This window comes from Macaca fascicularis, chromosome 16 (assembly GCF_037993035.2).
Source record: "Macaca fascicularis isolate 582-1 chromosome 16, T2T-MFA8v1.1".
Lineage (NCBI taxonomy): Eukaryota > Metazoa > Chordata > Mammalia > Primates > Cercopithecidae > Macaca > Macaca fascicularis.
Window position 1 is genome coordinate 32,718,418 of NC_088390.1, and position 71,001 is coordinate 32,789,418.

Below are 71,001 nucleotides of genomic sequence, written 5' to 3' on the forward strand. Positions count from 1 at the left end.
TGTTGCCAAGGGAACAGGAACATCTGCCTACACCAGAGAACAAGGGTCTTTGGAGGGCAGTGCTGATCTGAGTGCTAGGGGAGAGGTGGTTCTAAAATATGCTGAAGGAGCTGTTGCCTGTAAAAAGTCTAAAATATCAGGTGCAAGCCTCATTGTTTTCATGCCCAGGTGAATCAACATGAGACAAAAAATGGAAGTGGGGTTCCCCATGCCAGCAGCAGATCCTCATGTGGACCTCAGAGCACTGAGGGCAGCAGTGTTGCTCAAGCACCTCGAGCCTCCTGGGCTGTCTAGGTTTTCTTTTAAGCTGGCTTACTGTGTAATGTGATCTTGCTTTGTTCTTAGTCTACACATTTAAATTCTTGTCCAAAATCTGTTTTTTATTTTTTTTCAACCCTGATGTCATGCGTATCCCAAATCTCTTTACTTGTCTGCTAGTCTCCAACAGGATTTACAATGATGGTCTCTTAACAACCTGGTCTCCCTGCTGCCATTCTTGTCATCCTCTCCATTCTCACCATGGTAGCTAGAAGGAACTTTGAACAATGGAAACTTCGTCTTAATATCCCAATGTCAGCTGCTGTGCCTACGGATAGCCGTGCTTTATTCTTTTACTTTCTTAATAAACTTGCTTTCACCATATAGAGATAGAGATAGAGATAGAGATAGAGATAGAGATAGAGATAGAGATAGAGATAGACATAATCTCCCAATGTCTTCCTGCCATCCTTAGCACAAGCCAAATCTCTTACCCTGGTCTATACTTCCTTGTGTGATCCAGCCCCTGCCTTCCTCTCTGACATTACCTGCTACCTGCTACTGCTCTCCTTGCTTTTTTTGCTCCATCCATACGATTTCCTCTTTTTCAAACACCCTGAGCTCCTTCTGCCTCAGAGACTTTGTAGAAGCTGGGCTGGCTGCCTGGGCTCCGCCTTGTCTCACCTGAAATGCTACCTTCTATTGCTAAGCCTTTCCTGATCTCTCAGTCTAAAGGGCATGCTCTCTGCTGAAGCCACTTTCTAGTATATCATTGTGTTTTATTTTTTTTTTCACAGAATACGTCTCCATCTGGAATTTCCATGAGTCTGTTTCATTCCCTGTCTCCCACCAGTACAATGAAAGTTTCATAACTGCAGAGACCTCATCTGCCTCCATAGCTGCTGCATTGCCAACACCTAGAACAGTTTCAGGGACGTAATAGATGCTCAATAAACATTCATTGAAAACACAAACAAGCAAACTCCCCAGCATTGCTGATCTCCCACTTGCCACTTGGATTGATTGCACACCTGCTTTAATTAGCTCCTGTGATATGGAGACTCCACCTTCCATTTACACCTCTTTCTGGAAATCCTAATAAACCTCTCAGAACAAGCCCTGCCCCTGGAATTTTCTCTAGCACTGGGAAAGGAAAGCTAATGCACAGTTTGACTTTGTGCGTTTAAACTTTTGGTGATTGGAGTAACTGCTTCCTACTTCACAGCCACTCGACTCTGTAGAGAAATACTTCTATAAGCATTTTGCCCTCGGTCTCGCTCCTTCTGCATGTTGACTTTGTGCTCTGAGACAGCAGCCCTGCTGCCTGGCAGCACCTGAGCCTCACATCCAAGGAGGCCACCAACAATGAGGTGCTGATTTTCCCTCCTAAGTTCCTGTTTGAAAACTCCAGGAGGACGCCGGGTGTGGTGGCTCACGCCTGTAATCCCAACACTTTGGGAGGCCAAGGCGGGCAGATCACCTGAGGCCAGGAGTTCAAAACCAGCCTGGCCAACATGGCGAAACTCTGTCTCTACCAAAAATACAAAATTTAGCCAGGCATGGTGGCATGAGCCTGTAAACCCAGTTACTCAGGAGGCTAAAGGAGAATCACTTGAACCCAGGAGACAGAGGTTGCAGTGAGCTGCGATCATACCACTGCAGATCATACCACTCCATCTCCAGGAAATAAATAAATAAATAATATGGTTTGGTTGTGTCTCCACCCAAATCTCAACTTGAATTGAATCTCTGAGAATTCCCACATGTTGTGGGAAGGACCCAGGGGGAGGTAATTAAATCATGGGGGCAGTCTTTCCCAAGCTATTCTCGTAATAGTGAATAAGTCTCATGAGATCTGATGGGTTTATTAGGGGCTTCCACTTTTGCTTCTTCCTTATTTTGTCTTGCCGCCATCCTGTAAGAAGTGCCTTTCACCACCCACCATGATTCTGAGCCCTCCCCAGTCATATGGAACTATAAGTCCAATTAAATCTCTTTTTCTTCCCAATCTTGGGTATAGGTTTATCAGCAGTGTGAAAATGGACTAATATAATAAATAAATAAATATTTTTAATTTCAAATATTCAGGTTTTAAAACCAGGTTGGGACAACTTCTTGAATTTTTAACATTTTTTTAAATGATGAGAAATATTCCCAATTACATTTCAAAACTATGATGTGGCAGTTACAGTTCTAATGCACTTGTTTAAGAGCAAAGCTTGTGAAACGTATCACTTCTGACAAATTCTTCACTTTCCTCAGTTATGGTTAAGGCTCTCTTGAGTCCTCTCAAATTCTAACCATTCTATTTGTGGCCTGAAACCTTATCCCAGTTGTCCACATCATCTTTGAGCCAGCAACCAAGTAGAAAGGACTATGTTTATTGTAGTTTCTCAAAACGTGGGATAGCAGAATCACTTGGGGTGGTTGTAAAAACAGATTGCTGAGTTGCACCCTAAACATAGTAACTGGAGGGTCTCTGGGGGTGAGTCCAGAGCATTTTTTTTTTTTTTTTTTTTTGAGATGGAATCTCACTGTGTCACTCAGTCTGGAGTGCAATGGCTCACTGCAACCTCCTCCTCCCAGGTTCAAGCGATTCTCCTACCTCAGCCTCCCGAGTAGCTGGAATTGCAGGCACGTGCCACCACGCCCAGCTAATTTTTATATTTTTAGCAGAGACGGGGTTTTGCCATTTTGGCCAGGCTGGTCTCGAACTCCTGACCTCAGGTGATCCACCCACCTCGGCCTCCCAAATGCGGGAATTACAGGGGTAAGCCACTGCATCTGGCCCAGAGCACTTTTCTTAATACTCAAAATTTTATAGGTATCCAGCTTCACCTACCCTACCCTCTACGGAACAGCATGCATTGTTCTTACTTGTTAAACGTTATAAATAGCAATTCTCAGATTCCACTGTGGTGATGACAGACAAACTTAAGCCTACCTACTTAAAAATAAAGCAAAAGAAAAACAGAATTCATTGAAAGGCCAAAAAGTAAGAAAATACATGCAGACTACTAGAGAGATCATTCATTTGAAAGTCTTTTGTTTGTATTTGTTTTATTTTAAATAAGATGTTCATTTAAAATGAAAGGGCTGTGTATTAAAAGCCTTGCTCTGCTATATTTTATTTTATTTTGAGACAGAGTCTTACTCTGTCACCCAGGCTGGAGTGCCATGGCGCAATCTTGGTTCATTACAATTGCCGCCTCCCAGGTACAAGTGATTCTTGTACCTCAGCCTCCCAAGTAGCAGGGATTATAGGCACGTGCCACCATGCCTGGCTAATTTTTGTATTTTTAGTAAAGATGGGGGTTTCACCATGTTGGCCAGGCTGGTCTTGAACTCCTGACCTCAGGTGATCCACCAGCCTTGGCCTCCCAAAGAGCTGGGATTACAGGCATGAGCCACCACACCTGGCCTATTTTATTACTTTATGGTACAGGGAATACAATTTCAGAAACCTTGGTTCATCCAGTAGTTTTCTTAATTTGGGCAAATGTCCCTGATGATGGACTTCTACGTAGTTTCTAGAGATTAAATACCACTATTATTCTTTTTTTCTCATACAAATAATTTTTCCCCAGAGGTGCACATGGGGCCCCAGTAATGTTAGATGACTCTTCCATTGCCCTCTTGCCAAAGGCGGGAGGATGCGAACTTGAAACCTGAAAATAATTTTTTAAAACTTTTTTTTTTTTTGAAACAGGGTCTCACTCTGTCACACAGGCTGGAGTCCAGTGGTGCAATCTTGGCTCATTGCAACTTCCACCTCCCCGGTTCAAGCAGTCCTCCTGTCTCAGCCTCCCAAGTAGCTGAGATTACAGGCATGCACCACCACGGTCAGTTGTTTGTTTTTTTTTTTTGTTTTTGTTTTTTTTTTTTGTATTTTTGGTAGAGACGGGATCTTGCCATATTGTTCAGGCTGGTCTTGAACTCCTGGGCTCAAGTAATCCGCCTGCCTCAGCCTTCCAAAGTGCTGGGATTATAGGCATGAGCCACTGCACCTGGCCTAAAAATACTTTTTAATATTTAAAGATTCATAAATAATTAACATGATTTTGAGAAAAGAGGAGCAAAGGAACCGACTGTCTCTACCAGACATTACAATGCCACAGCAAGAAAAAGTGTGACACTGTCATACAAACAGGCAAAATAGAGAGACAGAATAGAATAGAGTCCAGAAAGAGACACAGTTATATGTGAGGGAAGGATGTAGAGTTGGGAAACCTGACTCACTAAATGGATTTTTAAAAATGGCTCTCCAGGCATGATGGCATGTGCTTGTAGTCCCAGCTACTCAGGAGGCTGAGGCAGGAAGATTGCTTGACCCCGGGAGGCTGAGGCTGCAGTGAGCTGTAATGGCACCTCTACACTCCAGCATGAGTGACAGAGAGAAACCCTGTTCAAAAAAAATAAATAAAAGCTCTCTCTATTTCACACCATAAACTCCAAGTGTACAAAACACTTAAATATGAAAGGTAAAACCATAAAAGTAATAGAAGGAAATGTAGAAGAATATATTCGTGACCTTGGATTGAGAAAGAGTTTCTTAAATAAGACTCCAAAAGCATAAAACCATGGGGAAAAAAAAAGATGAAATTCACTCTATCTGTGGGCTTATAGAATGCTTTGTCCGTCGTCATACTATTCCACATGCATTATTTCTTTTTTTTTTTTTTTTTTTTTTTGAGACGGAGTCTCGCTCTGTCGCCCAGGCTGGAGTGCAGTGGCCGGATCTCAGCTCACTGCAAGCTCCGCCTCCCGGGTTTATGCCATTCCCCTGCCTCAGCCTTCCAAGTAGCTGGGACTACAGGCGCCCGCCACCTCGCCCAGCTAGTTTTTTGTATTTTTAGTAGAGACGGGGTTTCACCATGTTAGCCAGGATGGTCTCGATCTCCTGACCTTGTGATCCGCCTGTCTCGGCCTCCCAAAGTGCTGGGATTACAGGCTTGAGCCACCGCGCCCGGCCACATGCATTATTTCTAACCAAAGAGCTCATTTCACAGCAAATAAAGTGTGACCAAAGGCCCATGCTCATGGAATTCACTGTTCTTACCATGTTCCTCATTGCCCTGAAGCAGCTGCCTCAATGGAACAGTAGAATGGCCTTTGGAAGACTCAATTATAGTTCTAGCTAGATGGTAACACCCATGTGGCTGGGGCAGTGTTCTTCAGAAGGCAGGGTGTGTTCTCAATCAGCATCCAACACATGGTAATATTTCTCTCATAGCCAGAGATTCCCGGGTCTGGAAGTCAAAGGATGGGAATGGAAATAGTTTCTTCTCACTATTACTCCTAGCAATCCATTAGCAACACTTCTGCTTTCCAGCCTCATGAAAGGTCCAGAGATTTTGGCTCCAAAGGGGTAAATACTTCCATCAGGGGCACAACAATGATTCCAATGAACTGGAAGTCGAGAATGCCACCCAGCCACTTTGGCCTCATGCCTCTGAATCAACAAGCAAAGAAGGAGTACTGTCTGTGGTGACTGATCCTGACCATCGAGAGAAAACGGGGCTCTTCCGGGGATGCTGTCTACAGGCACTCAGAATGGTCCAGTATTTGACATACCGTGGCAGGCTTTCCTACAATACAGCCTCTGACAAAACTAGGCTGTCCCGAACCAAAACTAGGCTGTCCCAAACCCCTATTTGGGTTTAATAGAATTGTTTATCTTGATACCAAGGTTGGGAAAGCACCAAAATCTGCATGCGGCATGTGCCCAGGCGGACTTCAAGGGGTTCCTGCTGTTAGACCTAAAGTTCTTAGGAGATTGTCCAAAACAAAGAAACATGTCAGCAGGGCCTGTGGTGGTTCCATGTGTGCTCAATGTGTTCGTGACAGGATCAAGCATGCTTTCCTTACCAAGGAGCAGAAAAACGTTGTGAAGGTGCTGAAGGAGGCTCACTCCTGTAATCCCAGCACTTTGGGAGGCCCAGGCGGGCGGATCACGAGGTCAGGACATCGAGACCATCCTGGCTAACATGGTGAAACCCCGTCTCTACTAAAAAAATACAAAAAATTAGCTGGGCGAGATGGCGGGCGCCTGTAGTCCCAGCTACTCGGGAGGATGATGCAGGAGAATGGCGTGAACCCAGGAGGTGGAGCTTGCAGTGAGTTGAGATCGCGCCACTGCACTCCAGAGTGAGACTCCGTCTCAAAAAAATAAAATAAAATAAAATAAATGTTGAAGGCACAAGCACAAAGTCAAAAAACGAAATTAAAAAATGAAACTTTTTGGAGTAATAAAAATGAAAAGACTTAAAAAGAGAGAGAGAAAATGGGGATGCTGTTATGAAATGAGGGTAAGGGGGCATATGCATGGAATGCAGGAGATTTTCCAGGGTTCCCCTTTGTCCTTCCAAGCCCAGGGATTAAAGTCAACTGAAAACTATAACAACTCAATTAAGACAGCGCTGCTGATGGTCCAGACGGTTCAGGAATGAAGGTCTGGGTTACTCTAGCAGGCAGGGAACTAAAATCAGCTTAGGTGCCTGCTGAGGACACAAATAATAGGAATGGGTAGTGGAAGAAAGTAGTTATAAATAAAGTATGGCAAGGGACTCGTGCTCATGGAATTCATTTTTTGGTTTGTGTATGTGCGTGTTTTTTTGTTTTTGTTTTTGTTTTTGTTTTTGTTTTTTTGAAGAGTCTCACTCTGTTGCCCAGGCTGGAGTGCAGTGGAGCAATCTTGGCTCACCGCAATCTCCACTTCCTGGGTTCAAGCGATTCTCCTGCCTCAGTCTCCAAAGTAGTTGGGATTACAGGCGCCCACTGCCATGCCCGGCTAATTTTTTTTTTTTTTTTTTGTATTTTTGGTAGAAATGGGGTTTTGCCATGTTCGCCAGGCTGGTCTCAAACTCTTGACCTCAAGTGATCTGCCCACCTGGGCCTCCCAAATTGCTGGGATTACAGGCGGTAATATGAGCCACTACATCCGGCCGGAATTCATATTCTTATCATGTTCCCATCATTCCGAAGCATTTGGCTTGATGAAAGAGTTTACAGCCATGTAGCAAGCTGCAGAAATAAGAACTGTAATGAATATTTCTTCCTTTTTTTACATGAATATGTTTGTGTCTATATGAATAAAGTAGTTTGATTTTCTTTCCCTCTCCCATAGCCATACTTAATAGCAGGTTAGGTTTATATCAGTCTTTAAATTGTGGAATACCAAAGGACAAGTGTGAATTAGGTAGGAAAATGAACACCCTTCAAAAACTGAAAAGGAACTTTGCCTCATCTTTCTGGGGAAAGTGTTAACATGTTTTGGGTTGTACATGGTACAGTTGTGCCATGTTAGACAGAAAGATGACTTAGTTGTTATCTTTATTTAGAGGTTAAGTATGGTTTAAAACAGGGGTGCCTTAATCCTGGCCTGTGGAGTCCAGGAGTGGAAGCAGGAGAAAGGCGGGCTGGGAACTGTAGAAGTCTCACCTTGGTGTTCACAGCAGGTAGGTGGTCATTTTGCTAATGGCTTGGTGAGCGTGCACAGTAATTAGGCTTTCGCACTTTGGAGGATGGTTCTGGCTAAGAGAAGCAAAATGCTTCTTGGGTGAAAGGGCTTTTATTCTTTTTATTTATTATTTATTTATTTTTTGTGGAAGTGTGGGGGTGGGGGTGGGGGGAGTAGTGGGGGTTACCATGTTGGGCAGACTGGTCGCGAACTCCAGATTTCTAGTGATCCGCCCGCCTTGGCCTCCCGAAGTGCTGGGATTATAGGTGTAAGCCACAGTGCCTGGCCAGGACTTTTATTTGCGCTTCCTCTTACACATGGTGAGTGGGCACCTGAGGTTCAGAGTGCCTCCTTTGCAGAGGACGCCTATAGTAGGGGCTCAGCGTTTGCTGAATTAAAGGGAATTTGTCTTCCTACCTTTAAATTTGCAACACTTCAGAATCGAATGAGAGACCTCCGTCCATAAAATTGACTTTATAAATCTTTTTCTTTTCTTTCCTTTTTTTTTTTTTTTTTTTTGTTAGAGCCAAGGTCTTGCTCTGTTGCCCAGGCTGAAGTGCCGTGCAGTGATCACAGCTCCCTGCAGCCTTGAACTCCTGGGCTCATGAAATCCTCCTGCCTCAGTAAGTCACCAAGCCTGGCTAATTCTTTCTTTCTTTATTTTTTTATTTTTTATTTTTTTGTAGAAAAGTGGGTCTTTCTCAGTTGCCCAGGCTAATCTCAAACTCCTGGGTTCAAGTGATCCTCCCTCCTCAGCTTCCCAAAGTTGAGATTGTAGGCATGAACTATCACACCTAGCCTATAAATCTTTACTCATCTTTGCAAATTTCTAATTATCAGAGAATATAGTCAGGTCTAATCCACCATTTTACAAATAAAGTGACTTCCTGACATCCCCGAGCTAAATAAATAATAAATAGATAAATAAATAAGCTCAGGTGCCAAATTCAGAAGGGGTAGACCATGGTGGCTTTGAAACATATTGTGGCCACTTGGCAAGGTGGAACTACATTTTCCAGCATCCCCTCCCGATATATTTCTGGTTAAGGTGGGCCACAGGAGACATTCCTATGCAGATTTGGGGGCGGAAGTGAAGCAGCAGCCATTCTGTGGCTCGTGTTATTGTTTATCTGCTGGTTTACCTCCTTGGCTTGGGCCAGCAGCTGGGCCTAAAACTGCTCCGCCTTCCCCCAAGTCCTTCTCCAGTGTTTCCTATTCCTAGGCTAGATACGTACTGAAGGAACGCAGCTTCTTCTGCAGGATGGCCATACCATCAAGGTCAAAGGCAAAGAGAATTGACATGGTTTTAGTTTGCCTTGGTGGGTTCCAACTGGTATTTGCTTTTCTCTATGCCTTCCTGACTGCCTTCCCTGACGTCTTCAAGCTCCAGGATCAAGTGTGAAGATAACAGCTTTACAGGGATTGCTTAAGCAGTTCCCACAATTGTGTAAGATTATATGCGGTATATATGATATATAATATACATTCCCTAGTGGATTCTGCTCTGCTTCAATCTCTTCTGTGCTAGAATCCTGACTGAATGTATTGTAATGATTTTGTAATCGGGTAAATGCATTATCTTCTTCGGATTTGCACTTCCGAAAACTTTTCATTCAGAATGGTGTGTAGTGGATTAAATCAGGGTGTCCAATCTTTTGGCTTCCCTGGGCCACATTGGAAGAATGGTCTTGGGCCACGATGAAAATAGGTTAACACTAACAATAGATGATGAGCTGAAGAAAAAAAATCGCAAAAAAATCTGATAATGTTTTAAGAAAGTTTACAAATTCGTGTTGGGCCACATTCAAAGCCTGAGCCACAAGCAGCTAGAGGGCCGTGGTTTGGGCAAGCTTGAACTACATTGAAGTCACTATTGCTGTGTTGCCCAGGCTGGAGTGCAGTGGCCAGTCACAAGCACAATTATTGTGAGCTACAACCTTAACCTCCTGGGCTCAAGCAATCCTGCTGCTTCAGCCTCCCTAGTAGCTGGGCCTACATGAATTTTGAAGAACAATAAACTTGATCAGATAAACAGTTCACATGTGTAAGCTTTTCACAATTGCCTAACATAAAAATTGCTATATGGACCAGGTGCTGTGGCTCATGCCTTTAATCCCAGCACTCTGGAAGGCTGAGGCTGGTGGATCACTTGAGGCCAGGAGTTCGAGACCAGCCTGTCCAACATGGTGAAAACCTGTGTCTACTAAAAATACAAAAATTACCTGAGTGTGGTGGTACACACCTGTAATCCCAGCTACTCGGGAGGCTGAGGCATGAGAATCCTTGGTACCTGGGAGGTAGAGGTTGCAGTGAATCACTGGGCTCCAGCCTGGGTGACAGAACAAGACCCTGTCTCAAAAAAAAAAAAAAAAAAAATGCTATGTGACAAACTAGAGATAATATGTACATATTTCTTAGATTTAACAGGGATAAATGTCTAAAGAGATAAATTTTGTTTTCCCACTCTTATTATATACGCAAAAAGCAATAAATTGAACAAGTTGAGTAGTTGCCTCTGAGTGGTAGGAAGTGATGAAGGGGTGGGAGTGAAACTGTTGCTTTTGGTCTAAACCTTTTTAGGATTATTTGACCGCTAGACTAGTTGCATGGAATATTTTTATAAAAATAAACGTTGGTTACAAAAAAAGTTTTAATAAAGGCAAAAACCATGCCACCTATTTGCAATAGGGTGGGCAAGAAGAAAGAAAATAGGAAAGGTTATCATTTGAGTTGGACAATAGACTTCAGTACTGGAGAGTTTCCAATACAAGTTGAAAGGAAGGTCAGGTTTAGGGAGGATTATGAAGCTGCAAGATTTAAAAGGATAAGAGAATGAGCTCTTCCTTCTTTAACAGTCATTTTCTACAAAAAGAACATCTTGGCAACATATTCTCAGGCTCCCCCTCCTCTCCACCTCTCTGCCTTCTCTTTCTATACTGTATTTATTGTGCTAAATGAATCTAAATCCCAGAAATAATTGAAACAAGATAATATTTTGAAGCAGCTCCTTTCAGAGCTGTGTTTCATAGACTTGAGGACTCTTGAGTTCTGGGATTGGTATAGCAATGGCCAAAAAAAGTAATTTTCACTTAAAAAAAATGGCTAGCTACTTGGAGGCTGAGGTGGGAGGATCACCTGAGGTTGGGAGGTCAAGGCTGCAGTGTGCTGTGATTGCACCACTGCACTCCAGCCTGGGTGACACAGTGAGGCCCTGTCTCAAAAAAAAAAAAAAAAATACAGGCCGGGCATGACTCATGCCTGTAATCCCAGTGCTTTGGGAGGGTGAGGCAGGTGGATCACTTGAGGGGTTAGGAGTTCAAGACCAGCCTTGAGGCAGGTGGATCACTTGAGGTTAGGAGTTTAGCACAACATGGTGAAACCCCATCTGTGCTAAAAATACAGAAAGTAGCCAGGTGTGATGGCACTGTACCTGTAGTCCCAGCTACTCGGGAGGCTGAGGCCAGGGGAGGTTGAGGCAGGAGAATTGCTTGAACCCTGGAGGGAGAGTTTGCTGTGAGCTGAGATTGTGACATTGCACTCCAGTATGGGCAAAAGAGTGAAACTCTGTATCAAAAAAACATAAAATAAAATAAAATAAAGAGTATCTTCAATGGTAGAATAATTACTGGTTATAAAATTACATGATGTGAGAGAGGGTCCCAGCTTAAATGCCATTTACTACCTGTAGTCTTTAGGTTCCTTTCCATCCTTCCTTCCTTCCTTTCTGTTTTTCTTCTTCTCAGATAACAAGCTGAGAAATTTAGAGTCTCGCTCTGTCGCCCAGGCTGGAGTGCAGCAGTATAATCTCAGCTCACTGCAACCTCCACGTCCTGGATTCAAGCCATCCTCCTGCCTCAGGCTCCCAAGGAGCTGGGACTACAGGTGTGTACCACCATGCCTGGCTAATTTTTGTATTTTTAGTAGAGACGGGGTTTTACCATGTTGGCCAGGTTAGTCTCGAACTCCTGACCTCAGGTGATCCTCCCACCTTGGCCTTCCAAAGTGCTGGGATTACAGGCATGAGCCACCATGCCCGGCCTAAGTTTCTTGACAAAGAAAAGTATTAGGAATTTTTTTTCTTTTTTTTTTTTTTTTTTTTGGTGTATTATGTTGAGGGTGAAATGAATGGATGAATGGTAGATGAGTTATCCAAAATCAGATTGCATCAGACAAGACACTGAGAAATAAGAAGAATCTATCACTTGCTAGTTCCTTGTGTGTTATGGGCCCATGAACTTTTTGGCTATATTTCAATAAAGAAAACAGAAAGAACTCTAAGGTATTCCCCATATGTTCTATAAAATGGGTGCATTGAAATATATGACATCGGCTTTTCCAGGGGCAGTGCTGCATGGTGAGGATCTCTCATCTACGCCCATAGCTAAGAGCCTGCTGCAGTCCATGCAGGTCTTTGGACAGAGGAAGATGACCACAGTCATGGTGAGCTTCAAACATGGCAGTGGCCTCATGGAAGTGAACAGGCGGCCCCTGGAGATGATGGAGCCATGCACACTGCATTACAAGCTGCTGGAACCAGTTCTGCTTCTGGGCAAGGAGTGATTTGCTGGCATGGACATCCATGTCCTAGTGAAGGGTTCTGGTCAGGTAGCCCAGATTCATGCTGTCAGTCCATCTCCAAAGCCCCGGTGGCCTGTTACCAGAAATATGTGGAAGTGGCTTCCAAGAATGTCAAAGACATCCTCATCCAGTATGGCTGGACCCTGGAGGTGGCTGACCCCCGTCGCTGCCAATCCAGAACGTTTAGAAGCCCTGGTGCCCGTACTTGTTACCAGGAATCCTATCTTAAAGCCCGTCACGAGTTATCAGTAAAAGTCCATCATTGTGTAATAAATACCTATGTAACAAATAATGTTTGAGTTTAAAAAACCAAAACTAAAATAAAATATATGACTCAGTGGGCCAGGGACACAGAGTGCTGGGGATTTGGCATTTAGGAGAACTGTGAGGGCAGCAGCATCCATGGAGGCTGAATGAGGTGGGGACTGTGAATGACTTGCTGAAAAATGAAAAGAAGTTTCCATCTGAGAAGGCAGCAGGCTTAGTGTCCTAGAGTCTGCAGTTTGAAAACACGTCATGCCTGGCATGAAGCAAGTACAATGATATTCTCCAACGCATCAGCCTGCCACAGGGGGCTGCTATTCAAAAGGGGGTAAAAGACAAACCAACCAACCCAACAGGTCTCTATACCTGGCTGAGGGCACTGCCACCTCCTGGAATGTGAAAAGGCCCTAAGTTACGTGCAAGAGCTGCTGTGAGCAGATAAGCCAGAATCCACCTTTTCCTCCCCTGTTCTAACTCTCCACCATCCCCATCTCTGCCAGACTTAGCTCCTCATCCTCAAGTCCCCCTGAATTCCTGGTTATTAAGGCCTTTTCCCACCCCCATGCTTAGGCCTTTTAAGTCTCCTTTTAAATCATCTCCCTCCAGGCAATTCCCCCTCAACATCCTCTCACCAGCTTAGGGAAGTCCTCCTGATGAGATTTAGGAGGACAGACAGGTCACATGACTATCTCTATGTGGATTATTTCTACATATGAAAAATATCCATATGTTTGGATTGATTCTTAACAGCATTCATCTTGGAGTTTCAATTTTTCAAAATAATGTATCAAATTTTGCAATGCTCTAGCATATGGTAAAACATAAAATAGTCAAATGAATGATATTTATGCAGGGAAGAAAGATGAAGTCAGGAGGCCTACTACGTGGATCCACTTGTGTCCCCGTGTGAAGTGATGAATAAGCTAAGGAAGCCCCTGACCAAGCAAAGGGGCTGGAGATGATTATGGATCTGGATTGGTGTCTCTTTTGATCAGTGTTATTTCAGTTTGGTGGCAAAATCAGCCTAGAGGCCAGGTGTCCAAATTTATAATTTCATGGTTTCCACGAAGCACATGAACTCAAGAAGTCAGAAAGAAAGGTTTCAATTCTGACTCTGCCTCTTACTATAAGTGTGTGAATTTGCAGAAGTTACTTAACCTCTGAAACTTTCCTTATCTGTGAAATGGGGAAATATTTGCTGGGAGGATTAAATGAGCTAACCCAGCAAAGGGCCAGACAGAGTTTAATGAAGGGTAGCCTTCTCTTTACCTCCTTAGTGCTTGCTTGAGAGCTGGAAAAAAACCATAAGGATTGCACAACTTCCAAATTCCCAGATCACATCAAGGTGGCCAAATCCTTAACAGGAATTTAAGCTCCTAGGCTTAAATTTTGCTTGGCTTAATCACACTTATGCGCTATCCTGGGATAATTCTCCAAACCTCTCTGGAACTGAGTTCATTCCTCTGTGGGATGAAGAAATAACAGTCTATGCCCTTAAGACACAAGGTTAGATAACAGCCAATTAATGCTTACAAAGTACATTGGTATCCAAGGATGAAAGTGCAGAGTCAAAACATATTTTCAGCTGGGCGTGGTGGCTCACACCTGTAATCCCCACATATTGAGAGGCCAAGACAGGCAGATGGCTTAAACCCAGGAGTTTGAGACCAGCCTGGGCAGCATAGCGAGACCTTGTCTCTGTTATATTTTAAAATTTTTTTAAAATCTTTTTTTTTTTAATTTAGGCCCGGGGAGGTGGCTCACACCTGTAATCCCAGCACTTTGGGAGGCCAAGGCAGACAGATCACTTGAGGCCAGAAGTTTGAGACCAGCCTGGCCAACATGGCAAAACCTCACCTCTACTAAAATATAAAAATTAGCCAGACGTGGTGGCATGCGCGTGTAATATTCCATAATTCGACACAGATGATTAGGGCATCTTCTGCTCTTTTCACTAAGAGTTAATGGTTCCGTTCTCCCGTCCCACTTTCTTTCCATATCCTTCTTCAGGTGTTTTGATATCTAATCCAGAAGAAACATGGATTTCCATTTTATTAACACTCATAAATTTAACTATTGTATATGTTATTCCAAAAATGCAAAAGAAAGAGATTATTTGTAATGGAAGGAATATTGGATTTTGAGGGAGCTGATGATGTTCACTCTCATCCTTGATTTGCCATTTACTGACAATGTGATCTTAGGTAACCTAAGTTCCTGTTAGCACTAAAATTTTAGGAAATGCAAATGAGTCTATAAAAGGGAAATTGCTCAGCTAAAAATTCACTTCCTTCCCTTTCTAATTGAGAATTGAACACCCTCACAGTAATATTTTAATATAGACCCAAAACTGAAAGTAGATCTTCATTTTAATTCTCATTTTTTATCTTAGTCTGGTACTTGGCACATAGTAAGACATCAGTAAATATTCAACGAATAGAGTGGCTCTCATGAACATGAGACCAAGAAAAAGAATGTTTCATCATCTAAGAACTCAATTCAAAGAGAATTAACTAAGCATCTGCTATTTGGCAGCTGTATTTGCCAGGCATTCTAATTTTTTATCTTTCATAAAAACTGAGATGAGGCTGGGTGCAGTGGCTCACACCTGTAATCCCAGCACTTTGGGAGGCCGAGGTGGGCAGATCATGAAGTCAGGAGTTCAAGACCAGCCTGGCCAATATGGTGAAACCCCATCTCTACTAAAAATATAAAAAATTAGCCGGGTGTGGTGGTGTGTGCCTGTAATCCCAGCTACTTGGGAGGCTGAGGCAGGAGAATTGCTTGAACCCAGGAGGCAGAGGTTGCAGTGAGCCGAGATCATGACACTGCATGCCAACCTGGGTGACAGAGCAAGATTCTGTCTCAAAAAAAAAGGTTAAAAAAATTGAGATGAATGGATATGACCTCTGTCTTCCATTAACTTATGACTTTGGGGAGCAATAACATGTATACAAAATTCAGTGTGATAGGAAAAGTGCTGGGAGTCTTGCGAGGAAAACCATACCTCATCCTCATTTTATCACTAACCAGTTGTATGAATGTGAGAAAGTTATTTATACACTAAGACATCAGCTTCATCATCTGTAAAATAAGGTAATACTACATGATCTGTCCTCTAAGGCCCCTTCTAGCTATGAGTCTGAAAATGATTCTATGCCTCTGAAACATTAGTTTAAATGCCTGTTCTTAAAAACTCTTAAATATTTAGTAAAGATAACCTCTTCAATACACTTATTTTTCCATCTACAACTAATAAGCAAAGTCACACAAAACAGTAATGCTTACTTATCTTGGAGGATACTTCCAAGACCCCAGTAGATGCCTGCACCTGCAGATAGTACTGAACTTTATGTATACTACGTTTTTTCTTATAGATACCTATGATAAAGTTTAATTTACAAATTAGGCACAGGGCTGGGCGTGGTGGCTCACGCCTGTAATCGCAGCATTTTGGGAGGCTGAGGCAGGTGGGTCACCCGAGATCAGGAGTTCAAGACCAGCCTGGCCAACATGGTGAAACCCCATCTCTACTAAGAACACAAAAATTAGCTGAGAGTGGTGGTATATGCCTGTAATCCCAGCCACTTGGGAAGCTGAGGCAGGAGAATCGCTTGAACCCCAGAGGCAAAGGTTGCAGTGAGCCAAGATCACCCAGCCTGGGCAATAGAGTGAGACTTTGTCTTAAAAAAAAAAAGGGGAATCTGAAAAAAAAAAAAAAAAGAAAAAACAAAATTCAGTAACTAAAACAATATGGAAGATTAAAAAGAACTTAAATAATGTGGAGGAGTGTTGGAAATCAGTCAGAAGTTCCTCAGCCTAAAAAAAACTATGACCTATATTCTAGCAAGTAAAGACAGCAATAGCAGATCTTGGATTCAGCTCCCTTGCATCAGGACAGGACTGGCTGGCAGGGGTGAAATCTCGAGGAGAGATAGCCTGTGACCTGTCACTAGGACTCTCTGAGACCCCTTGAAAAGGATTCAAATTCCAGCCCATGTCATTGCACCAGAAGTGGGAAATAGCTGATTAAAAAGCTTGCCAAAAAAGCCAGGCACCTGGAGATAAGACTCAGGAAGCATTTTCCTTTTTTTTTTTTTTTTTTTTTTTTTTTTTGAGACGGAGTCTCGCTCTGTCGCCCAGGCTGGAGTGCAGTGGCCGTATCTCAGCTCACTGCAAGCTCTGCCTCCCGGGTTTATGCCATTCTCCTGCCTCAACCTCCCGAGTAGCTGGGACTACAGGCGCCCGCCACCTCGCTCGGCTACTTTTTTGTATTTTTTAGTGGAGACGGGGTTTCACCATGTTAGCCCATGTTAGGATGGTCTCGATCTCCTGATATCGTGATCCGCCCGTCTCGGCGTCCCAAAGTGCTGGGATTACAGGCTTGAGCCACCGCGCCCGGCCTTCAGGAAGCATTTTCCAAACAAGGAACAAAAGAGTGAAGGAGGAGGTCATGGAAGAGAAATCCTGGAGTTTTATGCAGTTGGTGAGGGATCATTGTTTTCTTCCTCGCAATCTCTGTGGAATGGTCACAGGCAAAAACATCAGAAAAATGAAAGTGCAGAGCTCTATTAGAGGAAGAGGAAAATGATTGATAGGAGGAAAATCTCCATCATCGCATGGAATATTCCATTTTACACAGATTTCTTCTGAAGGTCAAGGACTGAACTAAAGGACACAGCCTGCGTGTAACTGCCCTGACTTTGGGGGTAAGAAGAGGAGAGGGAGCTGGGTTATCTCATCAGTGTGCACAGGAAATCCAACAGAACAGTAGAGATGGGGGCCTCTGCTTACTCTTTTTTTATTTTTTTTTCTTTTTCATTTTATTTTATTTTATTTTATTTTATTTTATTTTATTTTGAGATAGGGTCTCACTCTGTCACCCAGGCTGGAGTGCAGTGGCACAATCATGGCTCACTGCAGCCTTGTCCTCCTGAGCTTAAGTGATCCTCCTACCTCAGTCACCCAAGTAGCTGGAACTACAGGCATACCACCACACCAGGCTAATTTTTAAAAATTTTTTGTAGAGATAAGGTCTCATGTTGCCCAGGCTGGTCTCAAACTCCTGGATTCAAGTGATCCTCCCGCCTTAGCCTCCCAGAGTGTCAGCATTACAGGCCTGAGCCACCACACCCAGCCCCACTGCTTACTCTTTCAGATATAATTTCCTGTACGCCTCCAGCATTCTGGCCCAGACACAGATGCAGAAACATCTAGGCTGGCTGCACCATTTTCCACACTTTAAGCTTTTTTGGGTACAGTTTTAAACTAAGATCAAAGTATACATCTTTGAAAACCCAATACTAATATTCTGCTCGAACCACACTGTGAAAACACCCCACACAAAAAAATGTGAAATCAGGGAAAAAGCGAAAAATAAGACTACAGCGTAAAAATGGGGACACTATTAGATATTTCATCCCCAGCAAGACTACCACCGCCAAAAGTGGTTGCCTTCAGAATTTTCCTCTGGGTCCATTATTTTTCCAGCATGTTCCACAATTATAAAGATATCTATTACTATTTATTAATGTACATGCTTACGTGTATAAATTGTACTTGCCCAGCTGACTCCTGGGCAAATTCCATATCCTTTCATTCTAGAATCCTAGACTTAGTGCCACAAATCCCATCATTTGAAACTCCTGGCCTAGAATCCTAACTCTGCATAATTTTGCGTGCATCCTTAGACTTAGCATGGAGAAGTCGTAAAAACAATGCAATAGCAGAGAGGTCCAAAAAGCAAAAATAAGCAATTCTCCTACTGCTTAAACAATGTGTGCTGTGCAAGGTATTTTTAATTTTTTTTTGTTTGGACTTGGCCAGGACAGAGTCAAAACACTATGATAGGCATTTATTTATTCATTTATTTATTTATTTATTTATTTATTTTTGAGACAGAGTCTTATTCTGCTATCCAGGTTGGAGTACAGTAGTGCCATCTTGGCTCATGCCACCTCCACCTCCCGGGTTCAAGTGATTCTCCTGCCTCAGCTTCCCAAGTAACTGGGATTGCGGGCACCCACCACCATGCCTGGCTAACTTTTTATATTTCTAGTAGAGAGGGGATTTCACCATGTTGGCCAGGCTGGTCTTGAACTCCTGATCTCAAGTGATCTGCCCACCTCAGCCTCCCAGAGTGGTGGGATTATAGACATGAGTCACTGCGCCTGGCTATATGATAACCATTTTTGTCTTTGAGATTTGATCACACTAGGAAACAACAAAATATTGGCATTGTGTTAGTTGAGTTTGATTTTTAGGCTTAAAAAATTTTTTTTTGTTGGTAGTGGGCTTCATTCAATTCCCTATTACAGGATTTATTAGCTTTTCTATTTTATTCATGTGTGGTTTTTTTCTTTATTTTCTTTGTTTGTTTGTTTGTTTGTTTTTTCCAAATGAAGTCTCGCTCTGTTGCACAGGCTGGAGTGCAATGGTGTGATCTCAGCTCACTGCAACCTCCACCTCCCAGGTTCAAGTGATTCTCCTGCCTCAGCTTCTAGAGAGAGTAGCTGGGACTACAGGCGCCCACCACCACACCCAGCTAATTTTTTTGTATTTTTAGTAGACACAGGGTTTCACTATGTTGTCCAGGCTGGTCTCGAACTCCTATCCTCAGGCGATCCACCCGCCTCATCCTCCCAAAGTGCTGGGATTACAGGTGTGAGCCACCGCACCTGGCGTGAGGCATTTGCTTTAAGTAAATGTTGCTTCCTTTTAGTTATAGGAAGGGGACATTTCCTTTCTTCTCTCACCAAGATAAAGATTCAAAAGTAAGAACCTGCAGGAATTCTTACGAATTCTAAATTTATTTAGAGGTTTGTCTGCAACTGCAGAGCTCTATATGGATGCACAACCTGATAGCAACCCACTTGAATTGCTCAAAAAAAGACCACAGTTGTGAACTGGATACATTCATGATACCAAGGGAAATATACTTGTAATGTCTATAGGAATAATGAAAAGTTAATTACAGGAGAAGCCCAATCTTCCACGATAGTAAGTATTGTGAAGAAAAGAAAAATGTTCAATGCCAAATGAAGTCAAAATTACCTACAGTGATGCAGTAAAAAGTGTTTTTTTTGTTGTTGTTGTTGTTGTTGTTGTTGAGATAAAATCTTGTTCTGTTGCCTAGGCTTGAGTGCAGTGGCAAGATCTCGGCTCACTGCAACCTCTACCTCCTGGGTTCAAACAATTCTCCTGCCTCAGCCTCCCACGTAGCTGGGACTACAGGCATACGCCATCACGCCTGGCCAATTTTTTTGTATTTTTAGTAAAGACAGGGTTTCACCATGTTGGTCAGGCTATTCTTGAACTCCTGAGCTCATGTAATCTGCCCGCCTCAGCCTCCTAAAATGCTGGGATTAGAGGCATAAGCCACCACTCCCAGCTAATTTTTGTATTTTTAGTAGAGACAGAGTTTCGCCATGTTGGTCAGGCTGGTCTTGAACTCCTGACCTCAAGTGATCTGCCTGCCTTGGGCAAAGTGTTGGGATTACAGGCATGAGCCACTACTCGGCTGAAAAGTTTTTTTAATACAGGAAAACATTATTTTATGATAGGAAATAAAAGGCAAGACACAAACTTTTAAATTGTAATCTACTCCAAATGCTAATTATTTCCATACGCATGGTTATATTCACTCCCCCTGAACAAACGAATGTGACTATTGCTCCACCTCTTTTATGCTTCTGCATCTCCCTGTTCATATAAGAAAATGGTGTAGAAAAAGCAAAGGTATAACTACATGAAAATACCTGGCTGTTTATACAACATTTTGCTGAGATGTGAGAGAATGGCATGATGGAGGATGCATATACAGTTATATATACAGGTTGAATATCTCTCATTGGAAATGCTTGGGACCAGAAGTATTTCAGATATCAGAATATTTACATACACATAATGAGCTATCTTGGGGATGGCACTAAGTCTAACATGAGTCTAAACATGACATTCATTTATGTTTCATATACATCTTACACAAGGCGATTTATATATATATATATATATTTTAGACGGAGTCTCGCTCTGTCACACAGGCTGGAGTGCAGTGGCACGATATCGGCTCACTGCAACCTCTGCCTCCCAGGTTCAAGCGATTCTCCTGCCTCAGCCTCCCGAGTACCTGAGACTACAGGCATGCACCCCCACACCCGGCTAATTTTTGTATTTTTAGTAGAGATGGGGTTTCACCATGTTGGCCAGGCTGGTCTCAAACTCCCGACCTTGTGATCCGCCCACCTCGGCCTCCCAAAGTGCTGGGATTACAGGTGTGAGCTACCCGCACCCGGCCTTATACAATATTTTTAGTAATTTTGTGCATGAAACAAAGTTTTGACTGTGCAAACTTTTTTTTTTCTTTTTGAGGCAGCATCTCATTCTGTTACACAAGGTTGGAGTGCAGTGCTGCAATCTCTGCTCACTGCAATCTCTGCCTCCCAGGCTCAAGAGATCCTAGCATGTCAGTGATTGATGCCAGCTAATTTTTTGTATTTTTGGTAGAGACGGGGTTTCACCATGTTGCACAGGCTAATCTTGAACTCTTGAGCTCAGGTGATCTACCCACCTCAGTCTCCCAAAGTGCTGTGAACCACTTTGCCCAGACTGTACAAACTTTTGACTGCGACCTGTCACATGAGGTCAGGCGTGGAATTTTCCACTTGCAGCATTATGTTGGAATTGAAAAAGTTTTGGATTTTGTAGCATTTCAGATTCTCAGATTAGGGATGCTCAACCTGTGTATGTATATGTGTGTGTATATATATATATCTCAGTATAATAAATGTTGGTAAAATTATGGGTAAATTGGCCTTAACAAATAACTATATAACAGTGATGTTTTTTGAATAATTCAAGAATGAGATTCAAGAGAATGGGTTTTTAGTGGTTGGGTCAGCTTTGTTTTTGAAATGAATGCTTTCTAGAACTTTTGTTTATTATTATTTATTTATTTTTGAGATAGGGTCTCACTCTGTCTCCTAAACTGGAGTGCAGTGGCTCAATCACAGCTCACTACAATCTCAACTTCACCAGGCTCAGGTGATCCTCCCCACTCAGCCTCCTGAGTAGCTGGTACCACAAGTGTGTGCCACCATGCCCAGCTAAATTTTTTGTATTTTTTTTGTAGAAGCAAGGTTGCACCATGTTGCCAAGGCTAACCTAGAACTCCCGGGCTCAAGCAATCCACCTGCCTCAACCTACCAAAGTGCTGGGCTTATAGGCATGAGCCATTATGCCTGGCCTTTTATTTATTGTTTTGATTATACATATACTTAATGTTATTTCACAGCTTTCTTTCTATGAGATTTTAATCTTTCAGTTTTGCAGTTAGCTAGGATTACTATATATACAAATAGTATTTAACACTTATATAGTACTCTGTGTCAGGCCCTGTTGTAAATACTAATCCTCAAAACTGTGAAGTAGGCATTATTACCATCCCCATTTTCTAGATGAGAAGACTGAGGCACAGGGAGGCTAAATAATTTGTCTAAAGACATGACATTACTAATACAATTTTTTCAGTGGAAGAAATAACACCAAGGTGTCAATGATGGTTTTTCAGGGTGTGGAGTTACAAAGGATTGTTAAGAGGATTGAAATGACAAGATCTTGAACTAAGCCCATGGCAGCTGAGATGAAACAGACAGGACAGACTCAAAAACAGTGTAAGAGAAAATATTGGCAAGCCTTATGGATTGATTGATTTGATGTTGGGATGAGGCAGAGCAGGGAAGCTGGGAAGACTCGCCTCTGGCACCTGTGACTGGGTGGACATTTCACTAGAGTAGTAAATACAAAAGGCGGAGCAGACTGGGGAGAAATGATGTGCTCGGTTTTGACATTTTGAGTTTTATCGTAAGTATCTGAACACATGAATTTTAAACTTAAGACAGACTGGGCTCAGTGGCTCACACCAGTAATCCCAGCACTTTGGGAAGCCGATGCAGGTGGATCACCTGAGGTCAGGAGTTCGAGACCAGCCTGGTCAACATGGTGAAACCCCGTCTTTACTAAAAATACAAAAATTAGCCGGGCTTGGTGGTGTGCATCTGTAATCCCAGCTACCAGGGAGGCTGACACAGGAGAACTGCTGGAGCCCAGGAGGCAAAGGTTGCAGTGAGCCGAGATCACGCTGTTGCACTCCAGCCTGGGCGACAAAGTGAGACTCCGTCTCAAAAAAAAAAAAAAAAAAAAAAAAAAAAAAAATGACAGCGGTTAGGTCTCAGCTTGAGAGTCTTCACACAGAGCTGGTATTTAAACCCAAGAAAGAGGTTGCTGTCACCCAGGGAGACTGTGGAAGAAGGGAAAAAAAAGGCTGTGGGCCAAGGACAGAACTCTAGAGAACCCCAACATCTATGCGACATGTAGGGAATAAGAAGCCCCTTCAGATTTGACATTAAAATAGCAAACACAGATATGAAATGCCAAGGTATCTATTTGCTTTTCAAGCTAGGTTTCATTTATGAGAGGCACGGTAGCATGGAAGTAGGGCAGTCAAACAAGTCTGAGTTCAGATCTAGCCCCTGCAGCTTTCTCTGTCCTGTGGTTTCTCAAGTTACTAAGTGTCTATGAAATGTATGTCAATAAACTGTATGGGCACTCCAGCCTGGGCGACAGAGTGAGGCTCCATCTCAGGGAGAAAAAAAAAGAAAAAAAGAAAAAGTCATCACAATAATTCACTGTTGGACACTCAAGAACTGGTATTTCCCATGAATTTGTATGGTATAGTACAAGTAATAGGGATAATAGCAGTTGGTTAAAATAATTAACTGAGACAGATATAAATGTTGGTATATGAGCTACAAGACTGCATTAAAGGTTTTCTTTAATGTATGTCAATATACTGCTCATATGTTGTGAGCATGAAATCAGTTAATCCACAGAAGCACTTATATGGCTCAGTGCTTAGAAGTATTTATTACTAATGAGTACACAAATCATAAAATTATTGCCGGACGCGGTGGCTCACGCCTGTAATCCCAGCACTTTGGGAGGCGGAGGCGGGCGGATCACCCGAGGTCAGGAGTTCGAGACCAGCCTGACCAACATGAAGAAACCTGATCTCCACTAAAAATACAAAATTGGTTGGGCGTGGTGGCACATGCCTATAATCCCAGCTACTAGGAAGGCTGAGGCAGGAGAATTGCCTGAACCTGGGAGGCCGTGGTTGCAGTGAGCCATGATCGCGCCATTGCACTCCAGCCTGGGCAAACAAGAGTGAAACTCCATCTAAAAAAAAAAAAATCATAAAATTATTTTTCATTCCATTGTCATGCTTTGCCAGTTGAGAAAATGGCCAGGAAGTCTGTTGGTTTGCAGGAGTAAATTAAAATAGAAATTAAACAATTGTATTAAAAAGTCTGACTGGGGTAGCTTACGCCTGTAATTCCGGCACTTTGGGAGGCCGAGGCGGGCAGATCACTTGAGGTCAGGAGTTCGAGACCAGCCTGGCCAACATGGTGAAATCCCATCTCTACTAAAAATACAAAATTTAGCCGGGCATGGTGGCGTGTGCCTGTAATCCCAGCTACTTGGAAGGCTGAGGCAGGAGAATCATTTGAACCCAGGAGGCAAAGGTTGCAGTGAGCCAAGATCGTGCCACTGCACTTTAGCCTGGGCGACAGAGTGAGATTCCATTTCAGGGAGAAAAAAAAAAAAGAAAAAAAGAAAAAGTCATCACAATAATTCACTGTTGGACACTCAAGAACTGGTATTTCCCATGAATTTGTATGGTATAGTACAAGTAACAGGAATAATAGCAGTTGGTTAAAAGAATTAACTGAGACTGATACATGAGCTACAAGACTGCATTAAAGTTTTTCTTTTGTTCTACTCTAAAAATTCAGCAACCAGGCCCAGTGCCTGTTACAGAGTGAGTCCTCAAGATATGTGTTGACTGAAGCTAGCAAAGTGATTTATTGATTTATTTATTTATTGAGACAGAGTTTCACTCTCGTCACCCAGGCTAGAGTGCAGTGGTGCAACCTCAGTTCACTGCAACCTCTGCCACCTGGTTTCAAGCAATTCTGCTGCCTTATTCTCCGGAGCACCTGGGTCTTCACCACCACACCTGGCTAATTTTTTGTATTTTTAGTAGAGATGGAGTTTCACCATATTGGCCAGGCTGGTCTCGAACTCCTGACATCTGCCTCGGCCTCCCAAAGTGCTGAGATTACAGGCGTGAGCCACCACCCGCAGCCTAACAAAGTGATTTTATTTTTAAGAGGAGGGGCAGGCAGGGCGCAGTGGCTTACGCCTCTAATCCTGGCAGTTTGAGAGGCCAAGGTGGGCAGATCACAAGGTCAGGAGTTCAAGACCAGCCTGGCCAATATGGTGAAACCCTGTCCCTACTAAAAGGACAAAAAAAATTAGCCAGGCGTGGTGGCAGGCGCCTGTAATCCCAGCTACTCAGGAGGCTGAGGCAGGAGAATCACTTGAAACTGGGAGGTGGAGGTTGCAGTGAGCTGAGATCGCGCCACTGCACTCCGCTGTGGGCGACAGAGCAAGATTCTGTCTCAAAAAAAAAAAAAATACAACAACAACCAAAAAAAAAAAAAAAATGGGAGGGGCGATGTTTTATTAAACATTTCGCTATTTGAAGAATTAATACATTCATGCAAAGAAAAGATGAAGCAAACATGCCGTACAGTGTTATCATTTGAGATCTCTTAAAAGCAGCTATATGGCCAGGTACAGTGGCTCATGCCTGTAATCACGGCACTTTGGGAGGCTGAGGCAGGTGGATCACTGGAGATCAGCAGTTCGAAACCAGCCTGGAAAACAGGGTGAAACCCCCCTCTCTACTAAAAATACAAAAATTACCAGGGCGTGGTGTCGCATGCCTGTACAAATCCCAGCTACTGGGGAGGCTGAGGCAGGAGAATTGCCTAAACCCGGGAGACGGAGGTTGCAGTGAGCCAAGATCACATCATTGCACTCCAGCCCGGGAGAAGAATCGAGACTCCATCTCAAAAAAAAAAAAAGACAGCAGCTATGCAACACTCTGTCCCATGAATATCTGCCACATATTTGAAATTCCCAGTTGTCAGGCCTCTGAACCCAAGCTAAGCCATCATATCTCCAGTGACCTGCACGTATACATCCAGATGGCCCCATGCAACTGAAGATCCACAAAAGAAGTGAAAGTAGCCTTAACTGATGACATTCCACCATTGTGATTTGTTTCTGCCCCACCCTAACTGATCAATGTACTTTGCAATCTCCCCTACCCTTAAGGAGGTTCTTTATAATCTCCCCCATGCTTAAGAAGATTCTTTGTAATTCTCCCTACCCTTGAGAATGTACTTTGTGAGATCCACCCCCTGCCCCTGAAACATTGCTCTTAACTCCACCACCTATCCCAAAACCTATAAGAACTCATTATAATCCCATCACTCTTGCTGACTTTGTTTTTAGACTCAGCCTGCCTGCATCTAGGTGAAATAAACAGCCTTGTTACTCACACAAAGCCTGTTTGGTGGTCTCTTCACACGGACACATGAGACATTTGGTGCTGAAGAGCCAGGTCAGCGGGACTCCTTTGGGAGACCAGTCCCTTGTCCTCACCCTCACTCCATGAAGAGATCCACCTACGACCTCGGGTCCTCAGTCCAAGCCCCCCAGGGAACATCTCACCAATTTTAAATCTTTTTTTACTCTCTTCTCCAACCTCTCTCACTATTCCTCAACCTCTTTCTCCTTTCAATCTTGGCGCCACCCTTCAATCTCTCCCTTCTCTTAATTTCAATTCCTTTCATTTTCTGGTAGAGACAAAGGAGACACATTTTATCCGTGGACCCAAAACTCCGGTGCCAGTCACGGATTCGGGAAGGCAGCCTTCCCTTGGTGTTTAATCATTGCAGGGTCGCCTCTCTGATTACTCACCCACGTTCCGTTGGTGTCTGATCTCCATGGGGACGCCTGCCTAGGTCACTCACCCACATTACCTTGGTGGCAAGTCAATTGCGGGGATGCCTGCTTTGGCTGCTCACCCACGTTGCAGCCCAGGGCTGCTCCCCATCCCCCTCCTCCATGTCATTACCCTTCTCTTTAAACTTGCCTCCTTCACTATGGGCAACCTTCCACCCTCCATTCCTCCTTCTTCTCCCTTAGCCTGTGTTCTCAAGAACTTAAAACCTCTTCAACTCTCACCTGACCTAAAATCTAAGCATCTTATTTTCTTCTGCAATACCGCTTGGCCCCAGTACAAACTCGACAGTAGTTCCAAGTGGCCAGAGAATGGCACTTTCGATTTGTCTATCCTACAAGATCTAGACAATTTTTGTCGAAAAATGGGCAAATGGTCTGAGGTGTCTGACGTCCAGGCATTCTTTTACACATTGGTCCTTCCCTAGTCTCTGCTCCCAATAAGACTTGTTCCAAATCTTTCTTCTTTCCCTCCCGCCTGTCCCGTCAGTCCCAACCCCAGACATCTCTGAGTCTTTTGAATCTTCCTTTTCTACAGACCCATCTGACCTCTCCCCTCCTCCCCAGGCTGCTCCTCGCCAGGACGAGCAAGGTCCCAATTTTTCCTCAGCCTCTGCTCCCCCAATCTATAATCCTTCTATCACCTCCCCTCCTCACACCCGGTCTGGCTTAGTTTCATTCTGCGACTAGCCCTCCCCCACCTGCCCAACAATTTCCTCTTAGAGAGGTGGCTGGAGCTGAAGGCATAGTCAGGGTGTATGTGCCTTTTTCTCTATCAGACCTTTCCCATGTTAGCCAGCGTTTAGGCTCTTTCTCATCAGACCCCACTAAATATATACAGGAATTCCAATACCTAACTCTGCCCTACAATTTAACCTGGAGTGACTTAAATGTCATCCTAACTTCTACCCTCTCCCCAGATGAATGGGAAAGAGTTTTTTCTCTAGCCCAGTCTCACACTGATAACCACCAGTTTCGTGAGCCAGACCCCAGAGGAAGGCCATCTTATTCTCAATATGCATTTTATTAGCCAATCTGCTCCAGACATTAGAAAAAGTTCCAAAAATTAAATTCCGGCCCTCAAACCCCACAACAGGACTTAATTAACCTCGCCTTCCAAGTGTACAATAATAGAGAAGAGTTGCAATTACTTCCTCTGCTGTGAGAGAAACCCCAGCCATATCTCCAACACACAAAAACTTCAAAATGCCTAAGCCACAGTGGTCAGGCGTTCCTTCAGGACTTCCTCCCCCAGGATCTTGCTTCAAGTGCCGGAAATCTGGTCACTAGGCCAAGGAATGCCCACAGCCCGGGATTCCTCCTGAGCCGTGTCCCGTGTGTGGGACCCCACTGGAAATTGGACTGTCCAATTGGCCTGAGGCTCTGACTGACTCCTTCCCAAATCTTCTCGACTTAGCGGCTGAAGACTGACACTGCCCAATCACCTCGGAAGCCCCCTAGACATTCACAGACACCGAGCTTCGGGTAACTCTTACAGCGGAGGGTAAGTCCGACCCCTTCTTAATCAATACGGAGGCTACTCCACATTACCTTCTTTTCAAGGGCCTGCTTCCCTTACCTCCATAACTATTGTGGATGATGATGGCCAGGCTGCTAAACCTCTTAAAACTCCCCAACTCTGGTGCCAACTTAGACAACACTCTCTTAAGCACTCCTTTTTAGTTATCTCCACCTGCCCAGCTCTCTTATTAGGTCAAGACATTTTATCTAAATTATCTGCTTCCCTGACTATTCCTGGGCTACAGCCACACCTCATTGCCACCTTGTCCCCCAGTTCAAAGCCTCATTCACAATCCTTTTCTTGTATCTCCCCACCTTAATTCACAAGTATAGGATACCTCCACTTCCTCCTTGGTGACAAATGATTCACCCCTTACCATCCCATTAAAACCTAATCACATTACCCTGCTCAATGCCCATATCCCATCCCAAAGCATGCTTTAAAAGGATTAAAGCCTGTTATCACTTGCCTGTTACAGCACGGCCTTTTAAAGCCTATACACTCTCCTTACAATTCCCCAATTTTACCTGTCCAAAAACCGGACAAGCCTCACAGGTTAGTTCAGGATCTTCACCTTATCAATCAAATTGTTTTGCCTATCCACCCTGTGGTGCCAAAGCCATATACTCTGCTATCCTCAATACCTCCCTCCACAACCCCTCCACAACCCATTATTTTGTTCCGGATCTCAAACATGCTTTCTGATTTGTTTTATGTGACCACCAGAGCAGGCGCCAGAGAAAAGGCAAGTAGGCAAGGTAAAAAGAAACTTTATTAGCTAGCCAATCTGAAGGAAGAAAGGGCGAGGTTCAGTGGAGGCCGAGGAAGTCGCTCCGGCATTCTCGGGCGAGGTTCCTAGGTCCGCATATGAGGAGGGGCTGAGGAAGTTTGTGCCGTGCGCCTGCTGGGAGCGGCTTTTCTGTCTAAGGCTTGGGAGTGGGAGGGCAATAGGTGGGACACGGGCGTGTCAGGGGCGTTCCATAGGTGTGGCCAGGTAAGTTTTGGTTTCCTCGATCGGACGCCATGTTGCGCCTGCGCAGTTGGTCTGTATTTTTCCTGGGCGTGGGCTGCATTTTCCTGCGCGGGTAAGTTGGTGATGAGGAACCCGGAAATGTGCCATCTTAGTCGTCTTTGTCCTCTCCCCCCATCCAGACAGTCCAACCTTTTATTGATTATAGTGATTGGGGGCATCATTGTCTGTCTGGCTGCTTCCTGCTGTTAAGGGGCGTAGTTAGGGTCTGTGGTTGGTATCTGGACGTAGGGATGTAGGAGCATCTGGTTGAAGGTGACGCGGGTGATTTCTTGGACCCTGGCTCGGAAAAATTTTATTAAAATGGGAGCAAAACATAAGGCAAGGCAGAGGATTAGTATGGGAATTAGGAATGGGAGCATCTGCTGTACTACGGGCAGCAGCCATACCGGTGATCCGGGGGTGAAGAGGGCGTTAAATTGTTGAAGCTCTTTTTTGATCTTGTTAAATGTTTGGACATTGGTGTCAACCAGGCCTGATTCATTTACGTAGTAGCAACACTCCTCTCCTAGGAAGAGGCATGTCCCTCCTTTTTCAGCGCAGTAAGAAGATCTAATGCCTGTCTATTTTGTGCTGCTACCTGGGCCACTGAGGTGATTTGACGTTGTAAAGAGGCTAAGCTTTCAGCTGAAGCCTCTATGGCTGCCTGGACCTGAGTGGAGAGGGTCTGTGTGGATTGAATCGAGTGGGTGAGGGCCCCTGTTCCAAGTCCTGAGGCTACTAGGGACGATGCTAGGGAAACCCCGATAATTAAGGGAAGAAAAACGGCCCGCTTTTGGATGTTATTGCTGGGGCTGAGCTGGGAAGCTAGTTCGGACAATTTTTCTTCGCTATATAGGGTTAAGCTAGGCACTAAAGATACCAGAACACAAAGGGATTGGGTGATGGGGGTATGGTTAAGAGTTTTAGATAGAGTTTGGTTACACTAAAAGTAGCCTCCAACGGGGGCCATCTGGGTCTCACTGGGAACTTCAGTGCAATTACACCATGAAGAGTTTGGAGTAGAGTAGCAAAAAGGAATCTCTGTCTCACTCTGTCGCTCTTCATCTGTCTCTCCCCATCTCTGTCTCTGTCTCTCTCCATCTCTGTCTCTGTCCATCTCTGTATCTCTTCATCTATCTCTCTCCATCTCTGTCTTACTCTGTCTCTCTTCATTTCTGTCTCTCCTCATCTCTGTCTCTGTCTCTCTCCACCTCTGTCTCCCTCCATCTCTGTCTCTCTCCATCTCTATCTTTCTCCATCTCTATCTCTTCATCTCTGTCTCTGTCTCCCCACCTCCCGCTCACCAAGGCTGCTCCCCTCACCAACTCCCCTACCTCCTGGCTTCTCCCTATCTCTGACTCAACAGGGACTAAGTGCAGCAGGGGCCCTTGGGGAGGTCTGGGCTTTCTACTGCCTTCTGGTTACAGCCTCTCCTTCCCCATATCTGTCCTTCGTCCTGGCCTAATGAGTCCACATTTTATTTAGGGAGAGGGCAGAGTGACAAATCTGGGGGGGGGGGGCACAATCTGCAGTGCCCTGCATGACTGAGTGTATCTGGTTGTCTGTAGACCAGGTTTCAGTTATAGAGAATCTGCATACAAAGTTAGGATTAGTAGGGGTAACTAGGGGGATTAGAGTGAACCACAATAATGGTGGCAAGCGTGTGGAGAGTAAGTTCAACATTGCTGAAATTACAAAGGGCACCCTGCCAAGCTAGGTCTTTTATGAGAGTAAAAAGTCAGGAAATCCACTGGTTGGGGGATGGGTCAGGCAGGAGGGTGTCTATGGGGTCTATAAGGGAAAAATCAGTTAAGTTAAGATGAAGACTAGTGAGGAAGCGGGAAAGTTTGAGGAGGGTGTTGATCCTTGAGTAGAAGCTGGTCACCTGGAGAAAGGGAAGGGGAATAGATGTTTTGAGTTAGGTTAAGATGTCTCATCCCAAGGGGGGGTGGGACAAGAGGGCATGATGAGGAAAGAGTGGGCAAAGCATGCATAGTCCAGGCAGTAATTTAACATTGGGGTCTGGCGAGGGTTAGACAGTTTACCGTCTACCCCAACTACTGAGATAGTGGATGGCTGGCTAGGACCTCCATAGGTTGGCAAAACAGAATATAATTGTAAAACAGAATAGGTAGCCTCCGTATTGACGAGAAAAGAAATTGGCTTACCCGCTACCTGTAGAGTTACCCTAGGGTCAGCGAGGGTGACCGGGGTCTCCAAGTGTGGGCACCGTCAGTCGTCGTCCAGGTGTAGGAGCTGGAAGGAGCCTTCCGACCCTTGAGGAGAGGCACCACGTTGAGCTGCAATGCCTGCCCTGCTGGCGGGGCAATCAGACTTCCAGTGTCCTTCCTGTTGGCAGGTTGGGCATGGCGTGGTAGGCAGGCAAGGATTTGGACACCTTTTTGCCCAATGCCCAGTTGTGCCACACTTAAAGCATGGACCAGATGGAGTGGCCGGCTTGGCCTGGGGACACTGGTTTGCCCAGTGTCCTGGGTCTCCGCATTTATAGCAGGAGTCCTTAAGAGACTTATCTTTGGTTTTCCCTGCCGGCAAAGTGGGCAACATGGGTTGGAGGGCAGCCACTAAAGCTTGTGCCTGAAGGGCGGCCTTCTATTCTACTCTGGCTTGTCAAAGAGCCTCAGCTGTTTCCTCTCTAGAGTTAAAAACTTCGAAAGCTAGCGTGACTAAGTCCTGAATGGGGGTTTGAGGTCCATCCTCTACCTTTCTTAATTTTTTTTTTTCGGATGTCAGGGGCCAACAGGGAAATAAAATAACTGGCAAGGACAGTAGCTCCTGCCGGAGAGGTAGGATCCAGTCGGGTAAATTGGACAAGTGCCTCTGTAAGGCGATTTAAAAAGGAGACAGGATTTTCCTCTGAGTATTGAATAACCTCCTGTAACTTATTAAAATTTACTATTTTGTTAGAGGCTGCCTGCATGCCAGCTAAGAGGCATTGTATCATAAGGTCTCTTCTGCGACGCCTGGGTTGTTGAGGTTGGTAGTCCCATTTAGGATCTGTAGATGGGACAGCTTGTTCGCCTACTGGGCTGGCCAGGTCAGTTAAGTGTAACTGGTCTGCATGCTGCCTGGCAAGAATGCACTCTCTTTCCTCTGGGTTAAGAATGGAAGTAAGAATGACATGTAAGTCATGCCAGGTAAGGTCATATGCCTGGCCTAGGTATCAAAACTCTTTGGAATATTGGGTGGGGTTGGCTGAGAAGTCACCGAGTCATTCTTCAATTTTGGAAAGGTCAGCCAGGGAAAAGGAGACATGGACTCTAACCGTGCCCTCAGCTCCAGCAACTTCTCAGATGGGGGCCAACAAACTAGCAGGGGAGGTTGGAACAGACTGACCAGTCAGGTAGGTTGAGACTGGTTGACCGGTAGAGGGGGGTGAGGCAGGCTGACTGGTAGAGGGGGTTGGGGCAGGCTGACTGGTAGAGGGCTGACTAGTGGGGGCCGCTCTCGTGGTCTTGGAGCGAGTGTGGAAGGAAATGGGAGGTAAGAGGAGTGGCTGAGGGAGAGGCAGTAGGAGGAGCATAGGGAGGGGGGTTGGTAGGTCCGGAGGGAGGTGCCCCGCCATCAGACCCATCTGAGATGGAAGTAGAATCTTCCTCCGCTTGTGGTGTGGGGGCTGAGGGCTGGGTTTTAGCTAACAAGACCTGGGCCATTGAACACTGGGCGCACAGGTCTGGGTGAGAGCGCAAGTCCTAAAAGCCTTGGACATAGAAAATCTCTGACCACTTTCCAAGCCTTTGGCAGAAATTAGAGAGATCTAATAGAATGTTATAGTCAAGTGTGCCGTCTGGTGGCCATTGAGATTGGTTGTCTAATTTATACTGTGGCCATGCCACAGTGGAGAGGAAAATTAGCCGAAGGCTTCCAAGTTTTGGAGGAGACACCCTAAGAGGGTGTTCCTAGGGATTTTCGATTGTGAGGTTCCCATTGTTTAACCACCAGAAATGGAAACCGACCTCACGCAGTGGCAAAGCGTCCTTTGCCGCTGCTAGAGACCGGGGGCTCCTGGAGCCACTAACGGAGAATTGAGGAACTTCAAGGCAGACGTCTCCAGGTTGAAGACCTCACTGCGCCACAGGGTGGCTACGTCCTTGGGCGTACATACAACTCTAGGCCAAGGACACAGAAACGGACAGAGATGGTTAACAAAGGGGAGTACTCACCAAAGAAGAAATTCTCAGAGTGGCACCAGTGGAAAGCTGGAACACTTGTTCGGTGTTGGTGGCTGGTTGGGTTGGGAGCCGGTTCGCTGGGGAGGAGGTTCCTCAGACCCCTAGGGGATGTTGAGGAAGGGTCTCCTCCCAGGTCTGGTTTCGGCACCAACTGTTTTGTTTCTCTATTACTACTATTAATAGACGCAAAGACTAAATATCAATAATGGCCAAAACGAGCAAAGAAAGTGGCAGCCCTTTTATTTGCAAATACGCACGCACTCTCGGGCGAGGTTCACTGGTCCGCGAGAAAGGGCCAGGGAAGTCGCGCCGGCGCTCTCGGGTGAGGTTCTCCGGTCCACGAATGCAGGGGCTGAGGAAGTCACGACAGCTCCTGCCAGTGGCAGACTTTTATGCATTGGTACTGGAAGGGGGAGGGCAGTGGGCGGGATAAGGGTGTGATAGGGGCGTCTCTGTAGGCGTGGCCGGGTAAGTTTCGATCTCTTCGGATTGACATCACCTGGCACATGCTCGGTTGTCCTGCACTTTCCCGGGCACGGGAAAGTTGGTGATGAAGAACCCGGAAGCAATCGGGACTGTGCCACCTTGTTCACCTTCCTCCATTTTGTCACTTCTCCCTCACCCAAACACTTTCTTTACTATTCCTTTACATCCTTCATCCCAGCCTCTCTTTGCTTTCACTTGGACTGACCCTGATACCCACCAGGCTCAGCAAATTACCCAGGCTGTACTGCCACAAGGCCTCACGGACAGCCCCCATTACTTCAGTCAAGCTCAAATTTCTTCCTCATCTGTTACCTATCTCAGCATAATTCTCATGAAAACTCACATGCTCTCCCTCCTGATTGTGTCTGGCTAATCTCCCAAACCCCAATCCCTTCTACAAAACAACAACGCCTTTCCTTCCTAGGCATGGCTAGGTACTTCCGCCTTTGGATACCTAGTTTTACCATCCTAACTAAACCATTATATAAACTCACAAAAGTAAACCTAGCTGACCCCACAGATCCTAAATCCTTTCACCACTCCTTTCTGTCCCTTAAAAACAGCCCTAGAAGCTGCCCCTACATTAGCTCTCCCTAACTCATCCCAGCAGTTTTCATTACACACAGCCAAAGTGCAGGGCTGTGCAGTCGGAGTTCTTATACAAGAGCCAGGACCACGCCCTGTAGCCTTTCTGTCCAAACAACTTGACCTTACTGTTTTAGCCTAGCCCTCATGTCTGCGTGTGGTGGCTGCTGCTGCCTTAATACTTTTAGAGGCCCTCAAAATCACAAACATGCTCAACTCACTCTCTACAGCTCTCATAACTTCCAAAATCTATTTTCTTCCTCATACCTGACACATATACTTTCTGCTCCCCGGCTCCTTCAGTTATTCTCTTTGTGGAGTCTCCCACAATTACCATTGTTCCCGGCCTGGACTTCAGTCCAGCCTCCCACACTGTTCCTGATACCACACCTGACCCCCATGACTATATCTCTATGATACGCCTGACATTCACCCCATTCCCCCATATTTCCTACTTTCCTGTTCCTCACCCTGATCACACTTGGTTTATTGATGGCAGTTCCACCAGGCTTAATCGCCACACACCAGCAAAGGCAGGCTATGCTATAGTATTTTCCACATCAATCATTGAAGTTACTGCTCTGCCGCCCTCCACTACCTCTCAGCAAGCCAAACTCATTGGCTTAATTTGGGCCCCCATTCTTGTAAAAGGACTACGTGTCAATATTTATACTGACCCCATATCCTGCACCACCATGCTGTTTTATGGGCTGAAAAGTTTCCTCACTATGCAAGGGTCCTCTGTCATTAATTCCTCTTTAATCAAAACTCTTCTCCAGGCCACTTTACTTCCAAAGGAAGCTGGAGTAACACAATGCAAGGGCCATCAAAAGGCATCAGATCCCATCACTCAGGGAAGGCATCAGATCCCATAGCTCAGGGCAACACTTATGCTGATAAGGTAGCTAAAAAAGCAGCTAGCATTCCAACTTCTATCCCTCACGGAAGTTTTTCTCCTTCTCATCTGGTCACTCCCACCTACTCCCCCACTGAAACGTCCGCCTATCAATCTCTTCCCACACAAGGCAAATGGTTCTTGGACCAAGGAAAATATCTCCTTCCAGCCTCACAGGCCCATTCTATTCTATCGTCATTTCATAACCTCTTCCATGTAGGTTACAAGCCGTTAGCCGGCCTCTTAGAGCCTCTCATTTCTTTTCCATCGTGGAAATCTATCCTCAAGGAAATCACTTCTCAGTGTTCCATCTGCTATTCTACTACTCCTTAGGGATTATTCAGGCCCCCTCCCTTCCTTACACATCAAGCTCAGGGATTTGCCCCTGCCCAGGACTGGCAAATTGACTTTACTCACATGCCTCGAGTCAGGAAACTAAAATACCTTTTGGTCTGGGTAGACACTTTCACTGGATGGGTAGAGGCCATCTGAGAAGGGTGGTCTGAAAAGGCCACCACAGTCATTTCTTCCCTTTTTGTCAGACATAATTCCTTGGTTTAGCCTTCCCACCTCTATACAGTCCAATAACGGACCAGCTTTATTAGTCAAATCACCCAAGCAGTTCCTCAGGCTCTTGGTATTTAGTGGCTCCTGTTTTTACCTTAAATCACCACCTTTAAGTCTCTCTTAAAGTGGGTAGAAGATCTTCAGTGCAAGGTACCCTCCAATACTTTCACCCTGATGAAGTTCTATTCTTTACTTTTATACTTACTCTTATTCTCGTTCCCGTTCTTATGCCACCCTCTACCTCTCCCCAGCCATCTCCACCACACTATCAGTCTCAGTCACTCTCTCCTAGCCGTTTCTAATCCTTCTCTAACAAACAATTGCTAGCTTTCCATTTCTCTTTCCTCCAAAATCATCAAGGCCTCAACTTACTGCTAAAAAAAGAGGACTCTGTATGTTTTTAAATACAGAGTGTTGTTTTTACCTAAATCAGTCTGACCTGTTATAAGACAACATAAAAAAACTCAAGGATAGAGCCCAAAAAAAGCTCCAACCAAGCAAACAACAATGTTGAACCCCCTTGGACACTCTCTAATTGGATGTCCTGGGTACTCCCAATTCTTAGTCCTTTAATACCTATTTTTTTTTTTCCTTCTCTTATTCGGATCTTGTGTCTTTCGTTTAGTTTCTCAATTCATACTGAGAGGTGACAACATGCTAGCAGCCCTCGCTTTCGGTGCCTCCTTGGCCTCAGCGTCCAGTCTGCCAGTGTTTGGGGAGTCCTTCAGCCTGCCACAGCACTCTGGGAGCCCCTCTCTGGGCTGGTCGAGGCCAGAGCCAGCTCCCTCTGGAACTGGGGCTGTGCACAGTGCTCACGGGCCAGCACAAGTTCCAGGTGGGTGTGGGCTCCGTGGGCCCTGCACTTGGAGCGCTGGCTGGTGCCACTGGCCCCGGGCAGTGAGGGGCTTAGCACCTGGGCCAGCAGCTGCAGAGAGTGTACTAGGTCCCCCAGCAGTGCCAGCCTGCTAGCACTGTGCTCGAATTCTCACCGGGCCTCAGCTGCCTCCCTGCAGGGCAGGGTTCAGGACCTGCAGCCCACCATGCCCGAGCCTTCCCACCTCTGCTGTGGGCTCCCGCGCAGCCAGAGCCTCCCCGATTGGCATGCCCCTGCTCCATGGCGCCCAGTCCCATCCACCGCCCAAAGGCTGAGGAGTGCAGGCACGGCAAGGGACTGGTGGGCAGCTCCGCCAGCGGACCTGGCCTGGGATCCACTAGGTGATGCCAGCTGGGCTCCTGAGTCCAGTGGGGACTTGGAGAACCTTTATGTCTAGCTAAGTGATGGTAAACGCAGCAATCAGCACTCTGTATCTAACTTAGGGTTTGTAAATACACCAATCAGTACTCTGTGTCTAGCTCAAGGTTTGTAAATACACTAATGGGTACTCTGTATCTAGCTAACCTAGTGGGGACTTGGAGAACTTTTCTGTCTAGCACTCTGTGTCTAGCTAAAGGATTGTAAACACATCAGTCAGCACTCTGTCCAAACGGACCCATCAGCTCTCTGTAAAATGGACCAATCAGCTCTCTGTAAAATAGACCAATCAGCCCTCTGTAAAATGGACCAATCAGTAGGATGTGGGTGGGGTCAGATAAGGGAATAAAAGCAGGCTCCTTGAGCCAGCCAGCTGTCCTCTTCCACACTGTGGAAGCTTTGTCCTTTTTTTGCTCTTTGCAATAAATCTGGCTGCTGCTCATTCTTTGGGTCCACGCCGCCTTTATAAGCTGTCACACTCACTGCAAAGGTCTGCAGCTTCACTCCTGAGGCCAGCCAGACCACGAACCCACCAGAAGGAATGAACAACTCCCAACAAGAGGAACAAACACCACCAGATGCGCCCCCTGAAGAGCTGTAACGCTTACCATGAAGGTCTGCAGTTTCACTCCTGAAGCCAGCAAGACCAGAAACCCACCAGAAGGAAGAAACTCCAAACATGTCCGAACATCAGAAGGAACAAACTCCAGACACACCATCTTTAAGAACTGTAACACTCACCAGGAGGGGTCTGCGGCTTCATTCTTGAAGTCAGTGAGAGACCAAGAACCACCAATTCCGGACACAATACAAAACCACATCCAGGCCATCACCAAAAATTCTGTACGACAAATGCTCCTTCTAACAACCCCATGATATCACCCCTTACCCCAAAATCTTCCTTCAGCTTAATCTCTCCCACTCTAGGTTCCCACATCGCCCCTAATCCCACTTGAAGCAGCCCTGAGAAATATCACCCATTATCTCTCCATACCACCCCCCAAAATTTTCACCACCCCAACCCTTTACCACTGTTTTGTTTCATTTTTCTTATTAATATAAGAAGACAGGAATGCCAGGCCTCTGAGTCCAAGCTAAGCCATCATATGCCCAGTGACCTGCACGGATACATCCAGATGGCCTGAAGCAACTGAAGATTCACAAAAGAAGTGAAAATAACCTTAACTGATGACATTCCACCATTGTGATTTGTTTCTGCCCCACCCTAACTGATCAATGTACTTTGCAATCTCCCCTACCCTTAAGTTCTTTATAATCTCCCCCATGCTTAAGAAGGTTCTTTGTAATTCTCCCCACCCTTGAGAATGTACTTTGTGATATCCACCCCCTGTCCCTGAAACTTTGCTCTTAACTCCACCGCCTATCCCAAAACCTATAAGAACTCATGATAATCCCACCACCCTTGCTGACACTCTTTTCGGACTCCGCCCACCTGCATCCAGGTGAAATAAACACCCTTGTTGCTCACACAAAGCCTGTTTGGTGTTATCTGCACATGGACACATGAGACACCAGTCTCATACGCCCCAGTCCTTTGCAATGTTTAGGGTTCACACAAGAAGCCACTAAAATGCAAATATGTCATCTGTGACCAGGAACCAAGTTGGCATCTGGCAGACACTGACACATTTATCAGTCTGATGTGCAGACAACCAGGTGCCTCCCAGAGGCCTTCAGGTAAGGTGCAGGAAGTACCAATTCTGAGCTGACACAGTGGGATCTATCTTGGCCAGCGGTCGGGACTCTGGGGACAACCAGCTCCTACACAGCCCATCAGGCTGCAGGCACCAGCCATGACAAAGGCGGTCCACGGAGGCCTCGCGGTGCGTTGCAGGCGATCACACCAGAGTCTTCTTCTCGGTCCCCTCGGCCCTTCCTAAAACCTGCTGGCTCAGGTCCGAACAATCGTAGCTGGACAGGTGGTGCACAACGATGTTAATTTTAATCCTATCTTTTTTATCAGGGTATCCGTCAGTTCCCCAGTGCTTGTGGGCTGGGGAGTTGGCCAAACTGAGTGAAAACTTATAATGTCTTTTTGTTCTTTTCCGTTCAGCCAGTTTAAGTTCCATGCAATCTTTAAGCTAGAAGGCTAATAATACAATTCTCTGCTTGCCCTTTTCAAAGGCACTTCACCTTATAAACTCCATATCAGACATCCAAGCCCAGAAGACGCCACAGGCTTACAGGCACAGTCAGCGGACCCAGCCTGGGCTGGATCTCCCCTTGCAAGGCCCCCAGGTAACACCCGCGCGCTAGCGCCGGGCCCCGGAGATCACGTCCCGTGCGTTGGGAGGCGGAGCCACGGGTTCTGACGTCACGTGGCCGCGCCCCTGCCGCCCAGTTATCTCCCGCGCCGCCCGCCATTTTGATTTCAGTGTCTCGTTTGCGGTCGGCAGCGTTGGGGGAAGTGACTTGCTCCGCAGGCGCGAGGCTGGGTACAGGGTCTATTGTCTGTGTTTGACTCCGTACTTTGGTCTGAGGCCTTCGGGAGCTTTCCCGGGGCAGTTAGCAGAAGCCGCAGCGGCCGCCCCGGCCCGGGGGGAGGACCAACCCCTAGTCACGCCCCTCAGCGCTCGCCACTCTCTTCTCTGTCGTTGGGTCCGCATCGTATTCCCGGAATCAGACGGTGCCCCATAGATGGCCAGCTTTCCCCCGAGGGTCAACGAGAAAGAGATCGGTGAGGATTGGGACCGTGGGTGGGCGCGTGAGGGCCGGGGAAAGGCAGGGACTCCTCGGAGGAGGTTTAGGAGGAAGCGACTCCGAGGCGCGCCAGGGCCAGCCCAAGAGCGAGGAGGAGGAAGCCGCCTCGATAGGAGTTGGTGGGGGGGTGGGAGGGGGCGGGTAAACGCCACCGACGTGGATGCAGCACCTACTGTGCTCCCTCGCGGTTACTGTGTGGCTGGGGCGGGCACGGACCCCGGTTTCTTCGTCGGAGGTCTGCGCAGGGCTCTTGTCCTGGGAGTTCCTGGCTCAGGACTTGACTGTCGAGTGGACAGGGAAGGGCCACTCAGGGGCTTTAGGTTTACAATGGGGAAAAGTAAACTTGTGGATTCCGAGCGGTAACGAAAGGAGGGGGTCCTCGTGTGTGCCAACCACACTTAGATGAGAAATGAGACGGAAGAGGTCCCAATAGCCTGGCAAAAGTAATACGGTATTTTAAAAAATGTTGTGGCGTTAAGAAACGCAGCGGTTCGGGGGAGGAGACTCTTTCAGAATTATCTTTCAAACACATAAGGGAGGAGCTGGGCGGTTGGGTGGAGTGACCGAAGGAAAGCTTTTGTGCGGAAGAGGAAACTCTGGAAAGGCTTTTCTGGCTTAGTGTGTACCCCTGGCCGGCCGAGTAAAGGGCAATTAGTGTTGAAGGTTGTGCGTCCACACCTACTTAGTGGTTAAATAATGCGCGTCGCATTATTTAAATCCTCTTTTAAAGTAAAATAACTGGAACAACGTTTGATGGTGTTGGGGGTGCTGTACATTGGCTGACACACTCAGCAAACACTGATCTTACTGTGTTAAGTAATAATTAGCTGTGGCCACTGAGCAGAGAGCATTTACATTTTCTTGCAGTGAATGTGTGCCTTTACTAAGTACAAGGAGGAGTTATTTCTAGAGAAGGAAAGAGGCTGAAGTAGCCAAAACGCCCACTCTTTTCTATGTGGGTGAATTTTTATATCTAGAAACAGCTGTTTTAGAATTCTGGACTTTTGTTGTCTTAGGGGTGATTGATTAGGAAGGGACTTTAACCCTGGTTTTAATAACCATTTTTAAAGATACAAACACAGAAAAAAAGGAAAAAAATTGCAGCAGAGTTCACACAGAAAAAAGAAAAAAAAGATGCAAAGAACACAAAATTTGTGTCCAGTTATTATTTTAAGTGATTTTAAGACTAGAAAGTATATCGCGAAGTGGGACAAAGAACTCAAAAGTTCTTATCAGTTCAGTGGGTTTTTCTTTTACTTACTTCACTACACCATAATGTTATAGACGAGTAATCTGCCTTTTTTTTAATCTGTATTTTACTTTCATCGTGATAAACCATTTTGAAAACTTTCCGGTCGTGTTTTTTGTTTGTTTGTTTGTTTTTTCTTTTGAGACGGAGTTTTTGCTCTTGTTGCCGAGGCTGGAGTGCACCATCTTGGCTCACTGCAACCTCCGCCTCCCAGGTTCAAGCGATTCTCCTGCCTCAGCCTCCCGAGTAGCTGGGATTACAGGCATCGCCTCCACACCCGGCTAATTTTTGTGTTTTTAGTAGAGATGGGGTTTCTCCATGTTGGTCAGGCTGGTCTCGAACTCCCGACCTCAGGTGATCTGCCCGCCTCTGCCTCCCAAAGTGCTAGGATTAGAGACTTGAGCCCACCGCGCCCGGATTTCCGGTTCTGTTTTCTAAGAGATGGATAGCATACCTACATAAAGTAGAACCATCCACTAAGTGTTCCCCCGCCAGCCCCTGGTTTTCTTTTCTTTTCTTTTTTCTTTCTTTTCTTTTTTTTCGTATTTAAGTCTCAGTGTTATTTCCTGGATATGATATAAAAAGTTACTAGTACAAGGTTAAACATTTCTCCTGTGTAGCTTTTTAAATCTATGATTAAGGATTTACGTTTTTTCTTTTCTTGGGTGTTAATTAAAAGCCAAGCCAAGTTTAATTACTCAAGGACATACAGAGAGTAGAGGTAAGATTCCATGAATGATCAAATAATTCTGTATAATGCTACTGCCCTCTTTCGCAAGGCACAGCCATAGATTGTCCCTTTCTGGTTATGAAATTTTGGGGAGGAATGTAAAGAAGGAGCTAAATCTGATTTGCTTGGTTCAGCAGTGACTCAGATGATATGTTATTATTTTACAGATATTAATAATGTAGTGTTGTATCTTATGGCTGATTTCCCGTGGCAGGCAGCCTTTCCCTTAACAAGGTCATTAAATCATACATTTGTGTAGCTAACATTAAACAGTTACAGATAATGTAATAAAGGTTTAACTTAAAAATTTTTTTTCAAAGCACTTTATTACAAACTTTGTGCTACGTTTATAAAATTGTGCCAGTATTTAAATTGAGCGCTTAAAACGTTTTATTAAAGTGCCAAAGGCAATTTGATATACCTGTTATCCAGCAAAGAAACACAATCAAGACAATTATTAGTAATTTTTAACAGATTAATGCATTTATTTGGCAGGTTTTATGATGGCTCTATTTCTTGAGTTTGTATATATTTGAGAATTATGTTATAAATATGTTATTATTTCATTGTCTCTGCTATCCGAACCAATTTTTTAGTAATTGTTACCGCTCTTTTGCTTTTTTTTTTTTCCTTTTGAGACTGAGTCTCACTCTGTCGTCCAGGCTGGAGTGCAGTAGTGCAATCTCAGCTTACTGCAACCTCCACCTCTCAGGATCAAGTGATTCTCCTGCCTTACCCTCCCAAGTAGCTGGGATTACAGGTTCATGCCACCACACCCGGCTTATTTTTTGTATTTTTAGTACAGATGGGGGAAGGGGGGTTTCACCGTGTTGGCCAAGCTGGTCTGAAACTCCTGACCTCAGGTGATCCACCCTCCTCGGCCTCCCAAAGTGCTGGGATTACAGGCGTGAGCCACTGCCTCCGGCCTACTCTTTTTTTTTTTTTTTTTTTTTTTTGAGACAGAGTCTTGCTGTGTCACCCAAGCTGGAGTGTGGTGGTGAAATCTTGGCTCTCTGCAACCTCTGCCTCCTGGGCTCAAGCAGTTCTGCCACCTCAGCCTGGGACTACAGGTGCATGCCATCACACTTGTTAATTTTTAAAATTTTTTGTAGAGACGAGGTACTCTATATATCCTAGGCTGGTCTCAAACTCATGGGCTCAAGTGATCCATTCACCTTGGCCTACCAGAGTGTTGGGATTACCAGTATGCCTGTCCTATTACCACTGTACACAAGGCGTTCCATGATTGTGGTCAAGGTAGAAGAAAAATATAGAGTAACCTTAAAATACAATCTACACCAGGCACGGTGGCTCATGCCTGTAATCCCAGCACTTTGGGAGGCTGAGGCGGGCAGATTACCTGAGGTCAGGAGTTCAAGACCAGCCTGGCCAACATGGTGAAACTCCATCTCTACCAAAATATACAAAAATTAGCTGGGCGTGGTGGTGGGCACCATGATGGTACATACGTATGATCTCAGCTACTCGGGAGGCTGAGGCAGGGAGAATTGCTTGAATCCAGGAGGCGGAGGTTGCAGTGAGCAGAGATCATGCCACTGCACTCCAGCCTGGGCAACAGAGCAAGCCTCTGTCTCAAAAAAAAAAAAAAACAAAATCTTGTATGAGAAATTTAGTCTCTCTTATGCTTGCTAAGGGAGAGCTTAATTTTAGTCTCATTTACTAGATGTTCTTGAAATTGAATGCAAGGGCTGTTCCTCATCGTATACAAGTTACATAAATATTCTCTGTAGAGACTTTTAAGTTGAATTTTAAACTTGCTTCCCTTATATGTGAACTTAGCATTTTTTTTCCCTCCTAAAATTTATGAGTTTTAAAAGATAGATGTGGTTAAACAGGAATCCAAGTTAAAAAAAAATATGCCTGATGCAGTGACTCATGCCTTAATCTCCCCACTTTGGGAAACCAAGATGAGAGGATCGCTTGAGGCCAGAAGCTGGAGACCAGCCTGGGCAACATAGCAAGACCCTATCTATAAAAAATTGGTTTTTTGCCGGGTGCGGTGGCTCATACCTGTAATCCGAGCAGTTTGGCAGGCTGAGGCAGGTGGATCACGAGATCAGTAGTTCAAGACCAGCCTGACCAACATGATGAAACCCTGTCTCTACTAAAAATACAAAAAATAATAATAACAATTAGGGTGTGGTGGTGCATGCCTGTAATCCCAGCTACTTGGGAGGCTGAGGCAGGAGAATTGCTTGAACCCAGGAGGTGAAGGTTACAGTAAGCCAAGATCAAGCCGCTGTACTCCATCCTGGGTGACAGAGCAAGACTCTGTCTTAAAAAAAAGGAAAAAAAGTTTGTTTTTGTTTTTTTAAGTTAGCCAAGTGTGGGGGCATGTGCCCGTAGTCCCTGCTATAGCTACTCAGAAGGTTGAGGCAGGAGGATCATTTAAGCCTACGAGTTTGCATGTGCACTCCAGCCTTGGCAACAGAGCAAGACCCTGTCTAAAAAAATTAGGCAGGCAGGGGTTGCAAATTCAGAGGCCAGGCATATAAAGAACCCTGGTAAAAGGAACAAATAAGGCTGTGGGTTTGGAAAAATATAAGGAAACCTGAGCAGCATGCTGTTTCTGAAATCATTTGTATGTTAAAAGTATCTGCAGGCATTTGAGGGTCACTAAGTTTGTGAATTTTGTATTAAGAAAGTTATGTGACTCACACCTGTAATCCCAGTACTTTGGGAGGCTGAAGGTGGGAAGATCTCTTGAGCCCAGGAGTTTGAGACAGCCTGGGCAACAAACGGAGAACCTACCTCTACAAAAATAAAAACATTAACTGGGTGTGGTGGTGCATGTCTGTGGACCCAGCTACTTGGGAGGCCGAGGCAGGAGGATCGCCTGAGCCTGGGAGGTCGAGGCTACAGTCCCCCGTTATTGTGCTACTGCACTCCAGCCTGGGTGACAGAGTGAGACCCTGACTCAAGAAAACAGAAAGTTATATGACTGCCAGTAAAGTTAATGTCATCTTAAGCTGTGCTAATACGGGGTGGGCGGGTGGGTGAGGGACTCTGCAGCTTTGATTAAACCACACCTGAAGTATTGTGGTTAGTTCTGGGTGCCACTTTGATGAGGGCCACTACTAACTAGAATTTATCCAGAAAGGTATGATGAAGTTAGGATGGGAAATGGACTTGAAACCATGTGATCTAAGGTATGATTGGAAGGATAGAGATCTTTTAGCCTGGTAAAAAGATTTCATTCATGGCTATCTTCAATATATAAATGTTATGAGGATAGCAGTAGGCTTATTCTCTTAGGTCAGAATCAGTACTGAGTGGGTAGAGTGGTAGGAGGAAGACTTTGAGTCATTAAAAGCCGTCTCAGTTGCACCAAAATAGTGTAAGCCTAATTATGAATATCATAAAAACCACACCTATTTGTTAAGGTGTCGAGAGTTGGGCAGATAACATATTTAAATCACTGTAGAATGGGAGCATAAATGTGTGCTTTCATATTCATTCAATAAATATTTACTGAGCACCTGTCATATGCCAGGTGCTATACTAGCTATTGTCGGAGCATACATTCAAACTGAACAAGTACGTTTTGGGGGGGGTGTGTGTGTGTGTATGTGTATGTGTATGTATGTATGTGTCCATGTCCAGGTTCTCTAACTATAGCAGTGTAAGTGGTTCTTACATGAACAGCAATACATAGACTATATTAAAGGTTAGGTGTTGGAAAGTTTAAACCAGAAATACATAAAAATATATTATTATACACTGTGCAATTGACCAGACAACTGACCACAAAATAGATAATAGGGAAAATTAAGACCAACGCAAAATAAGTAAGCCCGTAATCCCAGCACTTTGGGAGGCCGAGACGGGCGGATCACGAGGTCAGGAGATGGAGACCATCCTGGCTAACACGGTGAAACCCCGTCTCTGCTGAAAATACGAAAAACCAGCCGGGCGAGGTGGCGGGCGCCTGTAGTCCCAGCTACTCGGGAGGCTGAGGCAGGAGAATGGCGTAAACCCGGGAGGTGGAGCTTGCAGTGAGCTGCGATCCGGTCACTGCACTGCAGCCTGGGCGACAGAGCGAGACTCCGTCTCAAAAAAAAAACAACAACAACAACAACAAAAAAAGCTCCTTTCCCCAAATTGAGGAAATTCTAACTGAGTTTGCATGCATACATTGCAGTATGAGCTTGTTGATCATGCTTGTTAAATATGGAAGTAGTATTCTCCATATACTCTGGTAATATGCCAATTTTTGTTAGGAATACAAAATTTTAGTAATCTGAATTTAAAATTGTCCATTTTTTGTCCTTAAAAAACAAAATACTTCCATTTTTGAGTCAGTGTAAGGCCCATTAGGAAGACTCTTAAGGACCACTATTTAAGAATCACAAATATAATGCATTTTGGTTTTATTTCTTTTTTTTTCTTTTTTTTTTTTTTTTTATGACAGAGTCTTCCTTTGTCACCCAGTCTGGAGTGCAGTGATGCAGTCTTGGCTCACTGCAATCTCCACCTCCAAGGTTCAAGCAGTTCTTATGCCTCAGCCTTCCAAGAAGCTGGTATTACATGCATGCTCCAGCATACCACCATGCCCAGCTATAATGCATTTTCTCTTATTTTAGCTTTTTTCTTTTTGAGACGGAGTCTCACTCCACCCAGGCCGGAGTACAGTGACACTTTCTTGGCTTATTGCAACCTCCGCCTCCTGGGTTCAGGCAATTCTCTTACCTCATCCTGGGATTACAGGTGCCCACCACCACGCCCAGCTGATTTTTGTATTTTTAGTGGAGACGGGGTTTCACCATGTTGACCAGGCTGGTCTCGAACTCCAGACCTCAAGTGATCCACCTGTCTCAGCCTCCCAAAATGTTGGGATTACAGGTGTAAGCAACTACACCCGGCCTATAATGCATTTCTAAAGCACTGGTTGGACTAGACAACCTTTAAGTCTCTTCTAGTTCTGAGGGTTTTGTGATTTTTATGACCTGGGCCTGAAAAGGATACAAATATTTGTTTGGATAGCATATTTTATAGTGCTTTCCTTTGAGTAATGGTGTAATATTGTATTTTATAGTGAGGTATAGTTTTTGAAAGCTAAGAAATTTAATTTGGAAGATACTTTTCTTGCCAACTAAGTTTAATTTCTTGCATTTTAAATGTTAATAATTTGATGAGAACATAATACAATGCAAAAGTTAGGACTTTTATAATTGTTAAGTCTAATTGGTCATCACATTATTATTACTTGACCAGTTTTTTTACTGAAACTTTCTTAAAAACTCTTGTATTGGGAAATTTTAGGGAAATCACTTTATCAAAACTTGGAGATAGTCATTATCATTAAGGAGTCTTCATATACTGCATTGCATACCCCCGGTTAGAGGATGGAATGCAGAACTCATTATACTTTGCATAGAAGAGGGAAGAAACTCAATCCCAAAGTAATATGGAGGCAGTCTCACATGTATTGTTGGTTATATATGATATCAAGTATTTTTATTTTTCCTTTTAGTGAGATCACGTACTATAGGTGAACTTTTAGCTCCTGCAGCTCCTTTTGACAAGAAATGTGGTCGTGAAAATTGGACTGTTGCTTTTGCTCCAGATGGTTCATACTTTGCTTGGTCACAAGGACATCGCACAGTAAAACTTGTTCCGTGGTCCCAGTGCCTTCAGAACTTGTAAGACTTTTTCTTTTCTGTATTTTGTATCTGTTTGTGGAATTTACTATTTTCTCTCAGTGTAGGGTAATAACATTTTGATATTTAAGTTTTACTTTATAGATGGTGTTGTGAGTTTTAGTCATGGGCTGAATATATTTATTGGAAATTTTGTGTAAAGAATTCTTTGGGCCGGGCGCAGTGGCTCAGGCCGGTAATCCCAGCACTTTGGGAGGCCAACGCAGGCAGATCACTTGAGGTCGGGAGTTTGAGACCAGCCTGGCCAATATGGTGAAACCCCATCTCTACTGAAAATACAAAGACTAGCTGGGCATGGTGTGGCACACCTGTAGTCCCAGCTACTCAGGAGGCTGAGGCAGAAGAATTGCTTGAACCCAGGAGTCGGAGGTTGCAGTGAGTCGAGATAGCACCACTGCATTCCAGCCTGGGTGACAGAGCCAAACTCTGTCTCAAAAGAAAAAAAGAATTGTCTGATCTTATTTATACATTAAGTTTTTCTGTACATTAAAGTCAGATTGTGTCTAACAAATGCATATATATAGTGTTGTGCCAGAGCAGGTGACTTCTGTGATGTGAAGCTTTTTGGATTCACTTGGATTTTATAACATGTTGTTGGATAACTCTGATGCATAGTAGTAGAGACAGGGGTTTTACCATTTTGGCCAGGCTGGTCTCGAACTCCTGACTTCAGGTGATCCACCCTCCTCAGCCTCCCAAAGTGCTAGGATTACAGGCGTGAGCCACTGAGCCTGGGCTTTTGTTGTTGTTGTTTTTGTTTTTAATGGACTTATGGTCCCTCTGCTTGGGGTAAATTGAGTTTGGATGTTTGTTGAATGTTTTTCTAAAATGTATAATATGCTATATTGGATCTTTCCCTGTTTTTTTTGTATCTAGTAGACCTTCATGGTTATAGTCACTAATGTTCTCATTATGTATTACTTGAGGTCTAGAACCTATGGGAAACTGGTCATGGTTTGAGGATTTTTTTTTTCTCCCTTAAGGCAATTTTCTGATATCAGCTTGACCATATCTTACGTTACTGGGGTTTTTTTGTTTGGTTGGTTGGTTTTTGCTTATTTATATTTGTGTTTTTAGGTTGAAGGGAGCACCAGTTGATACGGTGGTTTTTAGGAAATTTTGGGAGGCAAATAAGTTATAATATAAATTGCTTTATTGTTGAACTTACTACTCAGTCACTGAGAATTTCTATTAATGACCTGAATTTATTCGGTCCTTCTCTCGTAGTTCAAATATCAACCTTTCCCTTCCTATCTATAGGATTCTATTGTTATTTGGTGTCATTATAATAACATTGAGGTTATTTTAACAAACGGTTGTAATTATTCAATGTCCAGAGGAGTCCAGAGTGAATAATAATACAATTTCCATCTGACTTCCCCCACCCCAGTCTCTTGCATGGCACCAAGAATGTTACCAATTCAAGCAGTTTAAGATTGCCAAGACAAAATAGTGATGGTGGTCAGAAAAATAAGCCTCGTGAACATATTATAGACTGTGGAGATATAGTCTGGAGTCTTGCTTTTGGGTCGTCAGTTCCAGAAAAACAGAGTCGCTGTGTAAATATAGAATGGCATCGCTTCAGATTTGGACAAGATCAGCTACTTCTTGCTACAGGGTTGAACAATGGGCGTATCAAAATATGGGATGTATATACAGGTATGGATTCATAGTTTTTAAAGCAAATGTATTATTTTGTTTTGCAGGGCACTACTCATAGGCACTGGAATTAGGATTTGAGGATTTCAGCTTACTGAAAAGCAAGAATTGATGGCATAAGTGTGTCTTTATAATTGACCTGAATATCACCTTCTTCAGCTCATCATTTTAATTTAGGAAAATGATAGAGTTCATATTGCTTCATCACTCTTTAGAGAGTAGTATAGTAGGAAAGGCTTTTCTAGGGAATGTTTAATTAGTTGTCCTTTATAACCTAGTTACTTAGTTAATGACTCACATGTCAAGGTGTTTTCTTTGTACTTTTTCAATGATTAATAGCTTAGAGGTTTTCAAGGTAAATCAAATTTCAACAATCATTATCTCAACTTGGAAAGGTTTAGTGAAAGTTTAGATAGGTTGAGAAGTTAAATTCTTTGGGCAACTAAAAATCAATGTGTTGCTTATTGCCTAAAACACTTTCTGGCATATAATATTACTCAAAAATGTAAAGGATTTTTAAAGAAGCATTAAAACAACATGTACATTAGAACATAACAAGTGATACTAACATAGGTGATAATGAGTCAAAATCTGGGTTCTTGAAAAAAGTAAGATGAACACATAGATTTTCTTAGAAAACAAAGCTCTTCCAGTATTATTTAAATACATTTTTTTCACTGGGATCATGTTAGAAAACTAAAGTTGTTGTGGGATAACATGTATCTTTTGGGGAGCTTAACTTTCCTAGGCCAAGGAAATAACAAGCAAAGAAATAATTTGATTTTATATTTTAAAGTTCATGCCTGTCATTCCAGCACTTTGGGAGGCCAAAACTGGGGGATCACTTGAGCCCAGGAGTTCTAGACCAGCCTGGGCAACATGGTGAGACTCCATCACTACAAAAAAAAAAAAAAAAAAAAAAAGCGAGCCATGGTGACTTGTAACTATAGTTCCAACTATTTCGGAGGCTGAGGTAGGGGAATTGCTTGAACCTAGGAGGTTGAGGCTGTAGTGAGCCAAGATTGTGCCATTGCACTCCAGCCTGAGTGACAGAGTGAGACCCTGTCTCAAGAAAAATAAGAACAAAACAAAAACATATTAATACTGTCTTTTTTCTCCCTTTTCTATCATATTTAGGAAAACTCCTCCTTAACTTGGTAGATCATACTGAAGTGGTCAGAGATTTAACTTTTGCTCCAGATGGAAGCTTGATCCTGGTGTCAGCTTCAAGAGACAAAACTCTCAGAGTGTGGGACCTGAAAGATGATGGTATGTCTTTTTTTCCAAGCTATGAACTAGGCTTCGTTTCTTGATATTACTATTGAGAGGTATTGGGAACATTTGGGGCATTTGACTTTAAAAATGGCATGTGATCAAAGTTCCTTTTCTCTGCCTAACATTTTGGCTCCTTTCCTGAATAGATCAAAGAAAAACATAAACGTGACCCAGAATAGGAGCCAACAGTTATTCGAAGTAAATGATCTGATATTATTCAGAAACTCATAGATCTGTATCAACTATCTGAGGACCAAATATGGATCAGATTTAGGGTTTTATGGAACCAGTCTGTTTATGTCCCCTTAGGGAGGGTTATTAACTTATTGCATTGGCTTAGGGAAAATTTAGGTAGATCTTGAAGTAACTTAGTATCTAATAAAATTTTAATTAAAACATGACCTACATGCCAGAATTTATAATATGTAAATATTAGTAAGCATTATAATAAATTGGCTAGGTTAAGAAATACTTTTATAAAAAGTGAAAGATTTACTGTCCAATACAATAGAAAGATATGTTGGTGTCAAGTACTCACCTTTCTCTAAGCCTTACAAAGTTTTGGAGATGCTACCTCATTTGAGATGAGCATCTCTTCCCCTTTCTTAGTCCCTAATGAAAGAGTTTATATGTTTAGCTAAAACCTTAAATTTAAGGTCTGTTGGTGCTCTAACAGCCTCAAGCTAGAGGTTAACAGGCTTGCCTAGGGGTAATAAAGCTTTAATTGAATTAGTAGGAAATAAAACCCTCAGATCTGGAAATGTTCCAGCTGATAAATAGTAACCATTCCTTAATAAAGTACTATGCTAACATTAACAAGTCATGAAGGACCTTCTCTGCGTTTTATCTGCTCAGCCGTTGAGGTGCAAAGGGATCCCAACAATTGAAATATTTTAATAATTTTTATTTTCTTTTGCATATCGAATGATGCTTGCTTATCTCAAACTAATTTCAGCAATGTACATGTTTTAAGAACATAGGCTTAGTAAAATATAAGCTCCAAGATAGTGGGGTCCTTGCCTTATTTCCAGCTATATCCTCAGTGCCGGCATAGGCCTGGCATGCATAGGCACTCAGTAAGTTTTTGTAAAACTAAGAGTTCAGTATACTTAAGCATAGCTGTGTGCTGTGGGCATAATACACAAGGACTTTGGAGTGGGTTGTAGGTTTTCAAAAAGGAAGAATGAAAAGGCATTTTGAAGATGGTCAAGTTTCTTAACTTTTAAAATAAGGGGATTGAACTAAAAATTTGGTCTTCTGTAGATGGGGTGGGGCTAGGGTGTCCCAGACTTTTTCTGTCACTTAGGCTGGAGTTCTGTGGTGCCATCTCAGCTCACTGCAGCCTCTGCCTCCCAGGTTCAAGTAATTCTTGTGCCTCAGCTTCCCAAGTAGCTAGGATTACCGGCATGCACCACCATGCCTGGCTAATTTTTTAAATGTTTTTTTTAGTAGAGATGAGTTTTCACCCTGTTGGCCAGACTAGTCTCGAACTCCTGGCCTCAAGCAATCCACCCACCTCAGCCTCCCAAAGTGTTGGAATTACAGACAAGAGCCATCGCGCCAGGCCCCAGACTTCTTCTTGAAGTGCTAGATGTTAAATATTTGAGGCTTGTGAACCATGCTGTCTGCTGTAGAGCACAACGTAAACACATGGACAGGATTGTGTTCCAGTAAAATTTAAAATAAGCAGCTGGTGTATGTCAGTAACCCTTGTTACAGATAAATTACTTTCAGCTATAAATGTTTGTGATCCTTTGAATTACTACTGTTTTGAAATACTGCTCATTTGAAGTGGATTCTAGGGTTAATACAGATTGTTTCTTTTGTTCAGGAAACATGATGAAAGTATTGAGGGGGCATCAGAATTGGGTGTACAGCTGTGCATTCTCTCCTGACTCTTCTATGCTGTGTTCAGTCGGAGCCAGTAAAGCAGTATGTGTCAAAGTTCTTGTACATTAACTGTGAATTGGATTATGATAATGTGTGCATAATCATTTTAAATCTAAGTAACCTATGAAGTTTGTGCTCGGTGTCATGAATATTTTAAATGTTTTATTTTATGATGGGGGAGAATTTGCATGAAGGAAATTAAATATAGTTATTGATTGCCAAGTGAGAAGTTGGATTGTTTTTAGAGATAATAGAAAATGAGGGGCATATTAGGGTTTTCTTTTTTGTTTGTTTGGTTTTTTTTTTTTTTTTTGTAAGTCTAGAAAAGTTTATGTGCTGTAGAAGAGATCTAGTCTATATGTTAAGACATTCCCTTGCTAATTATTTTCTTCTCTGTTGTTCTATTTTTTTGGTCCAGTTTGCTGTTTTTAAAGTTTTGAGTCCCAGCTGGTCCTGTACATTTAACTGAAAAAAAGTAACTTAAAATAATATAAAAATAGCACTCATGTATGTCCTAGAGTTAAGTTATAGGTGAAATTTGATACTGTTTGTCTTATATAGCATACCTATAGACAGCTTAAGTAAAGTGACTGTTAAGAGGGTTATGCTTATTGATGAACTCTTTTAGTTGTTTACCATTTCTAAGTTAGTGTAGTTAAATTGATCTCAGTAGCTAAAAATATTTATAAAATGGTTGAAGTCCAAATACATGTGATAATTACAATACACTTTGAATTAATGGGGGGTGGGAGACTAGTTGAAGTACATTTTATTTACCCAAGGAGTATGTTAAAATGATAGTTATAAATGTTGGAAGTTTAAAACAAGATACTCAGTTTAGTTCTTTACAAATCATAAGAAGAACAAAATTAGATGTTGACATTGCTATTTTAGGCTGTGTGTTTTCCATATGCTTCTTGCTTTCCCTGTCACAGGTGGTGGCAGCAATATTGGTGTGATTGAGGTTATGCTGGCACCACTCGCACACAGGCGCACAATGGTGTTAGCTGGGCAGAAAGAGTGGCATCTCTGGCTACCGGGCTGGGGGCGACCTTTACCATAGGATGAAGTAACCTTGCATTCGGCTGCAAGGTGTACTGTACGTACACAGGTGCTGGTCGATGTCCACTTTCTGCTTTTCTTTCTTTCTTTTTTCTTTTTTAAAGTAATTTTCCCCACAGTAAAATTCACTGACTCCTGAGTAAATTGATTTTCCAGTTTTATGGATTTGGGAGTCTTTGACAAGTGAAACCAATTTAATATAAAGTGTTTGGCTTTCAAATGGTTTCTCTGTGCTGTTTTTTGGAATTCTTTAAAATTCCAGAGATACCTTACATCTTTGATTCATTTTAAAATTTGTACTTATTTTCTTTTAGAAATAATGTATTATGTCTGTGCAGAAAAAAAAAAAAAAAAGCAAAAAGGATTGCTTTACTCCAAGAGGAGAGATTGTCTTATTAGGATAAACCTCCAAGCTCACATTTAATATAACAGACTGAAGTAAACATTAGAATCCTATTTAGAGCTATTCTGCACAGTTAACTACTGATCTTTAGAATCTAAAATTGTATGTGAACTTATTCTTAAATAATTGAACCGTTTTATGCTTCAAATGACTTATGATTGTGGTCAGTTTGGGAAAAATAAGATGGTTAAATTTTGATTTATTGAAATGTAATTGTATTATTTTCATAAAATAGCATTTTCATTTTGTAATGTGGTTTAACATCCTTGTTGTTTGCCAAAGAAATTTCATTTGGCTGTGAATATTCTATTTGCTTGCAGTATCTGTTTCTCTTCCTAGGCTCAAGTTGGTGACCCAAGCCTATTGTAAACAAGTGATTATCTCAAAGGGAGATGCCAATGGAGTAACAATTTGTTAACCTTACGTTTTCTGTCTGTATATTTTTTTAAAAATCTGGTAGTTTCTGGAAAAAAAGAGAAGGGGGTTTGTAGTACTTAACCCTATTTATTTCCGTATATTTTAGTTAATTAGTTTTTGGAATAAATGGATTTCAGTATAGCTTTGTGGTTAAATTGCATTGCCTTTATTTTATGTTTAGGCTTATTTTTAAATTAACATTTAACAGAAACATTTGAAATAGAATTTGCATGTCTGCCTTAATTAACTTAAAGACTGATTTTAATCTGACTATGACACTGAGCGTATTCTTTAAATTACTCATAATTTATAATGCTTAATATAATCTTAATTAAATTTAGCAGTTTTAGTTTAAGATGTGCCATTTTGTCCTCTGTGTGTCTGAATGAAGCTATAACATTTGCCTTTTTATTGCAGGTTTTCCTTTGGAATATGGATAAATACACCATGATACGGAAACTAGAAGGACATCACCATGATGTGGTAGCTTGTGACTTTTCTCCTGATGGAGCATTACTGGCTACTGCATCTTACGATACTCGAGTATATATCTGGGATCCACATAATGGAGACATTCTAATGGAATTTGGGTGGGTACAACATGAATTATTTTAGTCTATAATTCATCTCTGCTTATCAAGTTATGTGAATAATTTAATTAGAATCACCAACATATGAAACCTAAAATTACAGTTTATTGTAATTTAAAATGTTGGCATTATTTAAGCCCTTGACTAATGGAAAGCGTTAGACATAAATTCTGAAAGTAAATTTGGCTGTCTTGATACAAGTCTTGCTGCTTAACAGTACCCAGCTATCTATAGAAGTACTAATTATGTTTAGAGTTTTTGTTGGAGAAAAACAGTTAAAACCAAAGTTGGACTTAATCTTACTATCCTAAATCATAAAATATATATATATATATTTTTATATAAAATTTTTATATAAAAATATATATATATATTTTATATATATATATATATTTTTTTTTTTTTTTTTTTTTTTTTTTTGAGACAGAGTCTTGCTCTGTCGCCGGGCTAGAGTGCAGTGGCGCGATCTCGGCTCACTGCAACCTCCACCTCCTGGGTTCAAGCAGTTCTCCTGCCTCAGCCTCCTGAGTAGCTGGGACTACAGGCGCGTGCCACCACACCTAGCTAATTTTTGTATTTTTAGTAGAGACAGTTTCACCATGTTGGCCAGGATGGTCTCAATCTCTTGAACTCGTGATCCACCTGCCTCGGCCTCCCAAAGTGTTGGGATTACAGGCGTGAGCCACTGTCCCCGGCCATAAAATATTAATTCTTTTCAGGTGACTTTTAATTTGGATGTATCATTTCTACTCAGTCTTCTCAGTTATATTAACTAAGGCTACTTTAAACACTATTCAAAGACAGATGTACTTTGTACCTGGGTAATTTTGTTTTCTTGAAGTGACTGATATCCACTAAAAACATGTATTTGACCTCAGGCACCTGTTTCCCCCACCTACTCCAATATTTGCTGGAGGAGCAAATGACCGGTGGGTACGATCTGTATCTTTTAGCCATGATGGACTGCATATTGCAAGCCTTGCTGATGATAAGTAAGTATGTGCATTATAGCTTGACTGACTTACCTTTACCTTTTACATTCTTAAGCCTTAAAGCCTTTCTGCAGTTAAGAGTTTTAATATCTCTTCCTCAACACGATCCCCTGGGAGATTTTGTTGTGTCTTAAAGAATATCAGCCAGAACAATTATCTGTGTAAACTAAAGATAATGCATGCCTCTCCCTGTGTTTCTTGTTTAACTTGTTTAGGCATAGTGGGTTGATTTTTAGTCAGCTTTTAGCCCAGCTTATAGAGATTTTTTAAAGTAATGTCTTAAAGGTTGAAGCAAAAGGAAATTTCTAAAGTGAAACAAATAATAAAACCAAAAGAATTACAAATAAATAATAATTTGTATCCACGATTGAGACTAGAATGTGAAAGAAATATCACATGAATGAGATGTGCTGCTTATTGGTAAGAAGCAGAAACTAGTTGCAATCATCTCATTTTCACATCCTTTTATCATTACAGTGTTCATGCATATAGCATTGAGTAGTTTGGTAACATCAATTCATAAGGCAACTCTTCTTTTTCCAGAATATTAGCAAACATATGGAGAGAGGTTTTTTTTTTGTTTGTCCGCAACCATTGTTTTCCTGTTTGCTCAGATAGATTCTGCATATTAGTTCTCTGCTGTATTTGTAGACACATTCAGCCTAGGTGAAAAGCTTTTTTTCCTTTCCTGTTTTTTTGTTTGTTTGTTTTTTGGAGACAGGGTCTTGCCTCGTTGCCCAGGCTATAGTGCAGTGGCAAATCACATCTCACCACAACCTTGATTTTCTGGGCTCAGGTGATCCTCCCACCTCAGCCTTCTGAGTAGCTTGCACCACAGGGGTACACTACCACACCTGGCTAAGTTTTTAAAAAATTTTTTGTGGAGACACAGGCTCCCGACGTCGCCCAAGCTGGTCTTAAAGTCCTGGGCTCAAGCAGTCCACGCACTTCAGCCTCCCAAAGTGTGTGGGATTATGGTTTTGAGCTACCAGGCTCACCTAGCTTTTAAAAATGTCTTGGGAAAAGGGTGAAACAGACTAGAAGTTGATTGTATTGTAAGTGTAGGAAAGTAAGGAGAAAGCTGCCAGGTGTGAACATTCTAGGTTTGAACACTGGGAAGGAGGAAAGGCAACCATGCATTGTAGTCTCTTAAGTGAAAGTTTATCCAGTTTACCAACTGGTATTATAGACCTTAAAATATTTTATAATTGTATAAATCAAGTTACAATAATTGCCTGTTGGTGTGATTTGTGTATTTTGTGACTCATAACTCAATGGTGTTTCTTTCTAAATTTTAAAAAAGTTGCTTTTACCTTACATTTTCTACAAGATAACTAAATAATTTATTTTGTTTTCAGAATGGTGAGGTTCTGGAGAATTGATGAGGATTATCCAGTGCAAGTTGCACCTTTGAGCAATGGTCTTTGCTGTGCCTTCTCTACTGATGGCAGTGTTTTAGCTGCTGGGTAAATATATTTTTCTCTTTTTTTTTTTTTTTTTTTTTTTCTTGAGATGAAGTCCCCCAGGCTGGAATACAATGGTGCAATCTCTGCTCACTGTAGCCTCCGCCTCCCAGTTCAAGGAGATTCTCTTGCCTCAGCCTCCCGAGTAGCTGGGACTACAGGTGCACACCACCACTCCTGGCTAATTTATTTGTTTGTTTGTTTGTTTTTCCAGTAGAGTCGGGGTTTCACCATGTTGGCCTGGCTGGTCTCAAACTCCTGACCCTGACCTCAAGTGATCTTCCCGCCTCAGCTTCCCACAGTGCTGGGATTACAGGCTTGAGCCACCACACCTGGCCTTCTTTAAGGGGCAACTTAAGGTGGCTTTTAGCAGCTAGTAGTTTATTGTTAGTAAAATTCTAATAAGTATTCTTATATAGTAGTCTTACCTTGTTATAGAATACATCATTGGTTAGTTCTTCCTAGTTGGGTTTTAGTGTGAAGTTTGTGACTCCAGTACTCACATGTATTGGATGATAGTTGTTTGAGCTGTAGCGACATTGAAATACATATACCTGGGTGACTAACCATGTGCTTTGTTTCTGTTTAGGACACATGACGGAAGTGTGTATTTTTGGGCCACTCCACGGCAGGTCCCTAGCCTGCAACATTTATGTCGCATGTCAATCCGAAGAGTGATGCCCACCCAAGAAGTCCAGGAGCTGCCAGTTCCTTCCAAGCTTTTGGAGTTTCTCTCCTATCGTATTTAGAAGATTCTGCCTTCCCTAGTAGTAGGGACTGACAGAATACACTTAACACAAACCTCAAGCTTTACTGACTTCAATTATCTGTTTTTAAAGACATAGAAGATTTATTTAATTTGATATGTTCTTGTACTGCATTTTGATCAGTTGAGCTTTTAAAATATTATTTATAGATAATAGAAATATTTCTGAACATATCAAAAATAAACTTTTTAAAAGATTTAACTGTGAAAACATATACATACATGTATATATTTAGATATAAGCTGCTATATGTTGAGTGGACCCTTTTGCTTTTCTGATTTTTAGTTCTGACATGTATATATTGCTTCAGTAGAGCCACAATATGTATCTTTGCTGTAAAGCATAAGGAATTTTTAAATTCTGGAACACTGAGTTAGATGGTAAATATTGTCTTAAGAAAGTTGAATTGGGTGAGGTGTGGCAGCTCATGCTTATAATCCCATCAGTTTGGGAGGCTGAGGTGGGCAGATCACCTGAGGTCAGCAGTTTGAGAGCAGCCAGGCAAACATGACGAAACTCTGTCTCTACTAAAAATACAAAAAAAAAATTGGCCAGGCGTGGTAGTGCGCACCTGTAGTCCCAGCTACTTGGGAGGCTGAGGCAGGAGAATTTGCTTGAACCCAGGAGGCGGAGGTTGCAGTGAGCCAAGATCACACACTGCACTCCAGCCTGGGCAACAGAGCGAGACTCCATCTCAAAAAAAAAATAGTTGTGTTGCCTCATACAAAATGTATTTGGTTTTGTTGGAGAGTGTCAGACTGACCTGGAAGTGAAACACAGTTTATATACAGGGAAAGGATTTTATTATCCTTAGGAGTGTCATCCAAGACATAGAGCTTGAATGTGACATTATTTAAAAATAACAACAAAGAAGGCAGAGCCAGGATATAACTAGAAAAAGGATGTCTTTTTTATTACTCCCCCTCTAAACACTGCTGCTGCCTTAATTTTAGAAAGCAGCTTACTAGTTTACCCTTGTGAAGTATTATAAATTGTTGTGAATTTGAAAAGTCCATCTACTGTATTATTGCTAAATATGTTGTTTGTACTAAGGGACAATTATTTTAAGACCATGGATTAAAAAAAAAAAAAACACTCTATGTTTCTGCAGGGGATGATATTGGTGAGTTGCCAAAGAAGCAATACAGTATATCTGCTTTTGCCTTCTGTTATCTTACCTGCAGATATTAAGAATGTATGCATTATGTAAAATGCTCAATTATATATTTTTGTTGAGTTTTTTAATTAAAGACTTGTAAAACAGTATATTGCAAATGTTTCTTAAATAGGTTAGGTGGAGTACTTTCTATCTGTCTCCATTGTAAGATTGATGGTACACCATGGGCAAATCAAACAAAAAGGACAATGAAGAAAGAATGCAGGACTCAGGCGCTGCTCTAGAGTTCATTCAGGGCTCCCCGAGTGCAGCAACTCTTATGGTGGTTTTGTTTTTGGGAGAACTGTTGTGATAATGCGTATTTTAAAAGCATAGGGAAGCTCTAGAACACAGGAAAGTGACTACTAAGTAAAAGAAAAATATCTTTTAATGGGGAACTACCAGCCTATAGTAAGCCTATCTGGTTAAAGTAGTTATTATAAAAATCTAGCAGTCTGGGTCCTTTGAGAAGGCATAAAAAAAACAAAACTCTTATGAGCCATGTGTGATTTTGAAGACTCATTTCCTCTGAGAAATTATTTGGAAGTTCCTATGGTTAGCTCTGTTAAGGAATGTAAAAATTTATAGGCGGTGTAGGTTGTCAATTTGAAGGCCAGTAGAAAATCTGCTCAAGTTACTTCTTGAGGATCATCTATATTTTACAAAAAGAAGCACAAAAAGCATCTAATCTTAATACTTCTTGTGACTTTTTTCCCCCTGTATTTTACTTTGTAATATATCAGCTTTATAATTTTAAAATATACTGGCCGGGCACAGTGGCTCACACCTGTAGTCCCAGCACTTCAGGAGGCCAAGGCAGGTGGGTCAGTTAAGGCCAGGAGTTCATGACCAGCCTGACCAAATAGTGAAACCCCTGTCTCTACTAAAATTATAAAAATTAGCCGGGCATGGTGGCAGGTGCGTGTACTCCTAGCTACTTAGGAGGCTGAGGCAAGAGAATTGCTTGAACTGGAGAAATGGAGTTTGCAGTGAGCTGAGATTGTGCAACTGCACTCCAGCCTGGGTGACAGTGAGACTCTAAATAAATAAATAAATAAGATACCATTACTTTTCACACCGTTGCATTATTTTTACTTTCCACACCAACATATCCACTCAAGTAAAAAAAGTCTTTTTTTTTTTTTTGAGCCTCACACTGTCACCCGGGCTGGAGTGCAAGGGTACAATCTCGGCTCACTGCCGCCTCCACCTCCTGGGTTCAAGCGATTCTCCTGCCTCAGCCTTCCAAGTAGCTGGGATTACAGGCACTCCCCACCATGCCCAGCTAATTTTTTTTTTTTTTTTTTTTTTGTATTTTTAGTAGAGATGGGGTTTCAGGAGATGGTCTCAAACTCCTGACCTCGTGATCTGCCTGCCTTGGCCTCCCAAAATGCTGGAATTACAGGTGTGAGCCACTGAACCTGGCCCAAAACAGCATTTTTGGAAGCTACATTCTCTGAGATGTTCACCTGTTTGCCACCTCTTCTCGTGAAAACCATAGTGTGCGTGCCAGTGTGAAAGGAAGATTGCACCATATATGTCAAGTAGAAACGTGTGAATTTTCCATTTGTCTGTGGGAAAGAAGGTAATAACAGTAATAATAGACTGAAGGACCAAAGAAAAATAGGGAAGACGTTGATTATGAATCAGATTCTACTTACATGATTTGAAAATGACACTGCCTCTTCTATTTTGCCACAAGCCTGACATTTGGAGAACTGGCAAGGGATCATTTATGTTCAGATTTGATTTTCTGTTTTAGAATCCCATGGGGTACATGTGAACATAGGAAAATCACACTCAGCAGCCAAGCTATCCTTCGGCAATAATGAAATCACTTTAAAACCTATAACTTGATCTTAGGTTGGCAAATCCTAAACTTAACGATCCTTGAAATTTCCTGCCTGCTGTGACTGTGATAAAGTTGGATTCAACTGGTTTGCGCTGCTCTTGGATCGGCAAGACCAAAAAAGGTTGGGCTGCACTGTAGCGTGCTTATGGGTTGAGGCAGTGGCAGAGGCAGGGGACTTGGCTGTCAGCCAGCCAGCACAGGAGTAAGAAAATAGAAAGCATGAGAAGTTTCATGAGCCAGAAACCATTGAGAGAGTGATTACAACCTCCATATTAATCAGATGAAGGTTTGTAGGTGACATAGCATTTTACCCAAGTAATTCTGAACAGACAGTGGCTTATAATACATTTTAACTAGCAAGTGTATAGACTATAAAACAAGTATCTAGAGTTATATATGGATGTACTATCATTTGGTGATAAAAGCATAGAAAAAGCATAAGTTGGAGTATACTGAGGTTTTTTTGTTGTTAAATTCTTTTCCATCAGAAGTAAGAGCTGTTGGCAGCAACTAATAAAATGCAACCTAATGACATGCTCATCATAACCTTGGCAGATGTTTATGGTAAGACGCTTGGAAGGAATGAACATGAGTAGGCAGTCTCAACCTGCCCTTTGATCCATAAAGCATTCTTTAGCCAACAGCAAAAATCTGGTCTGAGCCAGGTATAAAGTGACCTGTTTTATTACAGGTGGGTGGAGTAGTTTTGTGTGGTTGTTTTTTGACATTTTGTATGCTTGTATTTTTTACTTTGAGATAGGATCTCGCTCTGTCACCCAAGCTGGAGTGCAGTAGTACAATCTCAGCTCACTGCATCCTCTGCCTCCCCTGGTTAAAGTGGTTCTCGTGCATAAGCCACCTTGAGTAGCTGGGATTACAGGCATGAGCTGGGCCAATTTTTGTATTTTTAGTAGAGACAGGGTTTCATCATGTTGGCCAGGCTCGTCTTGAACTGGCCTCAAGTGATCTGCCCATCTTGGCCTCCCAAAGTGCTGGGATTACAGGCGTGAGCCGTGGTACCTGGCCTGTCTAGGCTTATCTTAACAGTTGAGGAATCAGAAAATAATTGAATAGGACTGGAATTGGAGAAGGAAAAATGATTTAATTCAATTTTTATCAACTCCACTATTTATTAGAGACTACTGTCATTATCGCGGTTTCTGTTTTAGAGATAATGATAAAAATAAGGAATTTTCTCTATAGTTCCACAGAAAAGTTGGTCTTCTGGTCTGAAAGTAGTATTACAGGTTTTGTTAGGAAAACCTGTAATACAGTGTTGCCTGTCACTGTCATTATAGTGAGTGTTTGGTTTTAATAAGGATGAAGCATCAATGGCTCTTTCTGAAAAAATTGTTCTCTGAAAGTAAAGTGTGAGCTATAGAAATCATCTAGAACAGGGGTGTCCAATCTTTTGGCTTCCTTGGGCTACATTGGAAGAATTGTGTTGGCCCACACATAAAATACACTAACGATAGCTGACGAGCTTTAAAAAATTACAAGAAAAGTCTTTAAGAAGGTTTATGAATTTGTGTTGGGCCACATTCAAAGCCGTCCTGGACTGCATGTGGCCCGTTGGACAAGCTTGCTCGAGTATAGATCAGTAAGTAAGAGAAGTGAAATGGCTACTCCACTATGTGGTTTTATGCTTCCAAATTGTTGAATAATAATGAAATGTTCTTATAAAAAAATAGATTAAGGATGATGGACATTAGAGAGTTAACGTGAGAAAGATAATGATTAAAATAGAGCCAAGAGGCCAGGCGCAGTGGCCCACGCCTATAGTCCCAGCACTTTGGGAGGCTGAGGCGGGTGGATCACCTGAGGTCAGGAGTTTGAGACCAGCCTGGCTAACATGGTGAAACCCCGTTTCTACTAAAAATACAAAAGATTAGCCTGGCATGGTGGCACACATCTGTAATCCCAGCTACTGAGGAGGCTGAGGCAGGAGAATCGCCTGAACCTGGGAGGGGGAGGTTGCAGTGAGCCGAGATTGCACCTTTGCACTCCAGCTTAGGCAACAAGAGTGAAACTCCATCTCAAAAAAAAAAAAAAAGATATTAAACAAATTATATGTATTTTTTCTTTTTTTTTTTTCTTTTTTTTTTTTGACACACAGTCAAACTCTGTTGCCCAGACTGGAATGCAGTGGTGCAAGCTCAGCTCACCACAACCTCTGCCTCCCTGGTTCAAGAGATTCTCCTGTCTCAGCCTCCCGAGTAGCAGGGATTACAGGCCATGCCACCATGCCTGAGTAATTTATTTATTTATTTATTTTTTGAGATTGAGTCTTGCCCTGTCACCAGGCTGGAGTGCAGTGTCGCATTCTCAGCTCACTGAAACCTCTGCCTCCTGGGTTCAAGCGATCCTCCTGCCTCAGCCTCTCAAGTAGCTGGGACTACAGATGGGTGCCACCACGCCCAGCTAATTTTTGTATTTTTAGCAGAGATGGAGTTTCACCATGTTGGCCAGGATGGTCTCGATCTCTTGACCTCGTGATCCACCTGCGTCGGCCTCCCAAAGTGCTAAGACTACAGGCGTGAGCCACCACGCCCAGCCATGTTTTTTTTTTTTAGTAGAGATAGGGTTCTGCTATGTTGGCCAGGCTGGTCTTGAACTCCTGACCTAAGGTGATCCATCCACCTCAGCCTCCCGAAGTGCTGGAATTACAGGCGTGAGCCACCACACCCTGCCTTAAATGGAAATCTTAAAGACATACATTTGCACCGAGTGAGCTAAACATTTGTCACCAAACTCACACAAAATGGCCTGGCGCAGGGGCTCACACCTATAATCCCAGCACTTTGGGAGACCGGGGTGGGCAGATCACTTGAGGTCAGGAGCTGGAGACCAGCGTGGCCAAGATGGTGAAACCCTGTCTCTACTAAAAATACTCCCCAAAAATTACCTGGGCGTGGTGGCTCATGCCTGTAGTCCCAGCTACTCAAGAGACTGAGGCAGGATAATTCCTTGAACCGGGGAGGCAGAGTTTGCATTGATCCAAGATGGCACCACTGCACTCCAGCCTGCGTGACAGAACCAGACTCTGTGTCAAAAACAAACAAACTCACACAAAATGGGAAGCCCAGTAAGTTGTATGATTCACAATGTTAATCTCACAGTAATTGCTGAGGAAAAGCAGTTAATATTATGGACTGAATGTTGTATACACACCCCCACCACCACCACCACCAGTAATATGTTGAAATCCTAATCTTCAATGTAATGGTATTAGGGAGTGGGGCCTTTGGGAGGTGATTAGGTCATGAGGGCGGAGTCCTCATAATGAGATTCTTGCCCTTGTAAAAGGAACCCTAGAAAGCTCTCATTCCCTCTCCACCATGTGAAGATACAATGAGAAGACAGCAGTCTAACTGAGAAGAGGACCTGCACCCTGATCTCAAACTTACAACCTTCAGAACTGTGAGAAGTTACTTTCTGTTGTTTATAATGCATCTAGTCTATGGTACTTTCTTCTAGCAGCCCAAATGGACTAAGACATAGGAACAGCAGGAATGCCTCCTTAAAACTTCTTTATTTCTTCAAGATGGTCTCGCCCTGTGACCCAGGTTGGGGTGTAGTGGCACAATCACGGCTCACTGCAGCCTCCATCTCCTGAGCTCAACAGATCCTCCTGTCTCAGCCTCCTGAGTAGCTGGGCCTACAGGCATATACCGTCATACCCAGCTAATTTTTCTATTTTTTATAGAGACAAGGTCTTGTTGCCTAGGCTGGTCTCCATGTCCCAGACTAGCAATCCTCCCGCCTTGGCCTCCCAAAGTGCTGGGATTACAGGTGTTAGCCCTCACACCTGGCCAAAACTTCTTAATTAGATAGAAACTCTGCTAGAGCACACCGACAGTGATTTCTATGTACTCCAACCATCTCTCCACTTCTAAGATCCCTAACATGATTTGGCAGGAATTACACAGGCTTCAGGTTCTCCCTTGGATGATGCCAGTTGAGCTCAGAAGAGAAACAGCAAACATTACTGTGGGCTTGCTGTGTTGCAAGGGTCTGCAGGCAGCTCCTGGGAAATAGGACCGGAAAGCCCCCAAGTCAAAGGTTGTCCCTGCCATCCCCTTGGGTGACATGAGCCTGTCTCACTTGTTTTACCCAATTTCATAACAAGCCCTTTCTTGTATATTTGAGTTTGTGATGCATTACCTAAATGGCCTCTTTTTGGTGGTCAGATAAGCTGGCCCAGCCAAAAGTCATCTGGCCCATTTCTCAAGTTCCATCAGAGTCCTAATTTCCACATCACTTCCTTTCAAATATGCCCTGTTGCTAGGTACTCATTCTTGGGTGTTGGTTACTTATTTAGAATGCAAATTCCTTACACCTTGAGGGAATCCTTCAAACTTTCCCACTGGACTGTACCCCTGGCTGATATATGGGTCACAGTGATTGTTGATGCCATTGGCAGATGAGAGACCAGCCCTCGGTCAGCAGTCATGGTAGTAGTCCTGGCCTGGGGAGTTGGGAAGGGCGTCCTGGTGCACGCTCATCCAGCTTGTGCTGGGTGGAGAAAGCAGCTCCCTCAGACTGTGTCTGGGTCACGCTGCTCAACACCTGGCAAAGACCCAGCTTTCTAGGTTTGGCCCTATCTGGCCTCGGATCAGGAGGCTGTTCATATAGCCGCTTGGCCCACTTTCTCGCCACAGGGACTGCTGCCCAGAGGACTTAGCAGAAGTGTTGGCTGAGGCTGCAGGCCCAAGAAAGACAGGTGATTGCTGGCTTGGCTGCTTAACAGCTTGTAACTTTCAGAGCTTTGATATAAAAGTACTGTAATAATACCTCTCCTCCATGAATAGTGTTTAGCTTCTACTTTGTATATGCAACAGTGTCAGGTACATGGCAGGCACTCAACAGCTGCTACTACCATTTGTTGAGCACTGACCATGTGCTCTTTACTATCCCTGATACTTCTGGACAACCGTATAGAATTATCCTGTAGTATAGCTGTGGAGGTTCAGAGAGGCCAGCTCCTCAGGTCACACAGCTAAGAGAAGACCATCAAGCATGTAAATTCAGATGAATATGTCTCCAGGCTGGTCCCAGTGGCTCACACCTTTAATCCCAGCACTTTTGGAGGCCAAGGCGAGAGAGTCACTTGCACCCAGGAGTTCAAGACCAGCCTGGGCAACATAGTGAGGCCTCATCTCTACAAATAATAATTTTTTAAAAATTAGCTGCACATGGTGGTGTGCCTGCGGTCCCAGATAGTCTTGTAGCAGGACAAGTCACAGACAAAACCCCTCAGACACTGAGTTAAAGAAGGAAGCGGTTTATTCAGCCATGAGCATCGGCAAGACTCCTGTCTCAAGAGCCGAGCTCCCTGAGTGAGCAATTCCTGTCCCTTTTAAGGGCTCACAACTCTAAGGGGGTCTGTTTGACAGGGTCGTGATCAATTGAGCAAGCAGGGGGTACGTGACTGGGGGCTGCATGTACCAGTAATTAGATTGGAACAGAACAGGACAGGGATTTTCACAGTGCTTTTCTATACAATGTCTGTAATCTATAGATAACATAACCGACTAGGTCAGGGATCGATCTTTAACTACCAGGCCCAGGGTGTGGGGCTGGGCTGTCTGCTTGTGGATTTCATTTCTGCTTTTTAGTTTTTACTTCTTTCTTTGGAGGCAGAAATTGGGCATAAGACAATATGAGGGGTGGTCTCCTCCCTTACTCTGGAGGCTGAGGTGGGAGGATCACTCAAGCCTGGGAGGTAGAGGCTGCAGTGAGCTGTGATTGCACCACTGCACTCCAGCCTGGCAACTAAGAGAGACCCCCATCTCAAACACAAAATAAATCTGTCTTGGGAGCCCTGTTTCTTTTCATGATGGCCATAGATGGGCACTGTCATTTAGGAAGGGCACTCAGTCAACATCAAATACCAAAATTAGCTCTCTTTTTTCTGTGAATTCTTTATTTCAATATTTTATTTTTGTGGGTACATAGGTGTATATGTTTATGGGGTACATGAGACTAAATTGGTTCTTGCCTGTGCCTCTGCCAACTCCCTGGAGCCAGCCATGATGTCAGGCTAAACCTTTCCCAACACTCCCTACCTTTCATTGAATCATAGAGAAAACAAACGCAGAAGGAATGACTCCAAATATAATTAGGCCATTGAAACCCACACAAGGTGTCCTTCGCCCACCACCTGCGCAAATGATACTAAAGGATGGTTAGTATTTTCCTACACAACACTATCCTTGGGAACTGATCTCCCATTTTCATTGCAATGTGAACAAATCCAACTCACACAGGCTGGAGCAGGATGCCCCAAAGCAGTCACTGCAGGTGAGGGAGTCACCTGACCCTGCAGCCCCTGGCTTTATTTATTTGTCTGGTCATGGTCACAGGTTCAGCCTCTAGCATTTTTTTTTTTTTTTTTTTTTTTTTTTTTTTTTTTTTTGAGACGGAGTCTCGCTCTGTCGCCCAGGCTGGAGTGCAGTGGCCAGATCTCAGCTCACTGCAAGCTCCGCCTCCCGGGTTCACGCCATTCTCCTGACTCAGCCTCCTGAGTAGCTGGGACTACAGGCGCCCGCCACCTCGCCCGGCTAGTTTTTTATATTTTTAGTAGAGACGGAGTTTCACCGTGTTAGCCAGGATGGTCTCGATCTCCTGACCTCGTGATCCGCCCGTCTCGGCGTCCCAAAGTGCTGGGATTACAGGCTTGAGCCACCACGCCCGGCCTAGCCTCTAGCTTTAAAGATCAACAAGAGGTCAGGTTACAAGCTGACGTGAGACCTTTTTTTTTTTCCCCCAATTTTTGTTTTTTGAGACAGAGACTTGCTCTGTCTCCCAGGCTGGAGAGCAGTGACACAATCATGGCTCACTGCAACCTCAACCTTCCGGATTTGAGCAATCCTCCCACCTCAGCCTCCTGAGTAGCTGAGACTTCAGGTGCGTGGCACCACTCCCGGCTAGTTTTTGTATTTTTTGTAGAGTTGGGTTTTCACCATGTTGCCCAGGCTGGTCTCAAACTCCTGGGCTCAAGCAGTCTGCCCCCATCGGCCTCCCAAAGTGCTGGGATTACAGGCATGAGCCAGCACACCTGGCCTGACATGAGCCCCTTCTACCAGCTGTATCAGACAAGGGTAGTCCCACTTGCCTGGAGTTGACCTGCCAGTAATACCAGCCATTGGGGCTAGCCCTGGGTTAAGAGTCCGGGGGCCCGACTGCATTGGGTGGAACTGTTATCTAGATCAACTAATACAGATGCCATCTAGGGAGCAGGGAGAATTCATACCCAGGAAGGACCCAGCTCAGTAATAAAGGGTCAGACCATTCTTACCATATTTCATTGATAAAAAAAATTATACTCTTATCTCTGCACTCTGAAATTAGGACATATTTTATAATCAAAGATGTCTTTAAAATTGTTTTTTTAAGCGGTACACACTGTAATGGTATATTACAGATAATGGTACAGATTCTAAGTGTCATTGACGATTTGATAAACACAAAGTCAGAAGAATGTATATATAAAAGTCAAAGGTCAGTGGAATGCTGTATATAATGTCAGCAGTAAAAGACACCAGAAATAGATAGTAAGTGAAGTGTTAATTTCTATTTGTATTAAAGTGTTAATTTTCATTTGTATTAAAATAGAAATATAGTTAACATTTATGAACTTTCACCATGATTCAGGCACTGTTCTAAGTGCATAATGTGTATAATTGAATCCTCACAACAACCCTATGAAACAGTTATCTTCATTTTATAAATGAGGAAACTGAGGCACAGAGAGGTTAACTAACTCGCCAGAAGTCACCTGATAGTAAATAGCAGAGTCAGGATTCAAGCCCAGGCTATCTGACTCCAGAATCAAGAAATACTTGGGGCCGGGTGTAGTGGCTCACGTCTGTAATTTCAGCACTTCAGGAGGAAGAGTGGGGAGGATTGCTTGAGTCCAGGAGTTACAGGCCAGCCTGGGCAACAGAGACCCTGTTCCTACAAAAAACCATACAGGCTGGGTATGGTGGCCTGTGTCTGTGGTCCCAGCTACATGGGAGGGTAAGGTGGGAAGATCACTTGAGCCCGGGAGGTCCAGGTTGCAGTGAGCCATGTTTGCATCACTGCCCTCAAGCCTGGACAACAGAGTAAGACCCTTTCACAAAAGAAGAAAAAAAAAGAAATAGATGGCTTAAGATCTTTGCTCTAACCACTTTGCAGCTGTGTGCCCTTGGGTAAGCCCCTTTACCTCTCTGAAACTGCTCCTCATAATCACAGTTATGGCCCAGGGATGTATGGATTAAATAAGATCAAGCCCCAGAAGCACTTAACATAGGGCCTAGTCTTGGTGAGGGAGGGGGATGTTATTAATATGCCCAAAAGATCACATCTCCACACCACCACCAGCCTGGCTATTTATGAATATGCCATCCCCCATAAAAATTTGAAGCAAATCAGAGAATTGTTTTAGTGTTTTGAGCCGTTGTTTGTTTAGTTTTTTTTTTTCTTTCTTTCTTTCCTGAAACAATGCCAAAGTCCTTAAAAACAGCCACACCCCACCATGGACTTCCTGTGAATGGTCAGAAGATCTGGGAGAGATGGGAGGGAGGCAGAGAAGTGGGTGAAAATCCAGCTTGACTTCCTGTCCCCAAGACACAAGCCCTGGAGCCCAGGGGAGGAGCCTCCTTCCACTGGAGAGCCTGCCAGGGCGGGGAAGGCTGCAGCTCGGGCTGGGCGGAGGTTTTTGCTACAACCAGTACTTGGGCCAACTCCATAGGGCGGGCTGTGTACAAAGACACAGACGATATTGTTTAGGGGCCCCTTGGGTATGGACAGATCACGGCACAAACCACCCTCTGGGGCCTGATTCTGAGCCTCTGCCCTGACAGTGACTGCTCTGGATTCCTCAGCATCCCGTGCCTCTCTGTGTCCCAGCACTGGTCATCCATGCACTCACTCACTCATTCATTCATTAATTCATGCATGCATTTATGTATTCACTCAGCAGCAATTGAACACTTGCCATATGCCAGACTACTGGGCGCTGGAGCTATCAAGACAGTTTCTGCCTTCTAGGAACTCCAGTCTAGGGCACAGATAATAATAGACCTGCAAACTCCTAAACAGCTGAGGAAAAGACAACCTCATAATTGCCATAATGGGCCACATGCAGGATCACTAATCATAGCCTTCCTTGCTTGGCACAGGAGACAACAGAGAGAGATGATTGACAGCACACTACTAGGGTAGGCATCCCAGCTCTCTACTCACTGGCAAGTAACTGAACCTCTCTGCGTCTCTTTCCTTCACTGTAAAATGGGGATAATAGAAGTTACATCCCCATGGAGTTGTTATGAGGATTAGAGACTTAATAGTACTGAACCTGGAATAGGGCTGACCTGGACAATATAAGTACTGTCTTTCTTTAGTATGCTGCAAGTTCTTGGTACAATGCTGGGGTTCTATACCCACACCACCCCCGAAGTGAGAGAATGTGCCCAATGGACCTCACCAGAAAATGCGGGGTTACAAGGACCTCAGAGATGAACTAAGACTGGTGTTGACCTTCACAGTTACTGGTGGAATTTCTGAAAACACTTCTACCAGGCCCATTGCCTGGAGATTTTAAGTCCAAACCACAACCCAGGCCACACAGAAGTATGTCCCCTGGTGAAAACCACCAATGTGATTCAAACCCCTTCATGTTCCTAAAGTCAATCAACTTGACCAAGACAAGGTGGGCGTTAGTAGCAGAGCCCAGACTGATAAACTAAGGTGCTGTTTTCTTTCAATCCTATTACTGGAACCAATGCTCCAGCAGCCCCTATAGCCGATGAGACCACAGCAGAAAGCACCAGGAACCAAGGAGGAAGCTGGGAAACTCCACGTGGGGTGGTGCCTGCTGCTCCGCCCATCTGCGTCCCTACTTGGCTGCCCCTTCCCAATTCAAGGCACACTTTAGGGCTCACTTCTGCAATTCCTGCCATTCAAGGCTAATTCCGTAGATAGTTGTGGACCTGCTCTTGGGCTGAACAAGGCCTGAAGAGAAGAGGCAGCTGCAGAGCCTGGCAGTCCCTCAGGGGCTCAGCCATCAGGACTGCATCTGAGCACACGGGGTCAGCCAGGTGGGGAAT

At 43.6% G+C, this 71,001-nt stretch overlaps 2 protein-coding genes, 1 long non-coding RNA gene and 1 pseudogene across 5 annotated transcripts; 3 read left to right on the plus strand and 1 right to left on the minus strand.

Moving 5' to 3' along the window:
* Window positions 1-5,811: 5,811 nt before the first annotated feature.
* On the plus strand, window positions 5,812-6,526 carry LOC102143733 (large ribosomal subunit protein eL34-like). Its single transcript, XM_045374762.2, has 3 exons — window positions 5,812-5,894; window positions 5,926-6,163; window positions 6,455-6,526. Exons 1-3 carry the CDS (start codon window positions 5,812-5,814, stop codon window positions 6,524-6,526), a joined length of 393 nt encoding a protein of 130 aa, XP_045230697.2.
* A 5,434-nt stretch (window positions 6,527-11,960) lies between these two features.
* Window positions 11,961-27,980, plus strand: LOC102144118 (small ribosomal subunit protein uS9-like; annotated as a pseudogene).
* A 790-nt stretch (window positions 27,981-28,770) lies between these two features.
* LOC123569418 (uncharacterized) lies at window positions 28,771-30,960 on the minus strand. Its single transcript, XR_012425392.1, has 2 exons — window positions 29,176-30,960; window positions 28,771-29,090 (listed from the first exon to the last, which is right to left on the minus strand). It is a non-coding gene; the product is annotated as an uncharacterized lncRNA (long non-coding RNA).
* An 8,434-nt stretch (window positions 30,961-39,394) lies between these two features.
* WSB1 (WD repeat and SOCS box containing 1) lies at window positions 39,395-59,165 on the plus strand. Of its 3 annotated transcripts, XR_012425391.1 has the most exons (10): window positions 39,395-39,698; window positions 47,195-47,363; window positions 48,772-49,040; window positions 50,178-50,309; window positions 52,147-52,247; window positions 53,141-53,316; window positions 54,505-54,677; window positions 55,556-55,669; window positions 57,028-57,135; window positions 57,722-59,165. XR_012425391.1 is itself a non-coding variant. In XM_005583189.3 (9 exons), exons 1-9 carry the CDS (start codon window positions 39,659-39,661, stop codon window positions 57,879-57,881), a joined length of 1,266 nt encoding a protein of 421 aa, XP_005583246.1. In that variant the 5' UTR covers window positions 39,395-39,658; the 3' UTR covers window positions 57,882-59,165. The 3 variants fall into 3 exon arrangements, 1 of the variants encoding a protein (XP_005583246.1); XR_012425390.1 differs by having other exon boundaries at window positions 53,141-54,677; XM_005583189.3 differs by lacking the exon at window positions 53,141-53,316.
* Window positions 59,166-71,001: the final 11,836 nt, after the last annotated feature.

Coding starts and splice junctions, on each gene's coding strand:
- LOC102143733 (XM_045374762.2), top strand. CDS start 5,812: ATGGTCCAGTATTTGACATACCGTGGCAGGCTTTCCTACAATACAGCC. Junction 5,895..5,925: donor CTGTCCCGAACCAAAACTAG/GCTGTCCCAAAC, acceptor TGGGTTTAATAG/AATTGTTTATCTTGATACCA. Junction 6,164..6,454: donor TTGTGAAGGTGCTGAAGGAG/GCTCACTCCTGT, acceptor TAAATGTTGAAG/GCACAAGCACAAAGTCAAAA.
- WSB1 (XM_005583189.3), top strand. CDS start 39,659: ATGGCCAGCTTTCCCCCGAGGGTCAACGAGAAAGAGATCG. Junction 47,364..48,771: donor TCCCAGTGCCTTCAGAACTT/GTAAGACTTTTT, acceptor CCCCCACCCCAG/TCTCTTGCATGGCACCAAGA. Junction 49,041..50,177: donor AATATGGGATGTATATACAG/GTATGGATTCAT, acceptor TATCATATTTAG/GAAAACTCCTCCTTAACTTG.